This window comes from Echiichthys vipera, assembly GCF_963691815.1.
Source record: "Echiichthys vipera genome assembly, chromosome: 10".
Taxonomy (NCBI): domain Eukaryota; kingdom Metazoa; phylum Chordata; class Actinopteri; order Perciformes; family Trachinidae; genus Echiichthys; species Echiichthys vipera.
In genome coordinates this window covers 1,611,166-1,683,254 of record NC_139835.1, presented here as the reverse complement: position 1 = coordinate 1,683,254, position 72,089 = coordinate 1,611,166, and the positions used below count along the sequence as shown (strand labels likewise).

Sequence of the window (72,089 nt, the reverse complement as noted above, 5' to 3'; positions counted from 1 at the left end):
CATGGACAAGAAAACAGTTAATGTCTGAAAAAGAATTCAGAGCTGCAATGCCAGAGCTCTTGAATTCGAAATTGGGCGCAGAGACTGTAACTCCACATTGCTGTCAGCAATGTAAAACAGCTGATGCTGGTTGGTGTGTAGTCAGAAAAGGGTAGGCTTGACACAGTACCAGATTGTAAAATTTTTCTGAATTTTGATATTTTCTGGGGGGTTTTGTGTGTGTGGATATTTTTTTTACAGGCAGAGCAGAGATGATAACTGTGCTTGCCATGGGATGGAACAACAGGAAGACAGAGAGTCTGCACAAGACCCTGGCAAAAAGATTTTTCAAAGTAAGAAGTCTTTACTGCAAGTTAACATTTGTCATTTCATGGTTACTTTCTGTGGGCTTGAATACTGGCATCACAGGTTAAAGGAGTGACAACTTTGTTCAGCTCATGTCTTGTGACTGGTGTGGTGTGGAGGCATGGCAGAGCCATATGCCGGTTGGCTGCTGGCTTGCTGGATCGCTGTGTTTTTGTGCTGCATTGGCTACAAAAAATGAGCAGAACAATGGGCTTATGGTCCACTGACTCACTGCTACTGAGTTTAACAGTCCCTTCTCCTCACACCTTCCTCTGAAGAACATTCTCTCAACTAGCTGTGGCACACTTGACGGCCCCACTGGCGTGTGTTGTCATCATGACAACTCACAAAAATCACCATTAAGTGTTTTTGACATCAAATGACTGCAGCAAACAACTCAATGTCCTTTCTATCCAATTAGCATTCTTATATACGTATTGCATTCTTTCACCATAAAATAGCCTTTGTTATAACAAGGAAATAATTGTTTCATGAGGCACATAGTCTCTTTTGAGGACATACCTTTAAGAATATCCTCATAAATTTGCGCTTGAATGTTTTGCATGTTGTCATTTAGGTTTTTCAATCATGATTAGAGATACACTCACTGATATTGTCCCCTTTTTTTAAAATAACATTTTTTCTGATACTATGAAATACTTTTGGTGTATTAAATTCCACTAGATAGTTGTCCTACATCTTAAGCCCTTGTCACACATGCACTGCAAACCTGAAACTATCTGAACATTTCCTGGTACAGCTGTGTGTGTACACAAATATCGGATTCAGTCGGACCGGGCATCAAATGGAGTTTACCCTCCCAGCTTAATAGTGCAAAGACTGGGTAATTCCAGAGTGTGCACATGTGTGAATACAGCTGCACGCTCCCCTTGCCTAAACCAAACTAAGTAGTTACATTAAGTGTGAACACATCTAAGTGTGTGCTGCATGTGTGAAAGAGAAACTCGGGACTATCTCCGGACCTGATTCTCTGACATTATTCTGGGTTCAAATGTGAAAACATCTTTATTCTCTTATCTCTAATGCCCTATGTTAACATACCTTTTTACGGATCACACCATGACTTATCTATGTTTTTTGTTTTTTTAAACATTCTAAATGGACTAAACAGAGGGCAGAAATCGAAGGAGCTAATCTTGAGAGTCTCAAGCAGGAGCTCAACATCTCTCTGGAGGACACGGAGGAATGGGTGTGTGACGTCCAGCAGTGGGCAGCAACTGGTATGTGTTATGGTACATTTTGCTATATGTTTTACAATACTATTTTTTTATGGTCAATTTTGCTTGTTTCTGTTTTTCAAAAGAGACATGTAGCTCATAGTAGTAGTACTTGGGAGCTGGCCAGGTAAATTCCACTTGATGTACAGTCTGACTGGATCAAATATTTGTGTTTTCACATACTGATTGTCTAGATCATTTTATGTTTGCAGTGTATATGTGAAAGGGGCTTAAGTGTTTTACTTTTGTCCCATCTGTTCTCTTTTCCAAAACAGTGGTGAGTCTTCGCCTGAAGAGGCGACTTTTTGACCAGGTTATGCTGGTCAGGCCTATGGAAGAGGAAAAAGTTATAATTGTGAAGGAGATGGCCCAGCATTGCCAGTACCTGAGAAAGGCCTTGGACAAAGTATACAGCCTCCTTCGTCACACTCAAGAGAATATCACGAAACATAGTATGGTATGTAGTAGTACAGTCTCAGAGCTGGGCAGACAATCTGCATTTTAATGTTCATAAAGAGTTGCCTTATTTTCTATCTGATTACTATTATTTATTTTTTTTACATTTTATTTTAGCACCTCCCAGAGAGCTGAGAGAAAAGGGATACAGGGGGCTGCTCTGTTGTCTGCTGCACAAGCTGCACATTCTGCAGCAGAAACTGAGCGCAGTCACCAGCACTTACACCCATTTTGACACTGAACCCTCCTTTTTCATGTTGGAGGAAGACAATGGGGACGTTGAAGAGGACAGTGACCAGGAGGACAACAGCACTCCAGATATTTCAGAGGAAGAAATGTAAAGCCTTTGAGGCTGGGATTCAGTTGTGGACATAAGGCCGCAGGCTGTGTGCCTTTTACATATTCACAGCTGTGATGATGTTCAGCACAAAATCACTACCTCTCGTGTGATATTGCCTTTATACATCCTTTCTACAAAGCACCAGGCTGGAACTGGACTGTGGCTAAGCAACACATAACCATTTGTCTGTGCAATAGCTTGATACTTTGTGTAAGCTGGAAACTAACTGTTGTATAAAGTTTACATAACAGGTGACGAAAGATGTGCTCAGTTTTGGTCAGAGTGCTGTACTTGTTACTCGTGGAAGTTCAGTAAATGGCTGCATTTATATAGTGCCTAGTGCTGGACAGTTTGACCAATTATTTGTTTAAATATTTTAAAGATTCTGTAAGTTTTACAGTATATCACAGTGGGATGTGTTTTATTTTGCATGAGAGTGGCATATTCTAATGTGAGTACATAGAATATAAAAACATATCGTTTTGAAATGTAACATTATTCGTGTCACAAATTGTTGTGCCATGGTGTTCTGGTTCATCCAGTATACCGGTGTCTCATTCAAACATTACTGTTATTACAAACGAGGTTTTTTCATACATCTAACATGTCTGGAGATAATCTTTAAAAATATTGTATTTTGTATGTAATAACAACGTAGACATGAAGAATTAAGCCTCACAAATAAATGTCTTATCTATAGCTTTGTCTAGTGAATGTTTATGATATATTATTTATGAGTTATTACAAGCGAACAAATAGTTGGAAGGCACAGATGCATCGTTTTCTATTGTTGCTATGGTGGTTGCCACGCACGCTGCGGAAGCCGGAAGTGGCTATCGAGACGGAGCCAGTCCGCTGCATGCAAACCCTAATTTACTTAAAACTAATAAATATTGTTCAAACACCTAGCATCTGAACTGTTTCTTAACATAAAGACCATATATATGAAGAAAAAACGTGAGTTAGGCTATATTCAATATTTAAAGTATATGGCACATTATTTACTACCCTTTTTGCAACCCAGAAAACTGCATACCTATTTCAAGAATACATCTTTACTTTTTGTTGACCCAGATCATCTTTATGTAATCTAAATACTAATCCAGCTGTTCTAGATATATGATATATGTAATATATATATATATATATATATATATATATATATTTTTTTTTTTTTTTTTTTTTTTTTTTGTGAACCCATTTATTTACAAACCGGAAGAACTACAGAAAACTACAAGTATGGCAGATAGTAGTACTTAGCGTTATTGCGCGGCTCATTGGAGTTGTAGTTCTTTAATTAAGGTTGTATTTTTCATAGAATTGGAAGTTGTAAATGTTGAAATGAGAATACATTGAGGAGTTTAAGGGCATAGTTAACACATTGATGTAATCAGATTTTTAGAATCAAATTATTTCATAGGTGAAAATTAATTTGACCCATAATTGACAAAACCCAAAATTGTTGATTGTACTCATGTTATAGCTGGGGTCAAGAGCTCTCTATAACAGTTGGTCCCATTTCTGCATTTCTTTTTATTGCAGAATTATAAGCCCTCAAACAGGCCCTGAGGTCAAGGTTCAAAGTTCATTATTTCAAAACCGGAGCCATGTAGAATATTAATACTAACATATTATTACTCCCCAGGTCGAGACCTTTCCAATGATGCATTTGGTTTAGCTCTACAGCAAAGTTTGAATTTTTTCATGTCATGGACTGAGGTCATCCAAACCCTACATCCAGACAGCACTTTGAAGGCTCTACACATAAAAGTTTCTTTGTTTGTTTGTTTGTTTCATTCTTTGTTTGTTTCTTTGTTGACTGACATGAGTCACCTTCATATATCACAATATTCACTGTGTATATGTTATTATTAGCCAATGCAAGCATTAAGAATGATGTTTTATGTATGACGCACAAATGCCGCACTCGCGCGCGCGCGCACGCACACACACACACACACACACACACACAGACTCACTCAATCACTCACTCACTCACTCACTCACTCACTCACTCACTCACTCACTCACTCACTCACTCACTCACACACACACACACACACACACACACACACACACACACACACAACACACACACACACACACACACAGACAGTGCTTTATTTGATGATGTAGATCAAATATCCTCAGCAACATATTATTACATATATAGATTATATGATTTTCAAACCTGTGACAAGCTTCAGCTGCTTGATAACGTGCACATCATTAGAATCAGGTGTGTTGGACCAGGGAGAAACTTAAACATGCAGGACAGTGGCTCTCCAGGACTGAAATTTGGGGAAGTTAACAAGGACCAAGGCTGTTGCCTAGCACGGGAATTACATTCAAATGTCTATAGCCTGTTATCTATTATTTAGTATTTACCTTTTATTTATTTTTTGGTCTTTTTCCTTTTAATATGACAATATGATAATAAAAACCCATTCTGATTCGGATGTGGTTCAATATTAATTGAGGAAGACACATACGAAATACGATTTTATTTTAAATATAATCAGCCATATATTCTTAAAAATATAATATTAAATTATATTAATGAGCCACTTCATATTTTACAATCACTGGCTATAAAATGTCTCATCAACAGAGCTAGTGACGCTGACCGGCGGCAATTTGAGTTGGAATGCAGCCCATCCACGGAGGACAGCTCAAAATAGTATTCGAACACACCACGCTGAGCGGCGGCAATTTGAGTTGGAATGCAGCCCATCCACGGCGGACAGCTCATAATAGTATTCGAACACACCACTTCCGCCTTTAACACAAGCCAAACAAGCGCAACGGTGGCTGGGGGTAAAAACGTAGCCTTCCGTTATCCAAAACTGACAAAATAAAACTATATTTCTCAGATCCGAAAGAAATAATTATAATCGATGGCCATTGCATTAACCCATCGTATTGTGAAGTTATCAAGGACTCTTTATCAGGAGATTGTTGAAAAAAATGCTTCCGGGAGGCGGGTCCTCGGTTCTCCAATGGGACTGCAGGATGATTTAAAACCCATGTCAAGTCATAAACAAGGCCCAATTATTTACTTAGTAAAGGACAACAATTATGAGTCTAAGCTAAGTGATTCTACGATTAAAACGTTATCCCTCTCTGGCATCTTCTTACCTTATCCTTATGGGTGTTATTACACCAGCCAAGAATGAGCATTTCAGATGAATTGATAAGGTGCCTGTAGATCATGGTGATTGTGAATACATTTAAAAGTTTATTTTTAGCTGTGTGAACAGGATGTACTCTTCCTTTTGTCTGGGTATTGTCTTCAGTGTACAAATACATAATACATAGAAAGAAACCCAGGGGATGGAAAAATATTTCTGCTTTAAGAACAGGTAAGGGAATAAGCCAAAAAATAATTGTTTTACATCCACCTTTTTTCAGTAAATCATCCTATTTCTCATGTTTTTAAGATGGTGACTGAACACTAAATTTGCCAACAGTAAAAATAACACAAAATGTTTTTTTTTTTTGGGAAACTGCAACTACTACAATTCGCTCTTGAAAGGTTCTGAACGATCATAGAAATCAAGTGTATATGAAGGAACACAGCCAGTAACTGGTATATGTGATTTAAAAACATTTATTTTTGCAAAACATTTTCTTTCGGCTCCCAGGAGTTTTTCCATTTGTCCCCACTGTAAGACAGAAACACAGCAAGAAGTATTACTGTCAAATTGTTCATAATTTTTGAGAATATAACTGACACTGTACTATTTACAATGAGATATGGATTATACAGGTATGCATTCATTCTTTTTTGAAAATGAGCTTTTCAATATCATATTTAGACAGTGTATAAGAAAACTCCCCACAACTGTGTGAAAGGTACGGAGAAGGAATGGGGGCAACAGAACTGTTGAACCCTGAGCTGGCATTGGAGGTAGTCACAGAGACGCAACAGCACAGAGTCGACGTCTGTGTAAATGGGAAATTTGTATGGGGGAAAAAATTGTAAATTTAGGTTTAATTTGACTAAAGAATGTATTGCCAGTATGAATCTTTTTTTCTTCATGTTTTTGGCCAAGTTAAATCTTGCAGTTTTGTGCCGTTTTATGAGGAATGTTTTTTTCTTAGATTGCATTAGACACCAGGCCAAAACTGAGAAAATTGTGGCGTTCACTTTTATAAGGTGATACAATTTTGAATCATTTCACATTATAGTGATATTGCACAGGGGGTTTCTTGATTATGTTATATACTGTGAATTTATTTCAAGTCCAATGCACAATACTGCCCAAAACATTTGACTGCTATGTGACTTGCTTGACCCTGAGACTTTGCTGACCCTTATTAAACTGCAGTTAAAGTTGAAGACATTTTACTATTTTTATTAGTGGATTTTCCTCATCTACAGTAAAATAAACTTAAGAACATACACACCATCCAGAGCAAGGCAGCCACTGCACCAACACCTCGGCACGGTCCTTAAAAAAGAAAGAAAGATATAAGGAACAATAAGTGTGTGACACTTGATTAGAGCACAAAACAGTTTGCTGTACAAACTGAACATGTCAGTACCAAATGAAAGAGATATAATACCACTATGGAATCAATCAAGATTCATTATTCTGCATCAAATTGTGGAAGGACACAGTTAAAGACTGATGGGTAACCAGGTCTGCATTTTCATCCTAAGCCATGTTGTTCACATGTTAACAAAGAAAAAAAGACTTTGCTTTGCTATATGCAGAAATATGTTGCAAAGGCAGTATTTCAAAGGAGTCTTGAAAATATAGCATGCACTGTGTACATTACCGCTAAGAAGACTTTCATAAATCCTCTTAATTGTAATAAGGGCATTCCTGGCATCTTCTGTGTCCATTTCCCATGGACAGACACACTCGGCTGTAAACCCATCTGGAGCTCTGCTGGCAAGGAGGAGACAGAAAATTGGATACATAAATGGAAGTTCATAATACATAAAAAAATATATTTTATGCTTTAATACCTATACATATAAGCTATACATTGAGACTCAGAGTGAGGTCACTATAAACTGTTTTAGTAGCAATGTAAAAAACAAAAGACCTTGGTAACAAACACAGCTATTCCAATTCAGTGTGAGACAAGGGAAGCATCACATGCTTCAATATCTAAAAACACAGCTAACGCTACAAACTATCCAATTAAATTTTATTCATGGTATCTAATCATAACAGTAGTAGTCTCAGGACACTTTTCATAAAGAGCAGGTCAAAACCACACTATAAGATATCAAAGACCGTCAGATATGCATTAAGGAACAACTTCAGAATTCTAATCCTGCAATGTAAATGTTCATTTTCAGGATATTTTATCCAAAATTGATAGATAGCAATGTGTTTATATATACGCAATAACAGCAGGCTCTGATCTAGTAGTACATAACCCTGTTCACCAGTGACTTAGGGCGCACTCACACTGTCCTTCCGCACCGCGCCTCGGGCTTTAGGATACTTGTCCCCCCTCCCTCTCCCCCAGCGCCCCAGGCCCGTTTGTACTCACACTGCCTGGGCCTCGCGCAAATGCTTCACATGTCACATGCATTGATTGACGTCATCGCCATGCGTCTCTTTGTTTACAAATCTTTCCATAGACCTCTGAGTTTTTGTGCGTCTTGTCGACTGTTTTTGAATATTTTCATCGACCAAATCTGCAGTAAACACTCCACCTCCGCATCACACCACCGTGAACCTTTTGCCGCCATTGTTGTTGTTGTTAAATGTCCACGCATGGTCCGTCCTTCTATTTACTATGTCCGAACAGGCGCACATAAATGACGTCAGAACCGCCGTAGGCATCGTGCTTGGCTCGTACATGTTCAAACGGGCTCTACAAAAGCCCACCTCTCTCAGGCGGGCTGTGGACGGCCCACTGGCCGCAGTTATACCCGGAGCGGTTGCACTCACACTGGTCAAACGCACTAGGCTTTAGCCGAAAAACCAGTTTTGGCCCGGTGCGGAAGGACAGTGTGAGTGCGCCCTTAGGTGGAGTGAAAACAAGACAACAAGACAAGACAATTGGGAGTGGTACAGTAAATCGAGAATTCAGGATTGTCTTGCACAATAAAACAAAGATGAGTGTTAAATTGCTGCAAAAGCAAATAAGGTAAGAGAAATATAGCAATGTAAATGTAAAGATCAGCAATGAATTACTTATTATTTATGACAACTGTCTGAAAGAAAAAAAATAAACAACCAGTAAATTTGTTGCATCATACATTTTGTTGATGCTGCAGTTTTTTTTGTGTGTGTTTCCAATCGTGGCCAAATTTCTTCTTTTGATTTTCAAATTTTTTTTTGTAAGGCTGCTTGGCCCCGCACTGCTTACACATCTTGCTGGCCACACCAATCGTTTCCTTGCATGTGATGCATTGTTTTTGAGTAGGCATCTGGAGACAGAAACAGAAATAAGAAATGAGAACACTGCATGCTGTGTTACCAGTGAATAATAAATTAACACAATAAATACAGTGCTCTTACATGTTGGCCTTCAAAGAAAACTGCTACAGCATAATACTACTCAGGACCTGTGTCCCCAAATTAGTTTTTTTTCCAAGTCAATTTATAAAAACTGTATATGTGATAGTTTCTTGAGGGCTCTAGAAGGTAACAATAAATGCTTGTTATGAATTAAGAAATACCTATAGACCTTTTCAAAGATGTAAACTTAAACATTCCAAAACAGTCCTAGTTTATTTCCTGTTGCAGTGTATGTGAATGACACCAGCTGTCAGGAAGTAAACAAGGAACAAGGCTGTTGCCTAGCAATGGAATTCCGTTGAAAAGGTCTATTGAAAACAAAATACGTTAGGTGGTATATTAACAAATGCATTCTTCCTTAAAACATGCACAAATAGTCACAAACATAGTAAATGGGTCACATATTTGACGGTACACCTGTTTTGTCTGTCCTCTACCGTGTCTTATGTATTCCTGACTTTGCACCTGTACGTGTCTTTACGTAATCTAGGGTGTCTAAAAATATATTTTAATCTCAACTAGACAGCCTGATTAAAAGAAAAGATTAAATCTAAAATACATATCATTTTAGCTTACCATTTCATGTAACGTAAGACTAATTGGGAGCGTGTAAACTCATATAACGTTAAACACCTAAAACAATAACGATGAGCGATCTCTTTCAATTAATATTAGCTATTGTGAAAACGGATATTTATACAAATCATCATCAAAGTTTAATATCACGTTAGCGGTTGTCCGCGCTAGCTGACTAGCTTGCATAGTTAAATGAATGTTAACTGAGCTCTTGGGCGGCTGTGGCTTGGTGGCAGAGTGGGTCGTCCTCTGATCGAGAGATTGGTGGTTCGATCCCCATCTCCCCCCGGTCCACATGTCGAAGTGTCCTTGAGCAAGACACTGAACCCCAAATTGCTCCCCGTGCTGCGCATGGGTGTGTGAATGTGGTCTGAATGGTTAGATCAGATTAGATGGTATGTAGATGTCCACTGCCATCAGCGTGAATGTCTGTGTGAATGGGTGAATGTGACAAACACTGTGAAGCGCCTTGAGTAGTCAGATGACTAGAAAGGCGCTATATAAGTACAAGTCCATTTACCATTTAGCTCTTAAAACATTATACAGCCGATAATAATCTAGTTTCTATTACATTAATAGACGATGATGATTTACACATTTGATCGTTCTCAAATCGTTTTTAGCACTATTTATTACTAGCTACTTACCTTTAATAGTCCGTGTGTCAAGCGATGAAAAAAGATGTAATCAAATAGACCCACAATGCACCATGGACACGCGAAAAGAGGCATACGTCCTGCCTACGTTCAAACCCGACGCAGGGGGCTTTCAACTCATTTAAGGACTTCCATGAGCTTCAAATATGGACGTTTAAGGAGAGCCCAAAACTTCAGATATGGACGTTAAAGGATAGCCCTAAGCTTCAAATATCGCCTCGGACGGGCTTACATTGGAATTAGTTGAAAGCCCTCTGCGTCGGGTTTGTACGTTTAAGGAGACCTTTTTAGTCCGTAACTAACGCCAAAGGCCCTGACCAATCTTCAGTTTTTGACGCGTTGGGAGTGAGACTGTGTTGCTATGTTCCACTCTTCCAACTCTGAAATCCGTTCCTGTGCCTCAGTGATATCTTTTCGCTGCTGTTGTATTTCTGCGATATTTTATGCTATTCTGTGGTTCGTTTCCTCTATGAAGCTGGCAAATTCTTTTCTCACCTCCTCTTTAAATTCATCTTCATCGGGGTTTTGAGAGGATCTCCTTCATTTCCCTTTTGAGGTCTCATATTTCCTTTGTGATACTTGTAGGGCCTCAAGTACCGAGCGGAGTTGTTTAGGGTCAGGGCCGCCATTTTCACCGTCGGCTATCTCATCTTCAAAATCGTCTTCTTGGACTTTGAATGTCAGTGTCGTGTTATTGATGAGTTAGTTAAAAGTGGAGTTCTCTTACCGGGAAGTCCTCCGGTGTAGTGGCTGAGGCGGCAGCATTGGTTCTGCCGGTTAAGGATCCTGTGGAGCTCGTAGTTAGCACACCTGTGGGGATGGTTGCTGGCCCTGAGGTAAAGCCGTTCACGTTCATGCGGTTTGATCCCTCTTCGGCCGAATCATCTTCCAGATCAAGGCTGGACACCTGTGTTAGAGTCAGTTTTACCTATCTTGAATTAGAGGCCAAGGAGAAAACTCACCGGAGGGAGCGGGAGTTCCAGCTGAAGAAGCTGGAAGCTGATACTGCTATCCGCATGCGTCAGTTGGAGTCAGAAAAGGGGAGCGTAGTAGCTTTTCCGGTGCCCCCAGGTCCGCCTTCTTTTGATGTAGGTAAAAATATTTCTCTTGTGCCTGTGTTCTGTGAGTCAGAGGTGGAGTGTTATTTCACTGCTTTCGAGCGCATTGCTCTGGCTTTGCACTGGCCAAAGGAAGTGTGGGCTAGGCTGTTACACTGTAAACTTACTGGTAACGCGCAGGAGGCGTGTGCTGCCCTGTCAGTGGAGGACAGCTTAGCCTACGACTGAGTTAAGAGGGCAGTTTTGGATGTGTATTAGCTGGTTCCGGAGGCCTATAGACAGCGTTTTAGGGGCCTCAGGAAGTCACTAAACCAAAACTACATTGACTTTGCCAGACAGAAAGGCGTTCTCTTTGATAGGTGGTGCTCAGCATGCAAAGCGGATGATTTGGCCTCGGTAAAACAGTTGATGTTGCTGGAGGAATTTAAGAACTGTTTACCTGAATGAATTGTGGTTTATTTAAAGGACTGGAGGGTGAGCTCTCTCCAAAAGGCAGCTGTTCTCGCTAACTCACAAAAATGTGTTTGTCAGATGCAATTCTTCCTTTTATCATGAGTTTCCGCCGAAACCTAGCAGTCCACCACGGAACATGTCTGGATGACCGAAGAAAGAAAAACTCTTTCTTTTGCCAGACACCGGGCCACATTGTTGCAGATTGCTTGAGTTTGAAGAGAAAGCAGGAAATTGCTTCAAATCCACTAAACCTGTAGTCACTGATGGTCAGCCAGTAGTCACTGATGGTCAGGTAGAGATGAATGAAACATCTGATGGCTGTTTCAAACCTTTCCTTCTTAAGGGATGGGTGTCTTTGACAGGGAAGCCTGAAGACCAGAAGGCCGTTATGTTGTTGTGTGATACGGGGGTTCACAGTCCTTCGTCCTCTCCAGTGTGTTGCCTCCTAGCTCTGAATCTGCCTGTGAGACCAGTGCAGTGGTTAAAGGTATAGGGATGGTTTTTGTGCCTGCTCCCCTCCATCGCATACACGTACATACTAACTTGGATCTCTGGTTTCTTTCCTGTAGCTGTGCTCCCTCGATTTCCATTCGATGGCGTAGATTTCATTCTGGGTAACGATATTGCCGGTGGTAAGGTCTATCCAACTCCAGAGGTTATGAGTGCTCCTGTGACTGACTCTGAATCAATCTGTTAGAACATTGTTTTCCTGATGTCTTCTCTACCGGTGTTTTAACTAGGGCCCAAAAGAATAAGGACGATAAAAGTGTGGCATTGTCTGACTCTATATTGTCCACTGTCTACAGATGATGCACTGTCGGCGCCTGCTGGCGGGGCTGAGAAACACACTTCCCCAGTGGCTGAGATGGTGACCCCTGTAGTGGCATCTGCAATGACCCATCAGGCACTCATTGACACCCAAAAAGAGGACGCGTCCTTGGCAAAATGTTTTGATGCAGCGGACGGGTGGTCCACTTTTTTTATTTGCGTGGCTCACAGCAATGTTGTGATTCTGTCACTTTCTGACTAAATAGCATCATGGAAATTATATTTTTAATATTACAAACTAATGAAATTCTTTAAAGCAAGTCGCCTGTGAATGTTCTCATTCGTCCAGGTCATCGTTATCCTCAAAGCAATTTCAGTCAAAAACAACTGGACTGGTTGTTTGTCTAGGAAGACGTTTCACCTCTCATCCAAGAGGCTTCATCAGTTCATGTACGCATCTGACCAGGCTGGGACTGGTCCAACTAACTGGTGTGGAGATCCAGGTATTTAACCTCTCACAAGGCCGATGATGTCACTGACACCCTTTGTGCTCCAAGTGCCCACGCCCGTCGTTAGAGTGACAGTCGTTGGTGGGCAGTTGGTTTCGACTTCGTTAGTGCTCTATTGAGTCTGAACGACAGTCGTTGGGGTCACCCGGGCCATGTGTGAACAGTTGTCCTTTGAGGTTAGATTGTTGAATCTCCTGGGAAGGGATGAAAGGGCGGCATTGTAAATTGGAGATAAGTGGTCTCTCAGACCCCCTCCTCTGTTTAGCGATGGTTTCTCAACTTTTACATAGATGGCTTCTTTTACTCCTCTTTCAAACCATCTGTCCTCTCTGTCCAAGATTTGGACATTGCTGTCATCAAAGGAGTGGGCTTTCTCCTTGAGGTGTAAGTGGACAGCCGAGTCGCGGCCTGAGGAGTTAGCTCTCCTGTGTTGGGCCATGCGTTTATGCAGTGGTTGTTTTGTTTCTCCAATGTAAAGATCTTTGCATTCCTCGTTGCATTGGACAGCATAAACCAGGTTGCTTTTGTGGTGGTGTGGTGTTCTGTCCTTCGGATGTACTAGTCTCTGTCTGAGTGTGTTACCGGGTTTGAAATACACAGGGATGCAGTGTTTGTTGAAAATCCTCCTGAGTTTCTCCGATACCCCAGCCACATATGGGATGACTATGTTGTTTCTCCTGTTATCTTTTTCTTTCTCAACCACTTTGGTTTTCTTTCTGGAGGCAGCTGCCGTTTTAACAAAGGTCCAGCTGGGGTAGCCACAAGTTGTGAGGGCGCCTCTCAGGTGCTTGCGTTCTTCCCCTTGAGCTTGTGAGCTAGTGGGTACGTTATCAGCTCTATGCTGCAGTGTTCTGATAACGCCAAGCTTGTGTTCCAAAGGGTGGTGAGAGTCAAAAAGTAGATATTGATCCGTGTGAGTGGGTTTTCTGTATACCCCTATGTGGAGGCTCCTGTCATTCTCCATATGGACGTCACAGTCCAAGAAGGGCAAGCTGTTGTCCTTAACTTCCTCTCTGGTGAGAGAAACTTTAACCTGGTTTATGCTGTCCAATGCAACGAGGAATGCAAAGATCTTTACATTGGAGAAACAAAACAACCACTGCATAAACGCATGGCCCAACACAGGAGAGCTAACTCCTCAGGCCTCGACTCGGCTGTCCACTTACACCTCAAGGAGAAAGCCCACTCCTTTGATGACAGCAATGTCCAAATCTTGGACAGAGAGGACAGATGGTTTGAAAGCGGAGTAAAAGAAGCCATCTATGTAAAAGTGGAGAAACCATCGCTAAACAGAGGAGGGGGTCTGAGACACCACTTATCTCCAATTTACAATGCCGCCCTTTCATCCCTTCCCAGGAGATTCAACAATCTAACCTCAAAGGACAACTGTTCACACATGGCCCGGGTGACCCCAACGACTGTCGTTCAGACTCAATAGAGCACTAACGAAGTCGAAACCAACTGCCCACCAACGACTGTCACTCTAACGACGGGCGTGGGCACTTGGAGCACAAAGGGTGTCAGTGACATCATCGGCCTTGTGAGAGGTTAAATACCTGGATCTCCACACCAGTTAGTTGGACCAGTCCCAGCCTGGTCAGATGCGTACATGAACTGATGAAGCCTCTTGGATGAGAGTTGAAACGTCTTCCTAGACAAACAACCAGTCCAGTTGTTTTTGACTGAAATTGCTTTGAGGGGTTTAAAGCAAGTCGTTTGGTGCCTTTAATGTCCAGTTATTAACATGTGTAAGTAAGTCTATAACCACCTGTAACATGTCTTCTCTGACAGAGACAGTTGGGCCTGGAGATCACAACGTCAGAGAGGAGCAGAGAGGAGGAGGGAGCCAGGCTGCAGATGCAGATAGCGCTGCTGTTAAGGTGAGCTTTGCTGGAAGGATCGAGAAAGTGTCAGAGCAGGTGGATAGAGAGACACAGAGAGGAGAGATTCAGTCTGCAGATGAGAGCAGAGCAGGAGAGGTGTGCTGTGCCAGAGAGAGGGAAAAGGGAGACAATGCATCCGCCTCTTAGTAAGACCCAGTGCAGCTGCAGGTGGATGAATCATCAGAGCCTGATTTGAGTGATCCTGGGTAATGGCCAGAGAGAATGACTGATGCAGACAGGCTTAAAGTGGTATGCTTGATGGGCATAAGACCACCTTTCTCAGAGATGGCTAAAGAGTTGCCGAAAGATGCAGTTGGCAGGCCATTCCCAAATTACTTGATGTATTCAAAATCCCTCAATGGCCGTGAAAAAATGGAGAGGGAATGGGTCATACATAGCAACTCTAAATAACCGTTGTTTTGTTTACCATGTTAAAATGAAAAAATCCTGTAGTTCACTGAATTCCAAAGATGGGATGAAAAGGGGCTGAAACTTTATGAAAAGTTTCTGGAGCATGAGTGAAACAATGCGCCATACTCACTGCTATTTGAAATGAAAGAACCTGCAGTATAGTGTCCTAAAATCAACTGGAATTGACAGCCAACAGCAAAAACTCATGGATTCAGAAATCGAAAAAAGACAAAGCACTACTGCAGAGACTGTTGGATGTTGGACACTATTTCTAGCCTCCAGGAATCTGCCATTCAGGGGCAACAAAAACACACTTGATGAGCCAGATAATGGGAATTTTTTTGTCCTATTGGCAAAATCCGATAAAATCCTACATGATCTTTTAGAAAACATTAGGCAGCACCAGGAGCAGGGAAAGAAACTAAACGCCCATTACCTTTCGCCTACAGCCAAGTTTCTTTGTGCTGCGCATGTCTTAGGGCGCACTCACACTGTCCTTCTGTACCGGGCCAAAACCGTTTTTTCAGCTAAAGCCTAGTACGTTTAAGCAGTGTGAGTGCACCCGTTCCGCGCATAACTGCGGACAGCGGGCCGTCCACTTTTGTAGAGCCGTTTGCACATGTACGAGCACGAGCACAAGCCCTATGTACGCCTGTTCGGACATAGAAAATAGAAAGACGGACCATGCGCGGACATTTAACAACAACAACAATGGCGGTGAAAGGTTCACGTTAGTGTGATGCGGAGGTGGAGTGTTTACTGCAGACAAGAAGTCGACAAGACGCACAAAAACTCTGAGGTCTGTGGAAAGATTTGTAAACAAAGCCACACACACGCGATCAATGCGTGTGACGTGTTACGGCATGATGACGTATGGACAGCAAGAAGCATTTGCGCGAGGCCCTGGCAGTGTGAGTACAAACGGGGCTGGGGCGTGGGGGGAGAGGGAGGGGGAACAAGTACCCTAAAGCACGGGGGCGGTGCGGAAGGACAGTGTGAGTGCGCCCTTAAAGACGATTTTGAGTGAAAGCACAGTGTAGCAGCAGTAAGTTACAGTACCACAAAATAAAGTGATCTAGTGGTGATATAAAGTGACAGTGTAAAGTGTAGCAGCATTACTTACTGAAGTAAGTGACAGTACAACTGAATAAAGTGGTGCAGTGATGATATAAAGTGACAGAGTGACATTTTCTCAGGATAGAGTGTCTCCACTGTTCCTTACCTGACCAGGGGGAGATGAATTATAAAGTTTGATGGCCACCGGAAGAAAAGACTTCCTCCGGCGTTCAGTATTACACTGGGGGCGAATGAGTCTGTGGCTGAAGGTGCTTCTGCTGGAGGTCAGCAGATGGTGGAGAGGGTGAGAGTTGTTGTCCAGGATGCTGTGCAGTTTAGACAGCATCCGCCTCTCAGACACCGCCACCAGGACGGAGCCAGCCTTCCTGATATTCTTACTGATTCTCTCTGCCCTCAGTCTGCTGCCCGAGCACACAACAGCAAAGAAGATGGCACTGGCTACCACCGACTGATAGAACATCCTCAGCATGGTGTTACATACATTGAATGACCGGAGCCTCCTCAGGAAATAGAGACGACTCTGGCCGTTCTTGTAGACAGCCTCAGTGTTCTTGGACTAGTCCAGTTTGTTATCCAGGTATACTCCAAGGTATTTGTAATCCTGGACAACATCCACAGTCACGCCGTTGATGGAGATGGGTGTGGGGGCAGATTTACTCCTGCGGAAATCCACCACTAGCTCCTTAGTCATGGTGGCGTTTAGAATCAGGTGATTAGCTGCACACCAGTCGACGAAGGAGTCCACAGCGCCCCTGTATTCCTCCTCCTTCCCCTCACTGACACAGCCAACAATTGCAGAATCGTCAGCAAACTTCTGCAGGTGGCAGGACTCAGAGAGGAGTTGAAAGTCTGAGGTGTACAGGGTGAACAGAAAGGGGGAAAGAACAGTTCCCTGTGGAGCTCCAGTGCTGCTGACCACAGTGTCAGACACTCCGTCCTGCAGTCTGACATACTGTGGTCGACCTGTCAAGTAATCCGTAATCCAGGAAACCAGGGGACGGTCCGCCTGCATCGCCGTCAGCTTAAAAAGGACCAGCCTCTCCAGGGACTTCATCCGGTGTGACGTCAGCGCCACCGGTCTGGTGAGTACTGACTGTGACTGTAATGCTTACGAAGCGGACTGTAAATGGTATTGGAGCTGGTTTGAATGTCAGACTCAATGTTCCTAATCCAAAATTTGTCGGTCAATGTTTTTGACTGAAGAGGCTCTCTAGAACATCTCCTTAGCTGCTGCCCAAGAGCCCTGGCTGATGGTACCTATCGGTGGCGCCATGACCAGGTGCTCAAGGCAGTGGCTGAGAGTATAGTCTCAGCTATCAGCACCAGCAGACACCATCGAGCTCCCAAGACAGTCCCCTTCGTCAAGGCTGGAGAGAGACCAGGCACCCGGCGTCAGGCAACAACAGGCCTCCTCCATACAGCCCCTGACTGGGTGCTGCAGGCTGACCTTGGAAAACAGCTGAGGTTCCCACAACACATTGCACCAACATCCCTCCGACCAGACATGATTATAACATCTGAGGTCTCAAAACAACTGATCATGCTGGAGCTAACCGTGCCCTGGGAAGAGCGGATTGAGGAAGCAAACGAAAGGAAGCGCAAGAAGTACCAGGAACTGGTGGAGGTGTGCAGAGGCAGGGGCTGGAGGACAGTCTATGAGCCGGTTGAAGTTGGCTGCAGAGGCTTTGCAGGACGCTCGCTCTGTAGAGTATTTGGTCAACTGGGCATTACAGGGCCGGCCAAAAAGAGGGCCATTCAATCTGCTAGTGAAGCCGCAGAGAAAGCCACTAGGTGGCTGTGGATTAAAAGGGCTAGAATGAAATGTTTGGAGCAGGAGCGTGAGGAGCAACGCACAGGTCCTGGACCTGGTGAGACGCAGGAGGAGCCCGGCCAGGAGGCACCCCACAGAGCCCAGTCCCTCCACGCACTAGAGCCTCCCAATCCCAGCAGAGTAATTACACAGCAGCGGATTAAGTGGCCCCCGACTAGCAAACGGAGTGAGTGGTTGCAGTTTGACGAGGATGTGTCCAAAATCATCCAAGCCACCACCAAAGGAGATGTTGATAGAAGATTAAAGGCAATGACCACCATAATCATGAGCTATTGCTCAGAAAGATTTGGTCTGATCGAGAAGGGTAACACCAAGAACCCCTACACCATGAACCGCAGGGCCACCAAGATACACCAACTGCGGCAGGAGCTTCGAACCCTCAAGAAACAGTTCAAAACAGCTACTGATGAGGAGAAACAACCGTTAGCAGAGCTGCATTACATCCTGCGGAAGAGATTGAAAACTCTTAGCAGAGCACAGTGGCATAGGCGGAGGGGAAGAGAGAGAGCCAGGAAGCGAGCAGCCTTTATTGCCAATCCCTTCCGCTTTGCTAAACAGCTGCTAGGGGATAAGCGCAGTGGCCGGCTTGAGTGCTCGGCAGAGGAAGTGAACCGCTTCCTTCAGACCACCATGAGTGATCCCCTGAGGGAGCAAGACCTTGGACCCAACAAAGCTCTAATCAGCCCTGCTCCACCAACAGCGGAGTTCAAATTGGCAGAGCCAAGTCTCAAGGAGGCTGAAGAGGTTATCAAGGCAGCACGTTCAGCATCTTCACCAGGCCCCAGTGGCGTACCCTACATCGTCTACAAGCACTGTCCAGAGCTCCTAAGGCACCTGTGGAAGATCTTAAAGGTGATTTGGTGAAGGGGGAAAGTGGCGGACCAGTGGAGATGTGCAGAGGGAGTCTGGATCCCCAAGGAGGAGGACTCGAAGAACATCAACCAGTTCCGGACGATTTCTCTATTAAGTGTGGAAGGGAAGGTGGTTTTCAGCATCGTCTCCCGGAGAATGACCGAGTTCCTCCTCAAGAACGACTACATCGACCCTACTGTGCAGAAGGGCGGGATTCCTGGAGTTCCTGGCTGCATAGAGCACACGGGAGTAGTGACACAGCTAATCAGAGAGGCACATGAGAGCAGAGGTGACCTCGCTGTGCTGTGGTTGGACTTGACCAACACCTATGGGTCCATCCCGCACAAACTGGTTGAGCTTGCTCTACACCGTCACCATGTTCCCAGTAAGATCAAGGACCTGATCCTGGATTATTACAACAATTCCAGGTTCAGAGTCACTTCTGGGTCAGTAACATCAGACTGGCATCTCCTGGGGAAAGGGATAATAACAGGGTGTACCATCTCTGTCATCCTCTTCGCCCTAGCGATGAACATGGTGGTCAAGGCTGCTGAGCTGGAATGTAGGGGGCCCCTGTACAAATCAGGTGTTCGACAGCCCCCTATAAGAGCGTATATGGATGACCTTACCATCACAACAACATCAGTCCCAGGGAGTAGGTGGATCTTGCAAGGTCTAGAGAGACTCATCACATGGGCAAGAATGAGTTTCAAGCCCTCCAAGTCAAGGTCCATGGTGTTGAAGAAGGGGAAGGTGATCGACAAATTCCGTTTTTCCATCTCAGGAATAGCAATTCCATCCATCACTGAACAGCCAGTCAAAAGCTTGGGTAAGCTTTTCGACTCCACCCTGAAAGACACTGCCGCCATCCAGAAGTCGAGTGAAGAGCTTGGAGCTTGGCTTACCAAGGTGGACAAGTCAGACTTGCCTGGTAGATTTAAAGCGTGGATCTACCAGCACTCCATCCTGCCCAGAGTCTTGTGGCCTCTCCTTGTCTACTCCGTCCTAATGACAACAGTGGAAACCCTCGAAAGGAAGATCAGTGGCTTTCTTCGGAAGTGGCTGGGCCTCCCCCGTAGTCTCGCCAGCGCTGCTTTGTATGGGACGAGTAACACCCTGCAGCTGCCCTTCAGCGGACTCACTGAGGAGTTCAAGGTGGCACGCACAAGAGAAGCCCTACAATACAGGGACTCCAGGGACCACAAGGTGTCATCAGCTGGGATTGAAGTGAGGACAGGAAGGAAATGGAAGGCAGGGAAGGCAGTGGAGGTGGCAGAGTCACGCCTAAGGCAGAAGGCCCTGGTGGGGGTTTTGGCAACAGGAAGAGCGGGCTTGGGCTACTTTACAAAGACCCAGATCAGCAAGGCCTGGGGCAAGGAGCGACACCAACTACTCCAAGAAGAGGTTCGAGCTGGTCTGGATGAAGAGAGAGTGAGCAGGGCAGTGGGACTTCGGCAGCAGGGAGCGTGGACAAGGTGGGAGCTGGGCGAGGGGGTCTGTTGCAAGACCCGAAACTCCTTACAACAAAAAACTATTTACTATTACTACAACTAATTACTATTCTACTATATTAACTGCCATAACATATAAGTCGTATTTACATTACTATAGATCAGAGGTGCCCAATTTCTTTCCTATGATGGGACAAAATAGGAAGGCCGTGGGCCAAAAATGTTTATCTTATGTGAAATTGTCCTAAAATAACATTAAATGTAATTTCTAGAAAATTACCACTTCTAAATCTAAAATAAACATCTGAATGAATGAATATACTACTCTTTAATCTGCTTATCCGTAATTTATTGAGATAATTGAAACATCCAAAACAGTTTGTCTTATTTGTATGTGTGTTGTTCTTAATGTGTAAAAATGTACATCAAATAAACAACCTGGAACTTATCAAAAATTGCTCCATACTACAGAACCTGTATAAAATTGAAATTAACTCAGTAATCACTCAAACCATCAGTGGGAGACATGAAGATGGTCTTTGTTTTTCAAAAGTCTTTGTAGATTGGGCTCCAACTGACTTACTGACAGAGTGAGAATGTCCTGGAGGTGAGAGTCAGATAGAGAGTTTTGCACCTTGCACTTGTTCAAGTTCATCAGGCTGAAAGTTTGCTCACAGACATAGGTGCTCCTAAAGAAGGACAACATTACTTGTGTGTGTTTGCCGATCTTTGCATACTGGTCTGCATGAACACATCTGTAGAAGTCCAGCAAGGGAAGAGCTCTGAACTTTTTGGAGTCGTGAATCAGATTGGAGTTCGCTCTATTTGAAGCTCCTCACTGACTGTGTCAACATGTACAGTAAAGGGCTGAGAAAACAGCTTGAAGGCTGTTGCATTGTCTCTAAAATCTTCAAAGCGCCTGTCAAACTCCAAGACAAGATTGCTGAGAATGTCCATGTACTTGGGAATATTCTCTTCCACCAAGCCTACCTCTCGGCAAGTGGGGAAATGGACTATATTTCCTGTATGTGGAGAAAAGTGATAAAAGAGAACATTTAAGAAGCTTGGCATAAAAACATTAGCATACAAAACATGTGGGGGTATTAACAGGGGGAAAGTATCCAGGAGTAAATCAAATTAAATTATGGGATTCTAACCCCTTAAAATTGATTTACAAATATACAAAAGGCTTCAAGACTGAATAGATTCTGAACACTTATTAATATTATGCTTAATAATTAGTTACATTTTATATTATTTATGATCCTTTCATAAGTATAAATCTCACCTGCTGAGAGATGCCGGTTGAGCAGGAGCAGCTTTTGCTTGAAGTCTCTGATGTGATTGAACAGCTGGCTGATGATCTGTTCCTCCCCTTGGAGCTTAAGGGCGCACTCACACTGTCCTTCTGTACCGGGCCAAAACCGTTTTTTCAGCTAAAGCCTAGTATGTTTAAGCAGTGTGAGTGCACCCGCTCCGCGCATAACTGCGGACAGCGGGCCGTCCACGGCCCGCTTGAGAGGGGTGGGCTTTTGTATAGCCCGTTTGCACATGTACGAGTACGAGCGTGCGCACGTGTACGAGCACAAGCCCTACGGCGGTAGCGGTATGTGCGCCTGTTCGGACATAGAAAATAGAAGGACTGACCATGCGAGGACATTTAACAACAACAACAATGGCGTGAAAGGTTCACGTTGGTGTGATGCGGAGGTGGAGTGTTTATTGCAGATTTGGTCGGATGAAAATATTCAAAAACAGTCAACAAGACGCACAAAAACTCTATGCATAAGGTCTATGGAAAGATTTGTAAACAAAGCCACACACACGCGATCAATGCGTGTGACGTGTTACGGCGTGATGACGTATGGACAGCAAGAAGCATTTGCGCGAGGTCCAGGCAGTGTGAGTACAAACGGGGCTGGGGCGCGGGGGGAGAGGGAGGGGGGACAAGTACCCTAAAGCCCGGGCGGGGTGCGGAAGGACAGTGTGAGTGCGCCCTAAGATTAAGCTCGTTCAGCATCTCTGTGACATCCACCAGGAAAGCCAGGTCTGAAGTCCATCTCTTATCTGTGGGCACTTGGACGTTAGCTTCCTTTCTCTCTTGAAACCTCCTGATCTCGTCACGCAGCTAAAAAAAAAAGGCGCAGAACTTTTCCTCTGCTCAGCCACTTCACCTCCTGGTGGTACAGCACATCACCGTATTGCGCATCCATCTCATCCAGCAGAGCGTTGAACTGGCGGTGAGAGAGCGCTTTGGAGCGTATATCGTTGACAATAGTGACAACATCCCGCATCACATTCTTAAGCCCGATTATTTTGGCACACAGCTGTTCTTGATGTAAGATGCAATGGTACTTTAAAACTTTTCCCCTGCACTCGCGGACCTTCTCCGATACCAGCATAGTGAGGCTGGCTTTCTTCCCTTCCATTGCTGGGGCTCCATCAGTTGTAATGCCGATCAGATTCTCCCACTTCAGATTGTTCTTTTCCACAACTCTCTACACTGCAAAAAAGATATCCGACCCCTTTGTCATGCCTGGAAGTGTCTCAAGGCCAGCCAGCTCCTGCAAGACTTCAAAATCATCCACGGAAAAACACCAGTAATTGAGCGGAATCTGTGTCTGTATCGCTGCTTTCATCGCAACCAATGGAAAAAGCAGGAAACCCTCTTGCTTTGACCACAATTTGCTCACGGACGTCTTGTGCCATTCCTTGATGAGGCGGATAACGATGTTCGTTAAAAGGCTGATTTGGTTGAAAGCGTGCACCTGATTGGGACACCTGCAGACAGCCTCCGCTGCTGTAGTGATACACTGTTTAACAAAGTCTCAGCATGAAAAAGCTTGCCCAAACTTAGCAATTTACTCTGATATTTGGTAGCTTGCCCGTGCTGCATTTGCTTGTGCCAATGACGGCTGCAAAAGCGCACTTTGCTGAGCTTTCAGTTTTGCTAGCAGGTCACCTGCCTTTTTCTTCCGCTCCTCCATCTTGACCCTCTGACTTGTGAGTTGTCGTGGCACGTAAGTAGTTGTCTCTTGACAGGAGCTCCACACAGCGCCCACAATTTCTATGGTCAGATAGGGAACTGCAGCTGGCCACGAAAGACAGACTTACCAAAAAAAATAAATCTGCTCTTCTTGCTGTTAACATTCTAGCTGGTTCAAACTAATGACGGGCCGAAACAAAGCGGGCCCCAAATTGGGCGGCCTTGCAATAGATATTATTATTGCTACTGTTACTTTTCTTCCTCCCCAACCGGTGCAGACAGAGAGCTGGGTCTGTTTCACGTCCCTGTCTGTTAAAGGGAAGGTTTTCAATGCCACTGTGTACTCAAGGGGGAAATGTTGGGTCTATGTAAATCATAAATAAGTCATAGAGTGTGGTCATTACCTACTCGGTAAAGTGTCCTGAGATAACTTTTCTTACGATTTGGCACTGTAAATAAAATTGAATTGAATTGAAATAAAGTCTGTATCATTTCCTGTCATGGTGTTTATCACTTCACTAAAATAAAGTAGACGTATTAGTCTCAATGGCATTCATTATTAGTACTTAAATTAATTCTCATCATAATTCCTATTAAAATGACTCCTTAAAATCAGTTACACGTAAACGTTGGTGTTTTTTTTCAGAAAAAATCCTCAGCTTTCAGGTCTACTTGTATTGGACTACAGGGCAGACCTGCAACATCCTTCCCCCTTCGTCCCCTTGTCTACTGATATACTCCTAACTAACTGGTTGTTGATCACTTCATAGTTGTGTATATACAGCATATAGTAATGCCAGGGGATGAAGAAAAACATGAAAAAAGAAAGCCTTAGTTTTTTGGTAAACAACTTAAAATGCATTTTTGTTTTTTTCAAGTGCGTCATTCTACATCTGTTGATGGAATTTTCTCCCAAGGAAGCAGAGGGGGTGGAGTGCTTTCTCCCAAGGAAAGAGAGGGGGTGGAGTCCTTTCTCCAGGGAAGCAGAGGGGGTGGAGTCAGGAACCTAAACTTTCCCAAACCCCAGGGACCCAACAAGAGCTGTGCTCATCATCTCACAAAAATCCTCCTTGCCCCCCACGCCTCTTGGCAGGTAGAGGTGGAGGACACAAGTGGAGTTATAGGGAAACCGCTGTGTCCTGGGCTCCTGGTCATAACAATGGATTTCATACTTCGATTCAAAGCCCAGGACCGGGAGGATGATCAGCTGCTGTGATGGTTTCCACCTCTCCCTCTGTTGGTATATACATAGTGTTACTTTGTTTGTAAAGCACATTGTCAGTTATTGCAGAGCTTATGTAAGAATTATATCAACTTGTCATTATAACGATACCTGTTGTATATACTATATATGTGGCTTTACAACGCAGTCTGGACTTCCACATGGAAAGATTAATCAAAAACGCATCATTTACAGCATAAAAACGTCATATCTGTAACTTACCTCAGATGACACACTGAGTTTTTGTTTACCCAAGTGCACCTGTGTCATTGCAAAGCCATGGCTTATCATCGCCTTGGACTGACAAGCTTTCCTGGTAGTTTATGCGTTTAGCAAGAACTTGAGCCTTGCAACTGCTGTTTCCCTAAGTAATTTATTCAATCTAAATCACTTAACTTCTTTCCTTTATTATTTTGTGTGCTGAGCTCTAAACAATGTCCACTAATGTTCTAAAATAATAATAAATCTTTGATCAGTGTAGCTTCTTCTCAAACAATTTAACAAAAGATCTTTGAACAAGTGAATCATGTTCAAAGATTCTTTGTTAAATTGTTTCAAAGATCCTTTATTATTCTGTTTAAGAAGACGATTCATTCCTACAAAAAAACAACTCAAACAGAATTAAACAAATTGAAATTATTTATTTTTGTTAGCAGTTGTGCTTGAAACTGAAAGTGATTGTTGGTTTAACTTTGGAATGTTTATGTAGCAGAACATTATTTGGACATTTTTTAGAGCTCAGCGCACACACAATAATAAAGGATAAACAATGCGGCAATGCACAGAGTAGTGCCTTAGGCCTGATGTGTTCCATATAAACGTCTTTTTTTTTCCCTCAAAATGTGCAGCGCGCCCTATAGTGCGGTGCGCCCTATGTGTGTTGTTACTGCGGACGTTGTTGAGACCACCATGAGAACGTTAAAGGGGGAAGTGTGGCCGTGGATTGTGTATAAAAGAACAGGTATGTGCTTTATGCAGAACATTGTTGTCTTAACAACCCTGAAAATGGCAAAGAGACACGCCTATGAAGCACAGTTTAAACTGAAGGCTATCAGCTACGCAGAGGAACATGGAAATCGAGCAGCCGCGAGAGAATTCAAGCTTAATGAATCGATGGTTCGCAAGTGGAGGAAGATGGAAAACGAACTCCGACAGGTGAAGAAGACGCAGCTGAGTTTCCGCGGACATAAGGCGAGGTGGCCGGAGTTGGAGGAAAGACTCGAGCGGTGGATCATCGAACAAAGAACGAGTGGGGCGAGCGTTTCGACGGTCACTGTTGACTAAAAGCAGTAACGCTAGCGGAAGAAATGAAAATTGAACATTTTCAAGGAGGTCCGTCGTGGTGCTTTCGTTTTATGAAACAGTGCCATTTTTCCATCCGGACCAGGACTACAGTAGCGCAGCAACGTCCGGCGGATTATAATGAAAAGCTGGCGAGCTTCCACCCCTACTGCAGCAAACACATCGCTGACAAACGCATCCAGCCAAGCCATATCACCAACATGGACGAGGTGCCGCTCACTTTCGACATCCCGCTGAATCACACGGTGGAGAAGAAGGGGACCAGCACGGTAGCGATACGCACAATGGGGTATGAAAAGGCGTCGTTTACTGTTGTGCTTGGCTGCCACGCAAATGGACAGAAACTGCCGCCTATGGTGATTTTTAAGAGAAAGACTTTGCCTAAAGAGACTTTTCCAGCTGGAGTCGTTATTAAGGCAAATGAAAAGGGCTGGATGGATGAGGAGATGATGAAAGAGTGGCTGAGGGAGGTGTATGTAAGGAGACCAGGTGGTTTTTTCCACGCATCACCATCGCTGTTAATCTGTGACTCCATGCGTGCCCATCTCACAGCCGATGTGAAAAACAAGGTGAAACAAATGAACGCTGTGCTTGCTGTTATTCCGGGAGGTCTGACAAAGGAACTTCAACCGCTCGACATCGGTGTGAACCGGCCGTTCAAAGTAAGGCTGCGAGCGGCGTGGGAGCGATGGATGACCGACGGAGACCACAGTTTCACGAAAAGTGGAAGGCAGCGACGGGCAAGTTACGCCACAGTTTGCGGATGGATTGTATCAATACATACCTCCTGTATCAGTGTAGGTGCAACCGGCATCCCAAAGATGATTGTTCATTTCTGGATTAACGTGAACTTTCAGTTTTGATTATGAGAAGGCCTTAGCCTTTACTACATGTTATAAGACTGTATGAACGGCTAAGCATTGAACTATGACTTTGGTATAACCTAAATAAGAGCCTACTCACACTGTCCTTTTGGCCGCGGCCAAAACCGTTTTTTCAGCTAAAGCCTAGTACCTTTAAGCCATGTGAGTGCACCCGCTCCGCGCTCAACTGCGGCCAGCGGACCGTCCACGGCCCGCTTGAAAGAGGTGGGCTTTAGCGGAGCCGTTTGCACATGTACGAGCACGAGCGTGCGCACGTGTACGAGCGCGAGCACGAGCCCTACGGCAGTAGCGTTATGTCCGCCTGTTCGGACATAGAAAATAGAAGGACGGACCATGCGCGGACATTTAACAACAACAACAATGGCGGTGAAAGGTTCACGTTGGTGTGGTGCGGAGGTGGAGTGTTTACTGCAGATTTGGTCGGATGAAAATATTCAAAAACAGTCGACAAGACGAACAAAAACTCTGAGGTCTATGGAAAGATTTGTAAACAAAGCCACACACGCGATCAATGCGTGTGACGTGTTACGGCGTGATGGCGTATGGACAGCAAGAAGCATTGGCCGAGGCCCAGGCAGTGTGAGTACAAACGTGGCTGGGGCGCGGGGGGGAGAGGGAGGGGGGACAAGTACCCTAAAGTCCGGGTCTCGGTCCGGGAGGACAGTGTGAGCACGCTCTTAGAGCGTACTCACACTGTCCTCCCGGACCGCGACAATGTGAGCACGCTGTAAGAACTCCTGAGATCTTCAGCCTGCTGGCTTTTGTCTAACTTAATGTTCACACCTTTTCTGCAGGGGTCCAAGCCCACACCCTTCCTCCCTCTCTCTTTGTCTTATTCACACACACACACACACACACACACACACAGAGACACACACACACACTTGCTGTTAGCTTTAGTTAGTTTATTGTGTTTGTTTGTTGCATTTATTAATTTGTTAATAAATGTTTGTGTTTACAATATGTCTGTTTATTTAATATTACACAAAGATGAATGAGCCAGCCTCTACTAAGAAAATAACTTTTAAATCCTTCAACTGATTAAACTATGACATTTATCGGTGTTCAACCCTTAATTAGTAGTTTAATATATTTAATGAGACTTTTATATTAGTTGTCATCGTCTATGACGGTGGTGCCCCGAGGATCTCTGGTTTAACTAGAGTCATTTTTATTATTATCTTTGATAATTATTGGTGATAGTTAATCTTTACTTGATTAACGATAAATTTATTGAGAATCTCATAATCTGAGTCAAGGCCACCATTTAATTGGTTCTCCGTGTGAAGTTTTTAATAAATTAGTTATTAATTTTTAGTAATTTTTCTTTATTAATTTTCTTTTTCAAATATTTCATTTGATAGTCACACTTTTGATCCAATTAATCCTAAAGTACCTACATCATTATATAGTGTAAAAACTTCCCCTGCCCTATAGACCAATCATTGACATTCAATTCAGATCCAAATGTTAACACCCACTTTCCACTTTCACAAGCCAGTCCTCGTACTGGAAGATCATGTCCTCCTCCTCCTCCTCTTGTTGCTGCCCTCTGGGCTCCATTGGATCGTGAACAGCTCTTTGAATGCCTGTCTAGTCAATGCCTCTTCTGTAGTGCAGAAAATTGGCATAGATTCAAGATTCAAGATTTCAAGATTCAAGATTTTTTATTTATCCAGAGGGAAATTATTGTGCAACAGTTTCAATACAAAGGTGGGAAAGGATCAGAGTGACAATAATCTAACATAATCAAATCAAAATAAAGCTAACGTAAAATAAATCAAACAATAACTAAGTGTGACAGAGTGCAACAGACATTGTGGTTAAAAGGTAGGTATATACAATATACAACAATACGCACTGTGCAGTTTAGCATCATATTGAAATAAAATAAGTAAAAACTAAATAAGTGATAAGGAGCGATAAGTGAAACAGTGTTAAAAATGTAACAGCATTTCCTACAGAACTAAGTTACAGTAAAGTACAGTGAAGTGTAGCAGCCTTTCTTACTGAAGTAGGTTAGTTACAGTAAAGTACATTAAAGTGTAGCAGCATTTCTGACTGAAGTAAGTTACAATACAACTAAATAAAGTGATGCAGTGGTGATATAAAGTGACAAATTGACATTTTTTCAGGATACAGTGTATCCACTGTTCCTTGACCAGGAGGAGATGAATTATACAATTTGATGGCCACCGGAAGAAAAGACTTCCTCCGGCGTTCAGTGTTACACCGGGGGAGAATGAGTCTGTGGCTGAAGGTGTTTCTGCTGAAGCTCAGCAGCTGGTGGAGAGGGTGAGAGTTGTTGTCCAGGATGCTGTGCAGCATCGTCTTCTCAGACACCGCCACCAAAGAGTCCAGTTTGACCCCCAGGACGGAGCCAGCCTTCCTGATGATCTTACTGATTCTCCTGGCGTCTGCTCCCCCCAGTCTGCTGCCCCAGCACACAACAGCAAAGAAGATGGCACTGGCTACCACCGACTGGTAGAACGACTGGTCACGCCGTTGATGGAGATGGGTGTCGGGGCAGATTTACTCCTGCGGAAATCCACCACTAGATTGCTCCCAATTTGCCATCGAAAAGGTCAAAAAAATGACCACAGGCATTCTAGCCCGAGATGTGTTGCTGTTGAGGAGATTGTTGCAATGTTACCTTTTGTGCATCCATTTACAATTAAAGTAATGACATTCAAAGAGTCACACTAAATAGTACAGACACAATCCACCCATAACCCAGCGGACAGACAAATTCAACAAGTGCAAACTCGAAGCATGTAAAAGAAACCCTCAACTGCATGAAGGCTTTGGCTGAGCACCACATTAAGGAAGCAATTAACCAAACAGACAGTTTTGCAATTAATTCGACTCAAACATGACAGAATTTTGATTGTCAAGTTAAAAATGAATGGAAAGACATGGTAGCAAAACTACTAGGGGTTATGTCTTAACCATACACTGCCACCAGAATCAGCAACTAAGCCCGAAGCATGATCATTGACGCCTTCCATACTCTCAACAGTACTTTCAGTACTCCCATCAGACAAAAGACATAGGAGTAGCTGTGCAGAATGCTTCAGGAATATTCCATTTCCTTGTAAATCTATCTATCGCTTGTGACTGTAAATGTATTATAAGCAACAACCACTAACTAAAGCATTTTAATGAGTGGTGCAAACTCATATACACTGTACAGCCCTGTTTTAGAATACATTATCTTGAAATTCTTGTGTTTTTTGGGGTTTTAATGAATATGTAATTTGTGAACAAAACAATTTCTTATACAATTGAAATGTCTATGATCAAAACCTAAACATTTTAACAGTATGCCACTACACTCCATGGTATGGTATGGCATTTTCATTCAAAAGTGGGCACCCCACAGCCCGAGACCCAGTCCCCACAGGATGCCTTAGCTATTTGCCGGTCCTCCTCACTGGCACACGTCTACAGCTTATCAAAGACAAAAAATATGTTTGTATTGAATTTGCTGTTTTGGCATGCTGTGTATTAATGCAAACATATATGTCTTCTATGAAAATTATTATAAGACATCCTCTAAAGTAACAGTTGACTTTACTTAATCATTACAACACACATGACTGTGCCTTTCATTAATGTCACCTGTTGCAATTTCTGCTGCTGTTCGATGTCAAGGAGCACCCCTGTGCTAAGGTCAACAAGGGGTGCTGACTGGCCACACATAAGTCTATAAACAGCTTTATTAATGGACTTTGGCCCCGGGCCTCCGTGGGCCACTGACCAAGCCGTCAGTTTTCCAGTTCTGAAATATTTCTGGGTGTCGAGGGCTTGGAGGTCGAAAGTAAATTCAAGATTCAAGATTCAAGAAGCTTTATTTATCCCGAGGGAAATTATTGTCCAACAGTTTCAATACAAAGGCGGAAAAGGATCAGAGTAACAATAAGCATAAACATAAATCAAATCAAAATAAAGCTAACGTCAGATAAATCAAGCAATGAACCAAGTGTGACAGAGAGAGAAGAGGTTTTTTGGTCCTCAAAGACCACAAAGGCGCCCTGAATGTCAATCAAAAGAAGTCTGGGAAGCAGAGCACAGTGAAAAAGTAATTTGATGGTGTGAACTAAAGGGAAACTAAATGTAAACTTGATGACCAGAGCAGTAGAAAAGTAGAATAAGACAAGAGCAGTAGAAAAGTAGAATAATTTACAGAAACACATTACCTGAAGCAGCATTTGGACCATACCTTAAAAATTCTCTCCTGGGCCTACCATAGTCATCTGCAGATTCATTGAGGAACTCATTACTCGGCTCTCTCTGCCACTCAAAATATGAGCGGCAGGGCCGAGCTGCGCGATTGTAATTGAATATTGTGAGCCCTATAACGGTCCCCGAAGGATAGGTTGATCCTGGTGTGGGGGACCCTAAAGACCACTGAAGCCCTTCTATGTAGAGACCCTGTAGGGGATAAATAAGGCTGATGGTAGGGTGAGGGACAGTAAAAAAAATCCCATTTTTCATTTATATTGATTAAGATCTTGGATGTCTCTGATGGCTATTACTTTAGCCTGTTCTGGTGAGTCTTATCATTACTTTACAGTTCCTTGTCCAGGTTTCCGGAATTCACTTTTCCTTTTCAGGATTCTCGCTTGTCTTGCAATGCCAGCATTTCTCTGTGTAAGATGCTCATTTATATATACACCTGTACCCTTTCATTTTTTTGCACGCTTTAGTACATCAACTTTATGTTTTCTACTCACAAGTTTAATGAGGATTTTTGGATTGTTGTTTTGTTTTAGAGATATGGGGCCTGTTTCACAAAGCAGGTTCAAAAAACTCTGAGTCTAACCCGGAACTCTGAGTTGATCTACTCTGAGATAGGAAACTCTGAGTTTTCGGTTCCAGAACCACAGATTTGCGTTAGGTTGATCAACTCAGAGTAGTTTGACCTGGAGTTAAGCGCGTGCACCACAAGTAAAAAAAGACAGCATCAATGGAGCCCTGATTCGACGAGTCACCATGGCAACGGGGAAGCGAAGGGCTACGCTACTACTGGAAATGAAAATATTAATGCGCTCATACGGTGAGTTTGAGCAGGTTTACACCGCTGCAGCAGCAAAAGAGAGAGAGACGGTGCTGGAGAACATTGCGGCTCGGGTCAGTGCATAAGTTTAAATGTAGTCCAGTTGCAATCACAGTAATATCACAGGGGGAACTGCTTGAGTGGGAGCCTATTAGTTTATTTCATTTAAGTGCAACCCCACGGGGGAGAAGCACACTTGGCGGCAGCTTAAGATGAAATATAAAAACATTTTTCAAACAGGTAAAACCTCAGCACAGTCTCATGGTGACGCTTCATTTTGAGCATGTTTTACATCGTAAAGTAAATATCACGGTAAGTGGCTGTTTTTTATTCAACATATCAATGTTGTATAAAAAACTCCCATTTGCAAAAAAAACGCAGCGCAACACACAACATCTGATGTGATATGAGAGCATGACTGGTTGTTAATGTTGGAAATGTAAGGAGGGGTGAGATGGACTGGGACATGAAACGGTGTTGTGCCGTATTCAGCCCCCTCGCATTATAGTTGATATTCTGGATCAGAAGGCTATATAGGAGTAGTTTATATACCGGTAACCCAACTAAAAGCACACACTTTTGAACCTATGAATTGCAAGAAAAGCTGGGATTATATTTAGAAACGCTAAGTCAAATACATTCAACTTGCTCAAAAGATCCATTTCATTCATTTTGTAGTTATGGCTGCAGTATATTAAGGACGTCTATGCGCGGTCTGATAATCATCTCCCGACGAATATTTAATTCTCTTTGCGGCAATGCGTCAGCTTTATCCACGGGATTTGTTATCAAAAGGACACGCCATGGTAGTGGAAATATTCACCACCTAATATAACTTCTAATATAGGCCTACTGAATGATTTTTATACGTTGTATACAAAAACTCCCGTTTGCAAAAAAACGCAGCGCAACACATAATATCTGCTGTGATATGAAACGGTACCGCTCAAAAAGAGAATTGCCTGGAAATGCAAGAACATCTATAATCAATAGTTTGATAATCATCTCCCGACGAATATATAATTATCTGCGCTGTAATGCTGCAGCTTCATCCACGGGATTGTTATCAGAAGGATACGCCATGGTAGTGAAATAGTCGCCACCTAATATAACTTATAATGTCTGATGTTTGCAGTGATTTTCTGAAAAAAACAGACGACAGAACTATACTACGCCAAAACTCGCGTGCTGACTGAATGAATGAGGAAATCAAACCCCGTGTGGTGCTGAAAGAGGGCGGAGACAGAGAGAAACTCAAGGTTTTCTGAGAAAAACCTGGTCCCGACCAGGTTAGTTTCAGAGAGCATGTTACCATGGTAACTGACCGAGAGGTTAAGTTATCTCTCTTTGTGAAACAGGCTAGAGTTACCCCTCTGTCTCTGGTTTGAGTTACCTCCCTTTGTGAAACGGAAAACTCAGAGTTTCCCTCATTTCAGGGTTAACAGACTCAGAGCTTTCACTAAACCTGCTTTGTGAAACAGGCCCCTGGTGTGTGGGGGAAATAACCAGGGTTTTCCTTCTTTCTTTGTAAGTGTTTCCAAGTCTATGATGTAAATCCTTAGCTTCTGTATGTTGATTAACACAACAGTCAAGCTGTGAATGAGTGCTGGGGAGGAGTCACATGGGGGTTGCAAATGGTGACATTTGGTGGTCGCAAAACATTGATGACATCTACTGGGGTCATAAACATTAGTGTTTTGTTGTTTTTGTTTGTAAGGTGCTTTGATGTCACAGTATATATGCTGAAACTATCTGGTGAACGGCAGAGAACATTTCAGACCCGGTTGGGGGAGCGTCTCTCCTGTATGCATACAGCTTAGTAAAGACATGATTTGAGAAACACCGAGGACTCCAGAGAATTTCTTTCACAATTTGGCAACGAGGATGGGATGGACGCTCCGCTGGCCACGCCTGAGTCCTGACTGAGGGTTAAACTGGTTATAAAAAGTTCTGCTCCACCAAGGAGGACAGGATTCTGCCTGATGTCAGGAACGGGTGCTGGACAGCGGGCGCTCCATCTATTTTCAACGTGAGTACAGTGTTTTTTAGATCATATCTCATGTAATTGTGAAGGCAAGCTTCATTAATCTGTGTGGTTTTGAAGCTCAGAAGAAGGTTTGTAACCTAGGTAGACAGTTCGAGAACCTGTGTAGTCTGCTGTCAAGATATTCTATAATTCCTGTGTGGTTTGAATATCAAGGTCCGATGAGTCCTTTGTGGAGGTCGTGACCATCTTCATATTTCCTGTGTAATTTTGTAGACTAGCGTCATTTTAAAAGATATGCACTTAAAGGTATATAAGTGATGTCTTAAACTAGACAGAAATAAATATAATGTTGTGAGAGGTTGGTGCAACCTAACAAATGAGAGAGGTGTTTTGGAAAATACATAAGCATTTAAGGAGAAAATGAATGATTTCTGAATCAACTATTTAAAGGAGTAGAAATTTTTGAAATGCAAATATAATTTTCATGAGCGTAGAGATTCCCTACTACAATAAAATGGGCGTATGAATGTGGTAAGGAAAATTAACTTTGTTGTGGGGTGCGTTGCTCGGAATGAAGGTGTCGTACAAACCACCTGGCTGAAAGATTATCCAAAGTATGTGTGATAAGATCTAACCATGTTTGTATGGAAAGATCAGCATGTGTGAAATATTCTGAGTGAACAATAAGCCCATTGAAAGTAAAAGCACATCCCAGTGAGTCAATAGAAAAATGGGAAACAAAATGGGAAAGTTAAAATTATTACAGGTCCTGCTAAATTTATAGCAGATTATTGGGTAAATTGTGGTTGAGAAGTTCCATTTTGGCATTATTGGACTAAGGGAGATTTTTTTTCCCCATCTTTTATTAGGCACATAGTAGGTACATATATAGTTAAGAGGGTAAAGTGATGTGAAAGAGAAAGGGACAGAAAGTAGGGAAAGATGAATTGTTGGGATAAAGAATGAAAAGAGAAGGACGGAGGAAAGCAAACTCAGTTATAGGAAGACAAGAAATTAAAGAAATAAGCCAGATGAACTAAAAGATTGCAAGGAGGTGGGAGCTGGAGTGGTGTGAACTCTGATGGGACAGCGACCAGCCATTTGGTTCACTATACCAGCAGAATGGGGCACAGAATCCTGGACAAAGATGGCCTCATCAAGACGACAGCAAAAGGAGAGAAAGAAGGAGACGGGGACAAGATCCAGAGGAGTCCTGGTTGCATGTTTCTGCCTGGGGTTTTCATGTTTCCCGTGAACAGGCCATACAGACAGCGGGGGAAGATCAGAGCAATTGAAAATCACAAATTAGAAATTAAAGATAAAAACATCCACACTAGATGACACTGTTAGGTGAACTTAGAATGAACAGGATGTTAATGTTCAACACATACATACACATGCATATACATATAGGAACATTTATTAAGAATAAGTATTGGTATCAATAGGGGAGGTTATGGTTTTGCAGTGAGAGTTGGTCGTTAGACACACAGAGTTACGTTTTTGATTACTATGATCAGACAAAATCTTTTTTTAGCTCACATAAGACAAAATTCAAGTTATTGAAAGCAACACTGATTCTTTCTTATAAAACAAGCATGCCATTGTGGAATAGCTGAAATATAACTCCCATTTTACCTGAAGAGGCACGTAAATGTCACAGCTTGTAGTTTCTGGTGATTGATTTCGAAAATGCAATATTGTAGCATCACTGTCCATCCTGACTCATTATTCTGGGTTTTTTGCTTTCACTCTCAATGGTATTTGAATTTTCTAATTTCATGGTACAGTTTTCTGGAAAACCTGTTTTAAAAACTGCCATAGTGATGGTGGAGTTTTCAAAATCATGCCTCTTGTTTTTGCAAATTGAAGCATTAGATATAACAATAATAATAATAATAATACAAATAATAATAACAATAATGATAATAAGTGGGTCCCGGCTGCATCCAGAGAAACTGGATGGATTTATAAAAAATAAATATATTTAAAAATTCTATAGCCACTAATGGATTATTTTATGTTTTTGTGGAGATCTCCCAAACCCTGTATAAAGGAACTTGGCCAATTACTGACTTTTTAGACCGTGACTGCTGAGGCAAATAGCCTCTACCGACTTAAACTGACCTACCTGATCGAGCTTTTGATTGTTTCAACATGAACTAATCTTTTTATTTTTTGCTTGATGGTTGTACGTCAGCAGTTTTACATCAATTAACAAATACTAACAAATTAACAGCTGACACTATTGTATTTTCGAAGTGTGCACGTCCTGCATGGTACTCATTGTCACACTTATGTTTTATGTCAGCCTAAAGTGCTGTTCTGTCTTAATTTTTGAGCTTTTGATCCTACAGTTGAAGATGGAGAACCCTTCTTGGTTGGAAATGTTTAACGGTGAATCAAAACCATGGAATGCATTGTTTGATACATAGTCTCTAACGATGATTCTGTTTTTCTTTATTTCTTTAAATGTTTCTTAGTCTATGATGTAAATTCTTGGCTTCTGTATGTGCATTAACATAACAGTCAAGCTGTGAATGAGTGCTGGGGGGATTGCGGAGAGGAGTCACTTGGGGGTTGCAAATGGTGACATTTGGTGGTCGCAAAACACAGAACACAGGCAGCTAACAGCACGTTTAAAGTAATATAACCCTCTTTTTAGACATCACACTGCTCCTTTTTTATAAATAAAACAAACTTGTGTCTAATTGAATGAATTGATGAAGTGGGTGGCCTATTATTTGGTTGTGGAGCAATTCTTTCAGGCATCAAAGCTGAACTGGACACAGCTGTCACAGCTGACTGGTAAGAACCAATGTTTATTGCATGTTAAGGGAAATACATTACATTACAATCATAGACGGATTATCATGACTACAGGCCCTGGACACAAACTCACCAAGGGCCCCTGCCAACACATGCAAACAGTGCGCATGCACGCAAAGGCGCTGTGGCGCCAGCCAATGTAATAATGTCAGAAAACATAATAAACCACGGATACCCACTAATAATACTGACCATGCATGCAAAATCCAGCTGCTGACCCTCCGCTCCGCTGTCACACAACGGTGCGGTTGTGTTGTTGCCACAACAACAATATCGCTAAAGCACGAAGAAAAGAGCACAGTACCGTTATACTTGCTGTGTGTTTGTTTTTGTGAAACAATAATAATAATACCTTTGAATAGTATCATAATTAAGTTATCAGTCTGTGATGTAAATAACAAAATTCAAACAATAAAGGCTTCTAACCATTTTTCTAAAAGTGTCTCTATTTTAATTGAGAATCGTTTTTATATAAATTACACAAAAGGTAAAGAAAATATGAGATGTTTTACATATTTCTGCCATAAGCGGTCAAACTGACCGCACATCACTTCACTTCGGTTTCATTGTTACATTTTTCATGCGGTTTGCTGCTTTCATTGTCTCTCTTGTCTCCAACTTTGTTAGCGGTCTCCAGCTGTGCCTCTTTGTGAATTTACTTGTAAGTCAATTATTATATAGCTGTATTATATCGCCGGCCGGCCAGTGGCGGTCTTTTATAACATCCTCCTCGATAAATGCCCGCATCTTATTCAAGGAGCACCAGCAGCAGGAGAGCCCGGGGAAAGCGGCCGTGGCAGTCGGCACAAAATAGGCAGCAGAAACCTCGAAAAATGTCGAGATGGATGGAATTTGCTGCACCAAAGCGGCATCTCTGGCTTCTTTTTTGTTTCCTTTGTTTTCTTTAAGCTGATCCACTGAGTTCCCGCTTCTCCATTTTAAAATCGCACTGTATGTTTGACGTATGTACGTCATTGAGTCATCACACATTACTGATTTAATCTTATATATAATTTCTAAAACTTTCAAATTATTTTATTTTTAAATTGTACTGAAAAAAACAAAACTCTGTATGCCAAGGGCCCCTATTGGCTCTAGGGCCCTGGGCACACGCCCACTTTGCCCATGCGGTAATCCATCTATGATTACAATATATACGCAGGTGCATGAGTATCTAAAGATTTCATAAGGGCAATGACTTTAGGTATCATGCAGGGGTGTAGCCCTACTTTTAGAAGTGGGGGATGCTATGGTTGCTAAGCCAACCTGGGCTCGTACTACCCCAGACAAAGCTACTACTAATTACTAATCTCCTCTCCCTGCATGTTGCATTTTACATGGAAATGAGACCTACGCTTGCCAGGGTGAGTGTGACCCTTCCCTACATCTGAGAGGGGTTGTGCTGTGTTCAGGACTCTCCCAGCCACTCCTCGCCCACACTCTGACACAGCCTGCACTTTCCAGTTACTCTCACTGGGTCTGCCAGCCTGCTCTTGAGTGAAGTTGTTCATGTTTAAAAGATGTATATTTAAAATGGCTGTGGTGTGTGGGAAGACACAAACAGTCCTCAGTCTCTCCTTCCAGTGTTCTTCTGTGTGCTTCTTCAAACTCACGCTCCATCGTCCCCTCACTCGTGAACATGATACCGAGGTACTTGAACTCCTTCACTTGGGGAAAGGAATCATTCCCTACCTGGAGTAAGCAATCCAACGGTTTCCTGCTGAGAGCCATGGCCTCAGATTTAGAGGTGCTGATCCTCATCCCAGCCATTTCACACTCGGCTATGAACCGATCCAGTGAGTGATGAAGGTCACTGACCGACGATGCCATCAGGACCACATCATCTGCAAAAAGCAGAGACGAGATCCTCAGCCCACCGAACTGCAACCCCAACCCACCACGACTACGCCTCGATATCCTGTCCGTGAAAATCGGTGACAAAGCGCACCCCTGGCCAACCCCCACCGGGAACGATCCGACGAATCCGCCGAGGATCAGGACACAGCTCTCGCTTTGGGTGTACAGAGATTGGATGGCCCACAGAAGTGACCCCCTCACCCCATACTCCCGCAGCACCTCCCACAGTATCTCCCGAGGGACCCAGTCATATGCCTTCTCCAGATCCACAAAACACATGAAGACTGGATGGGCATACTCCCAGGCCCCCTCCAGGATCCTTGCGAGAGTGAAGAGCTGGTCCGTTGTTCCACATTCAGGACGGAATACGCATTGTTCCTCTTCAATCTGAGGTTCGACTATAGGACGAACTCTCCTTTCCAGCACCATCGAGTAGACTTTACCAGGGAGGCTGAGTAGTGTGATACCCTTGTAATTGGCACACACCCTCTGGTCCCCCTTTTTAAATAGAGGAACCACCACCCCAGTTTTCCACTCCCTTGGCACTGTCCCAGACTTCCACGCAATGTTGAAGAGACGTGTCAACCAAGACAGCCCCTCCAAACCCAAAGCTTTCAGCATTTCTGGACCAATCTCATCAATCCCTGGGGCTTTGCCACTGTGGAGCTGTTTGACTACCTCAGTGATTCTCCATCAGCCTCCAGCTCGGCCTCTACAAAAGAGGGCGTGTTAGTCGGATTAAGGAGTTCCTCATAGTACTCCTTCCATCGCCCAATTACCTCATCGGTTGAGGTCACCAGCGTCCCGTCCTTACTGTAAACAGCTTGGACGGTTCCCCGTTTCCCCCTCCTGAGATGTCGAATGGTTTTCCAGAAGCACCTTGGTGCCGCCCGAAAGTCCTTCTCCATGTCTTCTCAGAACTCCTCCCACACCCGCTGCTTTGCCTCTGAGGCTGCAGCCCTTCTGGCCTGTTGGTACCTTGCAACTGCCTCCGGAGTCTTCTGGATAACATATGCCAGAAGGCCTCCTTCTTCAGTCGGACAGCTTTCCTGACCACCGGTGTCCACCACGGGTTACCGCCCCTTGAGGCACCTAGGACCTTGAGGCCACAGCTCACCGCTGCAGCTTTGGCAATGGAAGCTTTGAACATTGCCCACTCCAGTTCAATGCCCCTAACCTCCACAGGGATGCCAGAAAAGCTACGCCGGAGGTGCGAGTTGAAGATCTCTCGGACAGGGGCCTCCTCCAGACGTTCCCAGTTCATCCGCACTACTCGTTTGGGCTTACCTGGTCTTTCCAGAATCTTCCCCCATCCTCTGACTCAACTCATCACCAGCTGGTGATCAGTTAACAGCTCTGCCCCTCTCTTCACTCGAGTGTCCAAAACATAGAGCCTCAGATCAGATGATACGATCACAAAATCGATCATCGACCTTTGGCCTAGGGTGCTCTGGTACCACGTACACTTATGAGCATCCTTATGTTGTACAGTTAAGTTAATTAATTTGGCCAGGTAATCACCGTTAATGTTACCTACTGTAAAGTGTGTAAGATAACACATCAGATGACATTAGTTTAGTTGGTAACTTAGTTTGTTTAGTCCTTATTAGCTTTGATGTTGTTTATTAACGTTAGCAGGCTGTGTAGATGACATTCTAAGAACTAAATTTGACCAACATAGTGAGATTAATTTCAGAATTATCTTTCACCCGCACAGATCATCAGTATGTCTGCACCGACATCCCGCAGCAACATCACTGTTGCGTGTCAGTGTGTGAACCTTCATCACCCCTGTAAGACTGATGCAGACTGATGCAGACTTAAGTCTGTGAGCACACAGCTGTGCGAAGAAACTTTGGAGAGGAAAAGGAACCACGTATAAAGCTAATAATGCTTTAGTGAAAACTATGTGATTGGTAACATTGTTAAATACAAACGCCCCGTTGTCTAATGTTCTGTCTATTATGGGTTGTAGCCGTTTACCTGCTCATTGGAGCTGTGTCAGTACATTTCTTCTTATGCAGACCTCCAATGAGGCAGCTCAGGGCAAACTCAGGAACTCAGGCACAATGCAGCGAGGTAAGAAGAACTGAGAAGGCACACAAAGAAAAACATCAGGGGTCCGTTTCACAAAGCAACAAACTCTGAGTCTAACCCTGAACTCTGAGTTGATCTACTCTGAGATAGGAAACTCTGAGTTTTCGGTGTCAGAACAGCTGATTTGAGTTAGTTTGATCAACTCTGAGTAGTTTGACCTGGGGCCCGTTTCACAAAGCAGGTTTAGTGAAAACTCTGAGTCTGTTAACCCTGAAATGAGGGAAACTCTGAGTTTCAGGCACAACACTGCACACTACTGCCTGACAGCTATCTTTGTGCAAACCTTAGTCTCTCTCACTGTCACTGCTGCTCTGCTCAAGCCGATCAGGCTACAGAAACAAGGAATAATTTTGAGTTGAGAGCGAGCTTATGAATTCCACACCCATCACTTCAAGTTGAAAAATGGCTAACGTTAAATACTGTTGTGAAATTAATTGATTAGTCCAACTGAGTGGTTACCCTGTATGATTCATCACTGACATGGAGCAGGCTGATCGCCGACACACAACCAACCTGGCAACCTGACTGCTGTAATTATATTTTGTTGTTGCGACTACGATCTTGAGACATTAGATGACGGAGTTTTGCTCATTCTCCATATTCAACCTTTACTAAGCTGATGAGCCACTCTTCCTCCTTCTCAGCTAGCATCAATTTACAAATAAGACCGGAAAAATGAATATTGTGCTTTCAAAATAAATAATAATAATGTAGCATAAAAGTGTTTTTCAAATTTTTCTTTAAAATTTAACGTTGAGTGTTGCTGTTAAAGTTTGTCCACTTTAAATGCAACTATTAAAAACTAAGTCTTCAGATGCTTTATTTGTTTCTGCCCATAAATTAATAATTTCTAAATTTTATACAATTCATTTATACAGCCTATGGTTCTGCCTGGCTATTATTTTGAAAGTGTAACCGGAACACTATTTCCAAACACTGCAGTGACAGCTAGGTGCTTGACAGGCGACATATCCAGCGGTGGGGAGCCTGGAGAGCCGGGCTGGAAAAAGAGTTACGTTACATTTAAAAAGCAGTCAGTGCCTCGAAGAAAATAACCATGTCCGCTGCTTATTACGTCTGTTTTCTTCTTTTCTGCCTCCAAACCAACGCTGGTAAGTTGTTATTTTGCTGAATAGCATGGTGTTAGCCTGCTAATGTTCGTCGGTGCGTAACTCTTAGCTATTTTATCCATTATGTGTGGTCGTGGTAGCTATCGCTAGCTGTGGATTTCTGTAAAGAAGGTACACACTAGCTAAGCTACAGGCCTAGCGTTAACCATATACTATAGCCTATAAGTTATAATGTTATTATACAGTTCATGGGCCTAACGTTAACTGTTAGCTTCTCTACCTATATATTGTAGATTTGAATTACTCAAGGAAAGCCCCATTATTAGGTAACGTTAAGTTGGTGGCCTAACGTGTTATCAGTGTCGAAATGTAATAATTTTACACATTGTTACTGTCTAGTCGCACAGTAATATATATGTAACTGTAACTGCAAGCACATAACGTTAGTAATTATTATAATTGGTGAGGTTAGCTAACATTTAAACTAGACCTAAATACAGTAGTTAACAACAAGCAACACACTGAGGTGCAAGGTTGAAGTTCTCTATTGTATGATATGCAGTTGGTGCGTGCTGTCATTTTAGATGTATGAGTATAAAAAATGACTTCAAATGTCTGAAATGGAATAGTGTAGATCATTGGCTTTCAAACTGTGGTGGTGGTACTCGAGCTCTATTTGGTGGTACTCCAAAAATCTCCAAAATTAAAAAAGGAAACAGTAATTGCTAAATAAATATGATACAATCAGAATACTACAATTTTTTCGAAAGAAAATACTTTAAATGGTAATTTAAAATAAGCTTAGCTGTAATATTTTTGTTTCAATATCAGCCTGCTATGTGGTCACGTTCCTAGGTCACAAGCTAAACTGTGATGGAAGAGAGTCAGCAGAGGTAAAATGATTGGTTTAAAAACACTGCAACCGTGGCTCCAAATGGGAACTATTAGGAAGAGAAGTGCAGAACAGGAGGAGACTATTTAGAGCAGTCCTCCTGAAACTGAAGTCATGGCTGATGACAGTCAATAAATAATCTTCTGATTAGGAACAAACCTCCCTGTCTGTAGCTGAAGAGTGTAGGCCTATGCTGCTGTATTTGAACATTTGTCTTGGTGGTGGTACTTGAGAGCCTGATATTTAGGCGGTACATCATGTACAAAGTTTGAGAACCACTGTAGACAATATATACTATAAAAGCATGTTCTGTCTGAGTTAATCACTTAACAAATCTCATTAACATGATTGTAGAACTAATTGTAAAAGATCTATTGTAATTTGACTTTGTGAACAGTGTAATAACAGAAACTGTTTCCTGGTAGGTTTTTTTTCCCCAAGTCAAGTCAACTTTGTTGTCAATTTCTGCAATATGTGCCAGGCAGACAGGGGAATAAAAAAATACGTCTCAGTACAAAGGATGGATACTTTAATTTAAAAAAAAAGTATTTAAGAAAAGATAAGTAATTTATACAATAAATATGTTATAAGTAGTGCATTTTTTCTATTTTATATATAATGTTTCTATAAGAATAGAAAGTTTTATTAATTCCCAAAGGGGAAACTTATTTTCCACCAAATCAACTCATATAATCAATAAATAATATAAACAATATAATCACACAATAAATACAAATATAGTATAAACTACAACAAATAATGTATAGAATGACAGCAAGGGGTAAACAGGGTAAAAACTGGTTGAATCTCATGTAATCTGGTAAAATAACACAACACAATCCCTCTCAGTCATAAGACACAGCCTGCACCTCCACCATTTGTGAGTTTTTATACAAAAGAAATACAGCTGCCGGGACAGATAACCAGCAGGCATCTGGCAGTCTGTACTTCCAAGAAACCCTGAGCTACCTCTGCCAACGGTGCTCAGATAATAATAGTTTCTTGTGAGTTTCTTTGTTCCTCATTCATTCTGACATTTCCTTGTAGGTAAGGGCGCACTCACACTGGCCGCCGTACCGTGCCCCAGGCTTTAGGGTACTTGTCCCCCCTCCCTCTCCCCCGCTGGCCAGCCCGTTTGTACTCACACTGCCTGGCCCTCGCACAAATGCTTCTTGCCTGTCCATACGTCATCACGCCGTAACACGTCACACACATTGATTGACGTCATAATTTGATTGACGTCATTCATTTGATTGACGTCATTCATTTTGGAATATTTTTATCTGACCAAATCTGCAGTAAACACTCCACCTCCGCATCACACCAACGTGAACCTTCTCCGCCATTGTTTTAAATGTCCGCGCATGGTCCGTCTTTTTTTTTTCCCCGTTATGTCCGAACAGGTGCACATAAAATGACGTCATCGCGATGCATCGCTTTGTTTTCAAATCTTTCCAGAGTTTTTGTGCGTCTTGTCCAACTGTTTTTAAATATTTTCATCCGACCAAATCTGCAGTAATCCGCATCACACCAACGTGAACCTTTAGCCGCCATTGTTGTTGTTGTTAAATGTCGGCGCATGGTCCGTCCTTCTATTTTCTAGGTCCGAACAGGCCCACAGAAATGAGGTCAGAACCGCTGTAGGCCTCATGCTCATGCTCGTGCTCGTACACGTGCGCACGCTCGTGCTCGTACATGTTCAAACGAGCTCCACAAAAGCCCACCTCTATCAAACGGGCTGTGGAAGGCTAGCTGGCCACAGCTAGGCGCGGAGCGGTTTGCAATCACACTGGTCAAACGCACTAGGCTTTACCCGTAAAACCTGTTTTGGCCCGCTCTACGCTTCCCCATTGAAGTCAGTAGAAGCTGAGCGTCCGACTGTGGAGCTGTATGGATGAATGAGAAGGAAGTTGGGCCGGTTACCTGTGATAAGGAGCTGATTCTGAACAAAAGATGAAGCTTTCTAGCGCATATTTAGTCAATGAAATGTACACACAGCAGTACATATTTCACCACTTTTTTTCTTTTTTTTTGGTGACATTTTAGGAGGAGCTGAGCTTCCCTTACAGTCTTAGAGCAATCGCTACTGATACAGATGGAATGTGAATCATGTATTGATCTCAAGTCATTTGATTTCGGCCTCTGTAGTGTTTTATATTGGTTACTGGCTACTTCTCTGTCTTTGTGGAAAGTATCTCCCGTAAAAACCTTTAAGCGCAACATTAATCACTTACAGTATTTACTTAGCTTATTAACTGAGTGGTGACCTCCAGGATGAAAGGCGTCAAAAATTCAGAATGGGCTGGGCTCTGATATAAGTGAGTCAAACTGTTACATTTATCTTGGTGTTGTTCGGAGCCATTTTGCCTTTACAGCATTCATTCACTCGTGTTTCAGTCTGTTTCACAGTCCGGTCAGTTTAGTTTCTGAGTCATGTCTGAGCATGACATTTTTGGGGTTGGATTTAGTGGGGAATGAAAATGTTGTTTCACCTCATCACCTCGTCAAAATCCTCCAAAAATCCAAGTAGTCCACAGGAGACCTAACAAGCACACACACACACACACACACACACACACAAACACACACACACACACACACACACACACACACACACACACACACACACACACACACACACACACACACACACACATACACATACACATACACATACACACATACAAACTCTCTTTATTCTTCACCCAAGTATTTTCTGTTTTTGTCGTGCAGGGTCATTTATGCTGCTCAGTTATGCAGGAACTATCTTTTATGTATTTTATTTTTTATAGTTTTTCCCTATTTGAACCTGCAGGTGTAATTGGATTTCTTGAGTTGACTTTTTTTTTAGACGGGGAAATACAGTTCTTACTCTGCACACAGGTGTCTTGAAGAGCTAGAATATTGATAGTGATTTTTGGTGTTTGATTTGTTCCTCTTTATTGTTTCAGCTTGACTTTCCAGCATGGTTCCTCTTTGTTCAAGTCTCAGACAAAATTAACACACTTCCTCTTTTTGTTTTTCTTATTTACATTATTAATATTAATGTGCTTGTTCATGTATTCTTTGTGTTTATCTGTTTCATTTGGGTATTAAGTGCTTCCAGTAAAAACATCAAAGGATTGACATCCCAGTTGGCAAAGCGTGTGTCTTTTTAAATTATTATTATTACCTGTCAAACAAACAAACAAAAAGTCACATCCAAAATCATGAATATGTAACCTCTGCATGCATGCACCAGTCATATTTCTGTTGCCCAAGTCCCCATATTAAGCATTATGGCATTGAGATTCAAGTTAATTATATTAGTAGTATTTTCTATATCGTGCCAAACTGCCACAACAGCCATTTAAGGATACCTTTCCTAAAGAACGTGTCCTTTTAGTAAACAAACTAAACAGCTTTATGTTATTTATCTTATTAACAAATAAGGTTCCAGCTTCTAAAATGTGTATTTAATGTGTTTCCTCATCATATACAATAATTACTTGAGTACATTTGGGCCAAATAATAAGAGTATATTAATGTTATAAATTATTAAAGTATTGTTTATTTATTCAAATGATTCTATATTGTAACAACATGTGCTGCACAGACTATGTTGTAATGTAGGTTTTCCTCTCTTTCAGTCAGAGCAGAGCTGGCCCCACCAGAGAACCTGACCATGATCACCATGAACACCAATTACACACTGAGCTGGGATTGGGACCGGAGTTCTCCAGAGAGTCATGCTGTCACCTTCACCACACAATATGTTCCGTAAGTCTCACTCACACATACACCATACATGAGGAAGTGAAACCAGCGAGATTGAGGCAGAACAGCAAGTGTGTTATGACAAGCTGAAGCTTGAATCTGGGTTTTAAGTGATTTACCTGTAAAACTCTGGTACAGCTTATTCTGCATTAACACAACTAATCCTGGATAAACTATTAAGTAAGTATGAGCAAGATGAAGTAAAACTGTACACCATACACACTTCCGAACACTGTAATGCTCCCAACACAATATACCATAAAAGTTACTATGACAATTATCCATCTTACAGTTTCTTTACAATGAACATCACTTACTCAGAGACAGTACTATAGCTCTACACTCTTTAGTTGTGTTTTTTCAGTTCAGTCAAGCTCTGTCTGCTGAGAAACAAAACATCTTTTGCACTGACATTCTCAGCTGCCCCCCAGGAGAAGTGAGATGTGCTTTGTGAGGAGTCAAAATGTACTACTTTTTCAGTTACCATGATGCCTTATTGTTTCTCTGCCCCCACAGGAAGTATAAGCTGAAGTCCAAGAAAAGGAGTCAAATCTGGTATACTGCCTGTGAGAAGACATCACATAGGTCATGTGACCTTACAAAGTGCAACCTGTACTACCTTGGCATCTATGTGCTTCGTGTAAAAGCCACTGTGAACGGGCAATTCTCTGACTGGGTGCTGAAGGAATTCTGCCCCGATAAAGATGGTGAGAGAGAGGAAGACAAGTGGAGGGAGGGAAGGAGAGTGGGAGGGAGAGATAATGTCCCTTTCAATGTTCAGGCAAATATTTGTTCTTCTACTTCTTTTTCTTTTTTCTTTTTCTTCTTTTATTCACAAATTAGTGCATACACATGTAAACATTATGGACACAATATGAGATGCTGTACTTTCCAACACATAAGAGGACACAGAAGTCACAGGGGACAAAAACGGAAAAGATAGGATGAGAGGGAGAGAAGAAATCAAAATAAAATCAATAACACAGAGCTAATATGTACACTTACTTGTTACCTCAGTTACATGATTACATTTCCATTTACACTTGAGTTGTAGAAGGATAGTCCTGAGAATTGATGAATGTATTTTTTGATCTGCTCATTTCATTTGTTTTGCAAAGCTGATTGATATTCCATTGATATTTCTGTTAGGAGGTCCATCCATTGAGAGATAGTTTCCTGCTTTTCCATTTTAGTAGTATTGAACATGTGTTCAAACTTAGACATTAGACTTAATTTTCCGCAAGGGGAAATTATTTTCCACTTCACCGTACAGTTTATGGGCAGCACGCCGACAGTAAATACACATATGCCATAGCGGGCCCTCCTTCACACCAGGGACCTGAACCTGGGTCCAGAGGGCATGATGGTGAAGTGGTGGTTGAGTGGGTGTGTGTGTGTCCTTTGCTATTGTCAAGGGGATGCGTGAGATGGGATTGAGGTTGAGCTCTGACAGTGTGAGTGTGGGGAGACCAATTCATTTGGCAGCTATGTTTGTGACACGTGTGAGTTTGACCCGGTTTTTGACAGTCAGCATGTTGAAGAAGCAAGTGGAACAGTAAAGCAGGGTGGGCTGAACAATACTAGATAAAACAGCAGAAAGAGATGGTGGGCAACATAGAGTCCTTTAAGTTTACGGATGGCATCCAGTCTTTGATGGCTCCTTTTCTGAATGTCTGTTGTGTGCTGGTCAAAAGTGAGTTTGTTGTTCAGTGTGAGTCTGAAGTATTTGAAGCTGTCAACTGATTCAACTGTGTCTTTGTTAATGAGAGTGGGGTGATGGGGTACCTATTTTCATTTCCTTTTGTTTTGGCTACATTGAGATGGAGGAAGTTATGTTTACACCAGTTGGAGAAATGTGCGACAGTGTTGTGGTGGTCTGATATAGAGTTATTGTCTGATAGAAGAGCAAGGATGGCAGTGTCGTCTGAGTATCCAAATCCAAATTGCAAAATATGCATACAGAAGGGATAATGGGATGCTACAGCCAAGGAATAGGGATAATGTGAAGGTTACTTGCTATAAAAATTGTGCAGGGAGCTGTGTCCGAGTGTGTGGAAGTAGTTGTCAGTTGTGTTGAGTGCATGTGTGCGCCGTGGATGATCTTGTATTGTATTACCTATGGCTGGGCGATATTTCAATATAATTATTTATCGCCTTTCAATAGAATCATATTGTGATGAAATCATATATCAAGATATTGTGATATACAATTACATTTTTTAAATAGATAAAAACAAGCACATTAACTAAAATGTTCCACAAGTGTACCATTTCCATAAAGAAAAACTCAACATGTTGAGTTTATATTTTTCACTACAGTTCTAAATAAAACAAACAAATTCACACAGGAGAATACAAAAATAGGCTTTACACAGGAGATTTAACAATCTAACCTCAAAGAACAACTGTTCCCAAATGGCCTCATGTGACTCAAAGGACTGTCGTTAAAACATCAATAGAGCACTAACGAAGTCCAAACCTACTTCCCACCAACGACTGCCACTCTAACGATGGTCATTGGCACTTGGAGCACAAAGGGTTCCAGTGACATCATCAGCCTTGTGAAAGGTTAAATACCTGGATCTCCACACCAGTTAGTTGGACCAGTCCCAGCCTAGTCAGATGTGTACATGGACTGATGAAGCCTCTTGGATGAGAGGTGAAACGTCTTCCTAGACAAATAACCAAGTCCAGTTGCTTTGCACTGAAATTGCTTTGTGGTTATTACAGATTGTATTTCAGAAATGGTTATCGGTGTGGTTTTTGAGGATGTCTTTCCCCCATTTGTCCTTTGAAATATGAAGTGCATTGGAGTGGTTTGTTTGATTTAGCAATTTTATTGATGCTGTCCAACAGTGGTGGTTGTTCCAGGTGTGTGCTCGGACATCTAGTTTAAAGTTGATTTAATGTTTTGATTTGGTGTATTGTAAGTATACAGTAGTTTCTCAATGTCATATATGTCAATAGGCTTATGGAATGTTAACAAAGTGTGTGATGTATTTTTCTTTCTCTTTAGGGCCTATTAAAGGTATTTGATTTGCAGTTAAGTCTGAATTGTACCATGAGGATTTGTTCGATAATGTTGAAATGTTTTTTATTTTATTGGCTTTCCACCAAGCTGTCAGAGTTGTCACATATACAGTAATTAAAGTTTACAGGAAATAATACAATTTTACACATGAGCCTAAGGCAGCATGTGATCTCAGGTGCTGCACCACAACCCGCTTTAAAATACACTTTGAAAGAGAGTGTACAGCCACAAGGTGATGTTGATAGACCTGTGAGCGACATTGTTTGGAAAAGTAACCTTTGCATGTGTTTTGAGTAAAGCAGCTCTGAGCTATCAAAACCACAGCGTAAACCTCAGTCAGGATCACGTGAGAAGTAAACATCTCTGACGACTGAACACAGCTTCACCAAACATTGAAAAGCATGTGTGCGTGTGTGTTTGTGTGTGCGTGCGTGCGTAGATGGATAACATACTGGAAGAGCCATTTGTAGATCAATGCAAACTGCTTTACTGATGATTCTGCTATAACCACATGAAATGTTTGAAGCGTTATTCTATCTGCAATGGAAGAAGCATATCATAGTCATCGTCGTCATCATCATCATCATCGTCATGGGGGGGCTGGGGACATTGGGCGCGAGGCGGGGAGCACCCTGGATAGGACACCATTCTATCACAGGGCACATAGAGACAAACAGAGACAGACAACCATTCACACTCACATTCACACCTACGGGCAATTTAGAGTCATCAGTGAACCTAACACCTGCATGTCTTTGGACTGTGGGAGGAAGTCGGAGAACGTCCCAAATGTCCCTGATTCATAACACCATCAACTACTGTATTCAAGTCTGTATGTTTATGTACTGCATGTAGTGGTAATGTGTATATTCCTGTGTTTTTCTGTGTGTCTGTCTGAACATGTTTGGCCAATGTATGTTTGTCTATTTCTTACACACACGTGCGTGCGTGCGTGCGTGCGTGCGTGCGTGCGTGCGTGCGTGCGTGCGTGTGTGCGTGTGTGTGTGTGTGTGTGTGTGTGTGTGTGTGTGTCTCTCTCTCTCTCTCTCTCTCTCTCAGGGTGTGTGTCTCTCAGGGTGTGTGTCTCACAGGGTGTGTGTCTCTCAGGGTGTGTGTCTCTCAGGGTGTGTGTCTCTCAATGTGTGTGTCTCTCAATGTGTGTGTCCATGTCTGCTACAATGTGGTATGTCTCTGAGTGATCATGTGAGACTTCTTACATGTATACCTTTTTGTGTGTCCCACTTTCAAAGACAGGCTGTATTTAGACATGTATAGGATCATTGGGCTAGCACTTTTCCATAGGAATACTTGCTTTCTATTAAACCCAGACCTTTGAAGCACTCTGCCACTCCACTCAGTCAAATGCTTTCTCTGCATCCAGTCTAATGACTACATCAGTCTTGTGTGGAGGAGAGTACATTATAGTAATACTGAAAAAGCACTGGTGGAACTTAATGCGCCTGATCTGAATAGGTGAAACAATATTCTTTGCTGTCCCGATCAGGGCTACAACTATTATTTTGCTTATCAATGAATGTGTCTATTGTTTTCTTAATCAATTCTTTTGTCCAAAAATGTCAGAAAGTAGCAAAGAATGTGCAGCACAACTTCACAGTTGAGGTCTTTAAATTTGTTTTGATGTCTGTCCAAAACAGAATATATTCAGTTCAGTGTCACAGAAGAAAAAGAAAAAGGCTCATTTGAGAAACTAGATGTTTGTAATTCTTGCTTGAAGTCTGACTCTATTATATTATAGAGTTCTATTATATACTATATATCTACTATTTATCGATAAATATAAAAAATGTAATAGTTAATTGATTATCCATGGAACGACTAATAAATTAATCAAATGTTGGTGTTTTATGTGATGATAGTGTTCTGTAGTTAAATTTATTTTAAATCTGTTTTTTTTATTATAATTTAATTCTAGCTTCGTTTTATTGAGGCTTTCAAAATAAAAGGCCAACCAGCCATAATCTGTCCTCATTCCTCTCTCCTGCTAGCTGCTGTGGGTCCTCCAGCCAAAGTGGATCTTTCTCCTGCTGGAAGAGACCTGGACGTTTTCATCTTAGACCCTCTGACCAGCATCAACAGCTCCATGAAGGAAAATCATCCTGACCTGTACTATCACATTGTGTTCTGGGAACGCTCTGCAGACACACAGGTAGGAACCACTCTCTGAAACTCACCTCTTATCCCTCTGTCAAACAATAGGTCCACACATACTATATTTCTTTGGACTCACTTTTATAATGCATGACGATAATTAATCCAAATTTCAACAGACTTCAACTTGTGGTCTTGAATAGTTCAGATCTAGCAGATCTATTTAACATCAACTCCCCTGCTGCTCTTCCTTTTGTCATGTGATAACTTTCAGATCAAATTCTTTGTTCATAAACAGCAAGACAGATAGACAAACCATGTTACAGCAGGAGAAAATAGCCAGTAGTTTCCCCTGTAAACACTTCCCATTTTCTCTTTAGTCCTTTAAGACACCTGGTGAAACCTGAGACTGCAGAAGTAATACACTCAATCAGCCCTGTTATCAGAGCAGCTGCTTTCGGTTTCCATTCCCTGTGTTCAGCAGAGTGTTGCTTTATTCTTCTAAACTCCAATCAGAGGTGTTTCCTGTCTGTGCTACAAGGCGGCTGAATCTCACAAGACAGAGCATGTGGCTACTTGTCTAGTGCTATGTTTCCGGCCAGCTGCTTTTAGATAATGCAGCCAGCAGGTTGGGTGTGTCCTAAAATTACCCCAAGTTGTCACAGAGCTGACGATTATGTCAATTGATTTGGATGATGGCAGCACACGCAAGTATACACAAAAAAGGTTGGCATTATAATCAGCCTAGAAATCACATGTGCATGTGTTGCAGAGAGATGAATACACAGAATTTTATAAAAATTAAGTCTCTCAGTTTAAGATTTAAACTACTCATTTCCCCCCTTCTTGTTTTTGCATAGGGTTCAGAATTTTAAAAAAAGTCCTATTCCTTGTAGAAATGCACAGGGAACAAAAGAAGGAGTGAATTATGGAATTGAACTAATAAGTACAATGCTAAATATGATGTTTGCTTTAAACCTAAATGTGTATGGCTGCATGATTTAAATAAATTTTACCTGCATTAATAAACAGGTTTGACATGTCAGACCCAAATTCCTTCATAGTCAGGCTGTGTTTTCAGGAAGTGTTTTGAAAGGCTCAGGGATTAAAGTTCTCATCGCCCTGACGGATTTCCATCATGGGACTCGGTTCTTAAAGTTTCCGTGTGGCCTGTTTTGAAATACAATTTTTTTATGAAAACTAGTCTTGTGTTTTTTGCCTGAGACGTAGCAAGAATAACACTGTATATTAACGTACCACCATAAGGAACACTACATTGTGTATTATTTAATCAGACTAAACTTTATTAAAGAAGAGCTATTATGCTTTTCCATCTTTACTGACCTATGAATGTAGTTAGATTAGATAATGTTTTAGAGTCATGTTAAATAATACCAAAGCATCAAATAATGAAGTGCTTTCATTCAGACGTGAGCCCTGCCGACCGTCTGGGTTGGCTGTGCTCAGCTCTGAATGCTAGGGTGTCGGTCGATATCAGAGATTTCTCTGAATTTCCAGATGAGCCTGCCACACAGAGGTGCTGCGTGGGTGCTGCAACAATGGACAATATGAGAAATATAATGTGCATGTAAACCTATGTAGTTGACTCTATGACTTATTTATGATTTTACATAGACCCAACAATTCTCCCATAGAGTACGGTGGCAACAAAAACCTTCCCTATAACAGGCAGGAACGTTGGACAGACCCAGCTCTATGGAGGATGGACATCTGTCTGCACCGGTTGGGGAGGAAGAAAAGAGACAAAGACAGAGACAAAGACAGACAGAGACACACTTCCAGAGAAGCAAGCAACCACAAATTAACTATAGCGATAAGCCTGTGAATGTTCTCATTCGTCCAGGTCATAGTTATCCTCAAAGCAATTTCAGTCAAAAACAACTGGACTGGTTGTTTGTCTAGGAAGACGTTTCACCTCTCATCCAAGAGGCTTCATCAGTCCATGTACGCATCTGACCAGGCTGGGACTGGTCCAACTAACTGGTGTGGAGATCCAGGTATTTAACCTCTCACAAGGCCGATGATGTCACTGACACCCTTTGTGCTCCAAAAGCCCACACTCGTCGTTAGAGTGACAGTCGTTGGTGGGCAGTTGGTTTCGACTTTTTTAGTGCTCTATTGAGTCTGAACGACAGTCGTTGGAGATAAGTGGTGTCTCAGACCTCCTCCTCTGTTTAGCGATGGTTTTTCCACTTTTAGGTCTGAGACACCACTTATCTGCAATTTACAATGCTGCCCTTTCATCCCTTCCCAGGAGACTCAACAATCTAACCTCAAAGGACAACTGTTCACACATGGCCCCGTGTGACCCCAACGACTGTCGTTCAGACTCAATAGAGCACTAACGAAGTCGAAACCAACTGCCCAACAACGACTGTCACTCTAACGACGGGCGTGGGCTTTTGGAGCACAAAGGGTGTCAGTGACATCATCGGCCTTGTGAGAGGTTAAATACCTGGATCTCCACACCAGTTAGTTGGACCAGTCCCAGCCTGGTCAGATGCGTACATGAACTGATGAAGCCTCTTGGATGAGAGGTGAAACGTCTTCCTAGACAAACAACCAGTCCAGTTGTTTTTGACTGAAATTGCTTTGAGGATAACTATAGCGATAGCTAAAGCAATGTGAATATGACTTACAAGTTATGGCAGTTAATGCAGCCGAACAGCAAGAAACAGGCACAGCTAGAGTGACAGAACATGGCACTGATAATAATTCTGGTGGCAAACATGAAGTTGAATTAGTTACAGACAGACAGGATAAAACCTCAGAGTATCAGCAACAGGATTATCCCCCGACAGAATAATACATAGGCTGCTTTGCCTGGCCATAAACACACGGAACATTAGGATTAATTAAAGAGTATGCATTTTGAGTTTGAATACACGGCTGCAGGTCAACTCTCTGACTTTTTAACCAGTCAAAACAAACTGCTTGACGCTGTTTCCAGTGTCGTGAGCTCCACTTTGTCTAACTCCCTCATTCAGTTCATCGTTCCCACTCTGGGTGTTAGGGCGCACTCACACTGTCCTTCTGTACCCTGTCCGCTCGTTCTCGTACATGTACGAGAACGAGCGTGCGCACGTGTACGAGCACGAGCACGGCGGTTCTGACGCCATTTATGTGCGCCTGTTCGGACATAGAAAATAGAAGGACGGACCATGCGCGGACATTTAACGACAACAACAATGGCGGCGAAAGGCTCATGTTGGTGTGATGCGGAGGTGGAGTGTTTACTGCAGATTTGGTCGGATAAAATATTCAAAAACTGTCGGACAAGACGCACAAAAACTCTGAGGTCTATGGAAAGATTTGTAAACAAAGCGACGCATCGCGATGACGCCAATCAATGCGTGTGACGTGTTACGGCGTGATGACGTATGGACAGCAACAGCCTGGGCCCAAGGCCCAGGCAGTGTGAGTACAAACGGGCCTGGGGCGCGGGGGGAGAGGGAGGGGGGACAAGTACCCTAAAGCTCGGGGCGCGGTGCGGAAGGACAGTGTGAGTGCGCCCTTTATGACATTTTCATTTTTCAAAATACTATACTAGTGAGGAACCTTCCTTTATGTGGGTGTTTTGTGGGAATGTGGATCTTTCGGATCAATTTGAAAACGATTTTACAGACCCAAATTCTTGATAGGCAATATAACCTGGCCTGGGAAAAAAATTAGTCAGAAGATTATTTTTTTTGCTTTAATCCCTGTTAAGGCCTTCAGATAGTTGGTGCGTCCTCAGCTTCTGTAATGTGATAACAATATGTGGGCGTGGGATCATTTCCACAGCTATTAGTCTGCATCATATATATCTCAGTGTTTCCCACAGGTTTTCAGCATTATATATAGTATATATATATACTATATATAAAACTGACAGAAAATAGGGAAAAGCCTCCAACAAAGGTCCACTATAATTAAGTTCTGGTTGAATGACATCATTTCTACCACATCCTTCCAAACATCCCATCACAGATCCAAACTTTGGGTGTGACTGTAGTGTGCTGACTTCTTAAAGAGTGAAAGTTGTCCCCTCCCATCTATCCCTCAGGCCTTAAAAACCCAGACGTTGTCTAGCAGTGCCAACGTGGTGACTTTGCCAAACCTGAAGGCCTGGACTTGGTACTGTGTGAGTGTCCAGTCACGCTATGACTTCTACAACAAGACCAGCAGCTACACCTCACCCCGCTGCATGCAGACTGAAGGTAACACATTTGAAATGGACACATTGTATCACACACACAATCATTTCTCTACTACTGCCCTCTGGAAATATTGCTGTTTTCTAGGGGGCTTTAGCGAGTCAATTTGCCTCGTCCATTTCTGAAACCAATGAAATAAGTACTTTTTCACCACCCCTGAAGTATTTGTAAAGTTTGGTGAGTTTTTAAATAAGATGAAGCCTCCAAAAAGGTGATTCATTTGGACCAAAAGTTATTCTCGCAATTTCAAAAGGTCCCGGCCCCTCTCCGACAACTTTGTTGTTGCTAGGGTGTTAACCGTGTTATTGTTAGTTAACTTAGATGGATCATATTGTGTTAATATGAACTCATCATTATGTCATTCTACGCTTCTTCTTTAGCACATATAGTAAATGGTTTGCGCCAGTTTGATTATTTTATATAATTTTGCATACATATTGTGTTGCAATATGTGAACTAGCTCCTGGAAATCCATGAGAAATGATTGACAGAAGCAGGAGGATGCTGTTGACTGTCAGCTGATTTGCTGATAATGTTGAAAGTTTATCACAGCAGTTCACCGGCTCTCCAACAGCTTTAAACTGTGAAACTCCTCTCCCTTATATCGTATGGTGTGAAGGCAGCTGACATGAGATGCGTACAGATCCTTAAAGTCTGGTCAAACCAGCATTTAACTGCAACATTTTGCTGCACAGTTTGGATTCACTCATGGGCAAATCCAATTTCTAGTCCGTCTTAAGCAGTATTGCTACTTTTCTTATTTGATTGTTGTTTTGTTTGTTTGTTGTTTACCTCGTTTACTTAACATGAACTTGCCAAAGGGACTAAAATGGATATGAGTCAACTGGATATAATCGTGTGTTTTTACATGTAGAAGTTTATTAATATGCACCGCCCCCTGTTTTAAATAAATATATCTGAGAAATCTGAATTGGTCAACTTCAACTTTGGTGAACTTGAAAAAAATGTGTACTGTTGACAAAAAAAGCTCACTGGCTTGGTTGTGGGGGGTACATATATTGTGTGTGTGTGTGTGTGTGTCCCTGTGAGGTTTCATTTCTTTCATCTTTACAGTTTGGAGTTGAAGTAGAATGTGTCTCAGGTAACAAAGAAAGCTGCAGAAGCATGTGTACCCATTATAAGAAGCTACACATTCATATCTGCATATGGTGGAATCTACTTCAACAGGAGCCACTCCGTGGTGGCAGATCTTTGGCTACTTCCTGATCTCTCTGCTGATCTGCTTCCTGGTGGTGCTGTTCTTACTGTGCAGCTTCTTTTGGTTCTTCAAGACCCTAAAGGCAGCGGTTTTCCCCTCCAACCAGCTGCCTCCACAGGTAAGCAGCCTCAGCTTCAGCTTTGTGAACCTGGATTCTATTGTCACATTTGTCCAGTTTTGTGTTGCTCCAAGAACAGAAAGCTAGTTTATAGATTTAGAAGCTGACCCTCTACAGTGTTGTGTCAGCGTTAGAATTTGATATATTTAGCTCCAGCAGGACGTCTCATGTCCAGGTGCCTTCTCTTCCCCACCCTCCAGTTTTTCTGTGACCTATCTGGCTCTGACATTCCTCGCCTCCTCACCCCGGATTCAGACTCAGAGCTGTTGTGTGATGTGGTGACTGTCAGCCCAGCGTCACTGGTCCTGGAAATCCACAACCCTCCCCCTGAGGCCCTGCCGGTGCACCCATCTGGCCTGGAGACAGACAGCAGGTGGGTTTATCTCTGATGCTCTATCAAATCGAGTTGCATTAATAAGAAATGGCTCATGACATTTCAAGGCCTTTGACATTTATTTGGCTTTCAATTAGGGCTGAAACTATTCCTCTAGTAACTCGATTAATAAAAAATACTTGAGGGAAAAAGGTTTCAAATCGATGCAGCGTTTGATCCAACCTATATACAGAGCACCGTGTTTCGCATGGAGGATTACATAGGTGGCGGTACTGAGCTAAAAATGTCCTACCGCCGTAAAACAAAAAGGAGAAAAGGAAGAAGAGGAAGCACAGAGGACAATGCACGCGGCGGACACAGTGTTGCCGCTTTGACATGAAAGCACCTATCACTCGCCAGTTACTGTCCTCAACAATCAGAGGAGGCTGCCATGAGCCCCTCCCCACACCCCTCCGCGTGAGCACAACATAATGCTAACGTTAGCATAAACGTGTATCAAAGTGATTGTTTGTTTAGATGTATGCCTGCGCCAATAAATATGTTAATTATGGCTTCATGTAATGGCTAGTTAACCATGTAAATCAATGTGATGGCAAGTGCATTCACTTACTATGCTGAAAGTTGCTCTACACACACTGACCTTATTCACTGCAATCAAACTTAATTGAATACACACAAATAACTTTCAATGATGCATAAAATAAAATGGCCCAAAGCTTTTCAAGACGACAGGCTTATGTTATGCCTGAGGAACCTATTGTTCTAAATGTAAAGTTGCACAACTTAAAAGGAAATGTTTATGTATTATTTATAATTAATAGGTTATGGCTTACTACCTGGTTTAGTGTTTTTAAATATAATTTTATTTTTATTGTATTTGTTTTTGAGAGTCAGAGTTTTTACCCCAGAATATGCAATCTAACAAATAAACCCGTTTTTTTGGAAACTAGATACAAGTATTTGTTCAAGACCGTCACGGTACAAGCACTTCTGGGCGGTTACAGAGGTGGATCGCGGTCCGTAAATATGGCATACATAGCGTTAATGTGGCGAACGTACAGTCTTGTTTTGCGGTGTGGATCTTAAAACTCAAATTCAGAGTTTCCCCCGGACCGTTGCGCCATAGCAGCCAGTGAGTAAGAGTAGCAGGCAGCGGCAGGCAGGCATACCAGTAGCACAGGACGCCCCTCACCCCTGTGCTGATCCATAGCTAACGAACAAAGAGCGAACTGCATGCTGAACGACAACATGAAGCCAAAGCTTGCAGATGTCCCCCTGTCATTCAAATCCAAGTGTGGGATAACTTCAGATTCCAGGTTAATTATGAATATGCACACGCATTTAAAAAGGTTCCATCCAGGTGTTACTGTCACGGTGCCTGTGAAAAAAACCAAGCAGAGCAAACCTAGCCCCCGTCACTATTTCAGTAACCCTTACCTGGGAATTCAGAACAGACAAATGCCATAACCTAAGTTAATGCTGCAGATGCAATTATTTAAGAAGTATTTTATTTATTAGAGAATTTTCATTATCCCCCTTAACTATGAACTGTACCAGCCTGTACAGTACCGTGACTTCGAAACTGAGGTACGTACTGAACCGTGACTTTAGTCTACCGTTACACCCCTAATGCATATAGCGCTTTTATAACCATTTCTTATTCGATTAATTGATGGAAAAATCGATAGAATACTGGATTACTAAACATCATTGGAGGAATAAAGAACTGGGCAATAAATAATATGATCATTCATCATCTGTCAACTCATATTACAAGCACAAGTATATATGATATACGTGATTTAATGTTCTTCCCCTTCGTGTCTCCAGTGGCAGACGCAGCCGACAGGACAGCGGCGGCAGCGGAGACTCAGGAGTGTACTCCACAGGGGGCAGCTCCAACCCGCGGCAGCCCAACAGCAAACAATCCTCGCTGGGGGCCCAACACTCTGAGAAGGGCCTCTTTGACTTGGAGCAGCTGAAGATGCAGGACATGGCTCCAGGGCTCCAGACTCAGCTGCTGATTGCAGACGAGGGCATTGTAGACATGTGCGTCTGAGGGTGGTTGTTGAGAAGAGTTCAAAGCAAGGATGATGTAATTGTGCAGTGAGCCTTTTCCTCAGCTGTCACATTCAAACAATGAGAAAAAAGCAGGGGGACTGTTGTCAAAAGAAAGAAGATGTGGAAAAAGAAGAGATGATGATGAGTGACAGAAACTAAGGTCATCTGCTGTGATGTCACTCCATGTTTCCAACTTCCCAGGAGGAAGGATGTTGTCCTCTCTGTTCACATATCTCTCAGTACACATGCAGATCCTCATGTGACCTCCTTTTTAGAGTTTAGCACCTACAGACGAAGAAAAAGTTGCCAGTTTGCAGCGACCCATTTCTTGTTCATGAAGGTTCAACTGTTGAAAACTCAGCTGTGTGATCATGTTGGGGGCTGATGTTTGTGGGGCTGTTTGTGGGGCTGTTGAACTCTATTGTGTTCCTGACAGCTCTTTGTTATTTACTACCTACCTTCACTTATATATAGCTGGGGTGGACAAAATAATACAAACACTTGTTATGTATACTCTGAGGGAAGTTTGAATTCATTTTCACCCAAACTTTTGAATACATTTACATTCTACCATTTATGATTCTTACAGAATCTCTGCGCCATATTAGTTTTATTTGTTCTCATGACATATTTCATTTGTATCAAATATATGTCCTCATATGTGTCACTGGAGCTTTATTATTTGTTTGTTTTTGTGTTTGAGGGAGGAACTTGGTGGTAACAGAACTACACACTTGACAGTTGACAGAAGACAGCTTAGCAAACATATTTTGTAAATTGATACAGCACGTAGAGTGTTGTCTGTGCTCCGTGTATTTGTCTCACCTGCTTTAGTCCTACAAATGAAAGGCAAAAGAGGAGCTACATGTGTGAATGCTGATTTGGTGTTTTCCATACAGTAATGTGAGTGTGTAAGTGTTTATAATGCTAAAACCTGAATTAAAGGTGAAACACAATTAAATAGGTCACATTTAATAAATAAACATTCACCTGACTTGATGCCCACAGACTCCGGTCAAACTGTGCTCTCCGATTCTGTTTGTTCATTGTCCAATAATGCATGTAGTTAAACCTGACCTGCCATTATTTCTACTATTCATATCATTCTATCATATTCACCACCATAACTATCATGTTTGTCTGTTCGTCTTTGTGTCTGTTGTTGGGTCTCTGTAAATCATACCTAAGTCAAAGAGTGTTGTCTTTACTTACTCAATATGTAAACTGTTTTGAGATAACCTGTTATGATTTGGCACTATAAATAAAATTCAATTGAAATTGAATCATCTCACCTGTTCCCTGCAGTAGACGACCATCTGTAGGAAGACAAATACAACTTGTTCATCCAGTTTTAAATCTCTGTATCCCTCATGCCAGACATTCTTTGGTTTTCATTTCACTTTCATTATGACCTACAGACATGTAAGAGGCTGACAGTCAGCTGCACATACTGTATACTGGACTAGTCATCAGTCTATATGACTCTGTTTGATGTATAATCATTTGATTGTAAACTCTTTATTTGGATATCGAAACATAACTCCTACAGTGTTTCTATCAAGAATTCACTGACAGACACAATAAAGAAGTGGTTTTAAATGTTGAAGTGATTACAAAGCAGATTGGCAGCAGTTTTTTTAGGATTGTTTGTGATATGCTCTTACTGACTCAGGAGTCCTTTTGACTACTTTTAAGTTTTCACATATTTAGGAGTTACCAATACCGAAACTGTAGGAGACCTTGAATTAGGACTGACGAGCCCACATTTTTTAAAGAGTTACTCCTAAATCAGCAAGTTCAGACCTACTTTGAGCCTGAAGATGTTTGACAGTGACGACAACAGCTAGGCTTGATTAATCCTGGAGCCTTAAGTCTTCAGTCAGCATTCACTCTTATTGTAGACCAGTGTGTTTTTTAGTTTTTTCATGCTCTAATGTTCACACCCTGCCTTATTTTTATTAGCCTGCATTAAAATACCACAGGTACATATTGCTTTTGAGTTAGGTACTGTTTCATGTGATAGTCATTAGTTAGATATTGTATATGTGAAGTCTGCTGTAATATCATTTACAGAGGTTTGATTTATTATTGCAGTTGTTGAGACGATTAGAAAGGGCTGAAAAAGTTTCAAAGGTGTTTTGAATGAAGTCAGTTAGTGAGGAAAATTACGTTTCTATTAGCTAGTGGACTGCAGTCAGCATCCTGTTGCTCAGGTCTGCATGCTCGTTCGTGATGTCCAAATAAAACATGAAGCATTAGTTGTATTTGTTGAGCCCACTAGATGGAGCTCTTGGTTTAAAGAAAAGGTTGAAAGCACACAATCACCATCCATTGAGCCTTTTTTTTTTTGTTCAAATTTTTAACAAGTTTTGCAGACAGATACACAAGAGAAAGCATAACAGACATATACTGTAGATGTGTGTCTGCCTTAAATTGAAAAAGGAACGGAGAAAAAATTTAAATAAACCAACACGAATCCCGCCATGGCTATTAGGCAGGCTGTATTTGTCCGACATAGATGCAAAGGAGCCCTTTGCAAGCGTTACTGCTTCCTGAACTAGATCCAAATTTTAATGGTATTGGCGACAACCGGATTAGGTGAGACCTTGTGGGCAGTTATGGGGAGCTGTGAGCAAATCGTAGAATGCATAGAGCAGGAGGAAGATGTTATCTCAGTATGAGCCCAGGGCGGACAGGCGTCTGCAACTTCACCACGGAGCCAATATAAACGTTTATTAATGTTGCAAGCCCAGATGTAGTGGTGGAAATTAGGGAGTGCTAGTCCACCTTCAGTTTGAGGGAGTAGAAGAATATGTTTTTTGATACAGGCTGGTTTATTCTGAAATAAAGGCGTAAAGTTATTGACCTAGATTAGTAAAAAAACGATTTGTTAAGACAAATTGGGAGATGTTGAAAACGATTCAGAAACTTTGGTAAAATTACCATTTTAATTAGATTAATCTGGCCTGCAAGGGACAGGGGGAGGCCCGCTCATCTAGACAAGTCTGACTTGCATTTATAATAATAGCGGCTGGAAGTTCTTTTGAAAAAGGTCCTTGAAGTAGCTTGTGATAAACACTCCCAAATACTTTAACCCCTTGTCAGCTGTTTTAAAGGGGAATATGGATTGTAGGAGTGATCTCGCCAAGTTGTTAAAAAAAAGTAACTCACTCTTCTGAATAATCAACTTATACCCTGATAGGTGCCCAAACTGATCCAGAATTGATAAAGCTGGGGGGAGGGAGGATGTGAAGTTTGAAATAAATAAGAGAAGGTCATCAGCATATAAGGAAAGTTTGTGGACTAGACCAAGACGAGTGATGCCTTCAAACTCAACGGCTCGATGGTTATGTTGAACAACAAGGGTGAGAGTGGACAACCTTGCTGGGTCACTTGTTTGAGAAGGAAATATGCTGAACGGACACCGTTAGTGTTTACAGATGCAGAGGGGGTTAAATACAGAAGCTTAACTCAAGAAATAAAATTTGAATCAAAGCCAAATTCCTCCAAAATGAAAAAGAGAAAGCCTCACTCACCCGGTCGAAGGCTTTCTCAGCATCTACAACCTCGGGGAGTGTCCGATCCATGTGAGAATATGATGTTGAGCAGCCTTCTGGTGAAGAATGGATGTCTCCCTAATATGAAGCCTGTCTGGTCTAGTAAATTATTGATAACATCACACTTTGGAGGCGGAGGTCCTTAGCAAGGATCTTACAATCTATGTTTAAAAGTGAGACCGGTCTGTAGCTGACACCTGAGGTAGGATCCCTATCTTTCTTCAGGAGCAATGAAATAGATGCCTCATACAAGGTCTCTGGCAGTCTGCCTTCAGTAAAGGAGTCATTGAACATTTTCACAAGGCTGGGAACTAAAAGCATCAAGTACTCCTTAAAGAACTCGACTGTAAAACCATCGGGACCAGGAGATTTCCTGTTTTGCATAGACTTGATCGCTTCATGCACCTCCAAAAGTGAGATGGGTCTACAGAGTTCCCTAGTGATATTTATATCAATCTGAGGGTACACAAACAGTCTAAGGGATTAGGGGTCGCTGCAGTCATTGGGCTGCATTCAGAGAAAATCAGAAAAAGACTTATTGATAATCACTGGATCAGAAGTGTGGCTGCCTTTGTGGAAGAAAACATGATTAAGAAAGTGAATAGCAGGCCGAGGTCACCATGTACTGGGGACATAGGCCTGATAAGCACATTCTGTTTAGAAAACAATAGAACTGTATTTGGGCATGATGACGTCTGGACACCAAGTAGACGCCACTGATTGTAAATGTACTCAGTGTGTATTGGAAAGACCTGATGGGGCGTGTAAACGTTGTCATCACGCAGACCTTGGTATAAGACAGGAAGTTCTGTTAACAGACACTTGTAACTGGTATTGTAATTTTGGTATGGTGAATCTCAGAACTCTGTGATGAGTGTATCAAACCTTGATTCAATAAATTCTCCTTGATAGCTGTTAGACCTCTCTGCTGACTTCTTCTTGTAGACCTTTCTATTTTTATAATACATTGTTCTACCATAAATTGGTGACCCCGAACGTTCGATTGGTTTGGAGCTGCTCGCTAGGAAGACGGCTGAGCTCATCATTGCAGGGGCTTTGCAGAAGGCGCCAAAAAGGTAGGAACTTTTATCCTATCTCGCACAGTTGTATGCCTGTTGAGGCTCGGCCTCGACTCAGGGTAGCGTTTCTGAGGTGCATTCCAAGTTGAACAGGCTGAGTCAGCTGGGAGGTTTCTGGCTGTCTAGTGTGTGCCTGCAGGAAAGCTGCTGTAATTCTTTAGAATTTGCGATAATATAACAAGAATTTGAAACATTGATAAAAAATTTAAAAAAGGGGGGGGGGGGAGGAAAAAGAATACTAGCCAGAAAAAGTGTGAAATCGTGCGTGTGTGGATGACCGGTCATTGTGATTGTGAAAGGGGGAGTGGATGAGTGTTTCAATAAAAAACCGGACTGAATTTTTGGTATTGGCTTAAGAGGATATTTTCAAAGAGTTTGAAAATATAATATGGAGGGGCGTGCGCTTTAGAGTCTGTCTATATAGGTCACACGCACATGCTGACCCGCTACTGCCACGGGCTGATCACTGTGGTACTACAGAGTCAACTAAATCATTTATATATACGTGAAAGGAAATTCACTAGAAACTAGAGAAGGATCTGTTTGAGCACTGTAATATAAAGATATGAACACACACACACACAGCAAACAGGAAAAAGTGTCTCAAACGATCTATTGAAAGGCTCACAAATAAAGTAATTCAGTCGGTAAGGAACACATTGCTTATGAAAACTCCCATAGAAATATATAAACTCATATAAACACTGCATGTATGATATGTAAAGCACCAGTTAATAAGGGAAAGTTAACATCGCAAAAAAATAAAAAAAATAAACGATTAATAAAATCTCTATATATAGATCTGTAAAAATCTATCTATAACCTATAAATATATATGTAAATCTATAAACTGGATTCTAGAGAATCTTTGAACGGGTTAATCACTCACTGACTCTTTTTCAACAAGGATATGTTTGTGTGTGTCTGAAATCTGTTTTGACTGAGCGTGGAGTATTGAGATACCGCATGTGTGTTGAGAAACTGCCATCTGCAGGTTGAGCAGCTGGCTTTCATGGTTCCAAGTCGAAAAGTTAATGTGGCTCAGCTGTGATCAGAGGAAAAACAGCTAAATAGAATTGTGTAAATACATACTGTGAATTAAATAAATGAGGTTTTGCGAACGTTGTCATTTTTAGGTTGTGTCGCAGTTGTAATTCAGAAGTTGGGTGTGGCTATAAAGGCCAATCGCCGTTTTGGAGCAGTGGCGCAGAAGAAAATTGGAAATAGTTGTGGTTGTTTTATCAATCGCCATTTTGGATTTGTGGCGCAGTTGAAATTTAGGAGTTAGGTGTGGCTTGGGGGGCCGCCATTTTAAAACCTGATCGCCATTTTGAAAATCAAACGTTTGTGCAATTTAAATTCTTGGTACACGTCATTTGTGCCAGGAGTGGTTTGGCAGACTACCAGACAGGAGGGGGGTGTAACAGCAGCAACTGAGAGGACATAGCAGTTAGCTATAGGCCAAAATAGCATAGCTACCTGAAGGCTTATCTAAGTCTAAGCGTTTAAAATTGATTAAAGCTATACCATAGCCTAGCTTAGCATAACTAGCATAGCTAAGGCTAAGCTAATTAGCATTGAGCTAAAAACGTAGCATAGTAAATTAGACTTTGAGTATAGCCATAGATTAGCTTAGCATAACTAGCATAGCTAAGGCTAAGCTAATTAGCATTGAGCTAAAAACCTAGCATATTAAATTAGACTTTGGGTATAGCCATAGATTAGCTTAGCATAACTAGCATAGCTAAGGCTAAGCTAATTAGCATTGAGCTAAAAACTAGCATATTAAATTGAACTTTGGGTATAACCATAGACTAGCTTAACATAACTAACAGAGCTAAGGCTAAGCAAATTATCATTGAGCTAAAAAAAATAGCATATCAAATTAGACTTTGGGTATTGCCATATCCTAGCTTAGCATAACCAATAAAGCTAAGGCTAAACTAGCTAGCAATAAAGCTAAAGAACTAACGGTTCAATTGATTTCAAATATCACTAAAAACGAGCTTAGCATAACCAAGTTAAACTAGGCCTAAACTTACCGCCAGTAAAACATAGAGATAGCATTCACTTCTGCAAAAGTGCTATCAAATATTAGCATCGCCATAATAAGCAACACAACAATGACTGCACGACCAATTGAGATAATGGGGGCCAAATACCCAGAATACATTAAGGATATCCCAAGATTTTCAAAGAAATGGACAAAGCGCAAGGAAAAAATGCCTGCACCGTGGCCGAAGGAGGGCACATTTGATGTGGGGGCCTGCGAGGACATGGAAGGACAAATAAAAACCTACAAACTAAAAGATGGGAGTAAAAAAAGGAAGGGGAAAAGAGAGATTGAATTAAAGGTTTTGAGCTTGTTTCAGAGAGAACGTGATAAATCACAGTCAAATGAAAAAAGAGGCGTACAAACAGCAGGCTGCAGGAATCTACCCCAGCCTAGCTGGCTACTGGAGACTTCGACCTGCTCAAGGAACAAACACCAACAAAAGTGGCGACACAAGCCCCGACACCTGCCTTATCACTGGCCACTGTGAGGGATGCCTCACCACAGGCCCCTCCACCATATGCACACCCTGAGCCATGGGAGATGGAGGAGATAAGTGGAGCTCGGGACTCGCAGACCAGGACCCCAAACAGTATGACAACACAGAGACAAGGTCTGAGCGATGAACCGGACAAAACTCCGACAGCAGCTAATTGCCAATCAGGCCTGGCGCCAAAGTTTTGCAGCACAGGGAAAAGGACATCCATATTGGACTGCTACTGCTAAGGACCTAGATGCAAGCAAAGCAGGACAGTCCTACTGGCTGAACAGATAGATACTGCAGGCACTGACTTACACAGAGAATTGAATCGATCTCAAATACAAGACTTGGAGGAAGACATAGATGTATACCATGAAAGAGAACAGGACAGACAGACAAATGGAGAACTCCAACAGTGGCCAGAGGTTCCCCAGCCACTAAAAATCGACAGACCACAGACGACAGAATTTTACCTTAGATACAGGCCAAACTTACGTAAACCAGACGGATAGGAGGCAGGCCAGTATCCAATTTTAATAAAGGGCACTCAGGGGCATTATGTGCCGTGGCAAACAGTCGACCTTGCAGGTCTTGTCTCAAGGCTGCCTGACATTCACGAAGGAGCCTGCAAATAGATAAGAGCATTTGAAGAGGAAACTGTGTGAATAATGCTGGCCCTCGGTGACATAAAAGCGATATGGGCAAGATGTTTTGGGCAATGAAGAACCTTTTCGTGATGGTAGTATAGGAAATACAAGAAAATCAGATCCCACAACCACCTGCAACAATCAGCGGAAGCTGTCAATGTATACCAACAATCTCGTGGTGCACGGGGTGGATATGGACACTCATATCAAGGGGAGGTCCCTAAAGAGGACGAGGACCACAGCGAACCAGTGTTGAATGCTGGGAGTGCGGCATGCCAGGACATTTTGCAGACCGATGTCCAAAGAACAATGCATTCAGAGGGGGCAGAGGCAGGACAATGCAACGTGGAGCTAGAGGCTCGGCAGGCCCCTGGGGAAGACCTAATTTTGGATACTAGGGGTGCCCAGAGAATCCTAAAGGGGAGGGTCAGTTTCCAGTGTTAGTGGTGGAGGCTGATGAAGAACCTATGCTGCAGGTTCAAAATAAGTAGACAAGTACCAATGCTAGTGGACACTGAAACCCACTGAAAACTCACACATGTGTGGGTCCAAAGTGCGACGCACCTCCCCATGTAAGAAAGATTTGTTGAGACAGTAGGATTCTCGGGACAAAAGCAGCTAATTCAAATGACAGCTCCAGTGAAAATAACCACAGAAAACTAAGAATAACTAATAACTAAGAACTAATTCAAATGACGGCTCCAGTGAAAATAACCACAGGAAACCAAGGATAACTAAGAACTAATTGAAAAGATGGCTCCAGTGAAAATAACCACAGAAAACTAAGAAATTAAAATCCCAATTCTGGTTGCGAAATAAACATCTTTGTTTGATTGGAAGAGATGCATTATGTAAAATAAACATGACAAGTTTGCGACGTAAAGCAAAATTCAGTAGAAAACACACAAATATTTAAAAGTACAACTTTTGATACAAAAAGAAGCAGCTGAGGATGAATGAGACATTTGGAGAAGGCGAGGCGCAACAAAGAGTGAACAAGGGTTATGGAGGTCACAAGACGGTTTGTTGGTGGCCCCAGTGACGTTGTTGTCCATGTTGATTTCTGATTTGTGGGGACGATTAAACGCTCAAAATGGCCAGAAAAAGAGAACTTTCAAGTGAAACTCGACAATCTATTCTTGTTTTTAGAAATGAAGGCTATTCCATGCGAGAAATTGCCAAGAAACTGAAGATTTCCTACAACGGTGTGTACTACTCCCTTCAGAGAACAGCACAAACAGGCTCTAACCAGAGTAGAAAGAGAAGTGGGAGCACAACTCAGCAAGAAGAAAAGTACATTAGAGTCTCTAGTTTTAGAAATAGACGCCTCACAGGTCCTCAACTGGCAGCTTCATTAAATAGTACCCGCAAAACGCCAGTGTCAACATCTACAGTGAAGAGGCGACTCCAGGATGCTGGCCTTCAGGGCAGAGTGGCAAAGAAAAAGCCATATCTGAGACTGGCCAATAAAAGAAAATGATCAATATGGGCAAAAGAACACAGACATTGGACAGAGGAAGATTGGAAAAAAGTGTTATGGACGGACGAATCGAAGTTTGAGGTGTTTGGATCACACAGAAGAAAATTCGTGAGACGCAGAACAACTGAAAAGATGCTGGAAGAGTGCCTGACGCCATCTGTCAAGCATGGTGGGGGTAACGTGATGGTCTGGGGTTGCTTTGGTGCTGGTAAGGTGGGAGATTTGTTCAGGGTTAAAGGGATTCTGAATAAGGAAGGCTATCACTCCATTTTGCAACGCCATGCCATACCCTGTGGACAGCGCTTGATTGGAGCCAATTTCATCCTACAACAGGACAATGACCCAAAGCACACCTCCAAGTTGTGCAAGAACTATTTAGAGAAGAAGCAGGCAGCTGGTATTCTATCTGTAATGGAGTGGCCAGCCCAGTCATCAGATCTAAACCCCATTGAGCTGTTGTGGGAGCAGCTTGACCGCATGGTACGCAAGAAGTGCCCATCCAGCCAATCCAACTTGTGGGAGGGGCTTCTAGAAGCATGGGGTGAAATTTCTCCTGATTACCTCAACAAATTAACAGCTAGAATGCCCAAGGTCTGCAATGCTGTAATTGCTGCAAATGGAGGATTCTTTGACGAAAGCAAAGTTTGAAGGAAAACATTTTTTATTTCAAATAAAAATCATTATTTCTAACCATGTCAATGTCTTGACTATATTTTCTATTCATTTTACAACTCATGGTGGTAAATAAGTGTGACTTTTCCTGGAAAACACAAAATTTTCTGGGTGACCCCAAACTTTTGAACGGTAATGTACATAGAATCAAATATATACATAGTGTATATATACAGTGCACAGTGTGCTATAAACAATAAACAATAATAATATTTACAACAAAATATGGAAAATATACTATAACAATAATAATATATACAAAAAAAACAGTAGAAAGAGCAGAGTTCTCTGTCAGAAAGAGGTGAGAGAGTTATTATAAAAAATGATGGATTGTGGCAGAAAAGATTTCATGTGTCTGTTGCTACGACAGCGAAGCTGAAGCAGCCTTTTGGAGAAGGTGCTCCGCTGTCTGACCAGTGTGAGGTGGAGAGGGTGGAGAGGATTATCCATGATGGATAACAGTTTTGTCAGTGTCCTCCTCTCCACCTGAGCCTCCAGAGTGTCCTGTTTGCAGCCAATCACAGAGCCAGCCTTCCTGATCAGTTTGTTGAGTCTGTTGGTGTCGCTTGCGCCAATGCTGCTTCCCCAACAAACCACAGCAAAGAAAAGTACACTGGCCACCACAGACTGATAAAAGATCTCCAACATCTTGCTGCACACGTTGAAGGATCTCAGCTTCCTCAGGAAATAAAGTCTGCTCATCCCCTTCTTGTAAACAGCTTCAGTGTTTGATCTCCGGTCCAGTCTGTGGTTGATGGTAACACCCAGGTACTTGTAATACTCCACCGCCTCCACATCCTTTCCCAGAATGCACAGAGGTTGGAAAGCCGTCTTCCTCTTCTTCCTGAAATCTATCACCATCTCTCTGGTCTTGCTGATGTTCAGCTGCAGGTGATTCTGTCCAGTCCACTTCACAAAGCTGTCTACCGGTGCCCTGTACTCCTCCTCCTGTCCCTCACTTATACACCCAACAACAGCCGAGTCGTCAGAAAACTTTTGCAGGTGACACGACTCAGTGTTGTACTGAAAGTCAGTGTTGTATAAGGTGAACAGGAAAGGAGACAGTACAGTCCCCTGTGGAGCTCCTGTATCACTAACCACCACATCAGACAGAACACAGCCCATACGGACAAACTGTGGCCTGCCTGTCAGATAGTCAGTAATCCGAGAGATCATAGTGTCGTCTACTCCCATCACCCGTAGCTTCTCCCCCAGTAGCAGTGGCTGAATGGTGTTAAAAGCACTAGAGAAATCAATGCAGCCGTTGCTCGCGCTCAGCATGAGCCGCGGATGGCGAATTGATTTCTAACGATAATACTTTAATGAGGGTTAAAACCCTCACAGGAGGGATATTTGGAAGAAAACATGATTGAGAAAGTGAATAACAGGCCAAGGTCACCATGTACTGGGGACATAGGCCTGATAAGCACATTCTGTTTAGAAAACAATAGAACTGTATTTGGGCATGATGACGTCTGGACACCAAGTAGACGCCACTGATTGTAAATGTACTGATTGTGTATTGGAAAGACCTGATGGGGCGTGTAAACGTTGTCATCACGCAGACCTTGGTATAAGACAGGAAGTTCTGTTAAGAGACACTTGGTATTGTGATTTTGGTATGGTGAATCTCAGAACTCTGTGATGAGTGTATCAAACCTTGATTCAATAAATTCTCCTTGATAGCTGTGAGACCTCTCTGCTGACTCCTTCTTGTAGACCTTTCTATTTTTATAATACATTGTTCTACCATACCTTCCGGTAGTTGAATTTGAGAGATCAGTGTAGAAGCACTAGCTGCACGGGCCTGCTGTGCCAAGAGTCCCCCTGCCTTATCTACCTGCTCAAATTTTTTTTGTTTGGATTGTTGCAGCTGCCTCTCCACTTTGTGTGTCATTAAGAGGCCGTGTTCCGAATACAGTAGTAGACCTTACCTAGGGAGGGGGATGGAGAGGTGGAGTAGGTTCCATCGAGGTTTAGCAGTTCCTCCGCAATTTCCACCAGCCTAGCACGTTTAGCCCTTCTCAATAATATTTTCTGTTGTCTTGACAAAACAACACTCGGAGACTTCCTGGTTACTTCCTTTACAAAAGTAACCCCTTTCAATCACAAGTCAGAGACCAGAGACTTTTTACGTGTCAACACGGAGAAGAGAGGAGGTCAACAAGCTCTGCCTGGCTTGTCCCTCTGCAAATTCTCTCCTGCCGTCCGCTCTCCCTCCGTGTCTTTTTATTAGATTACATGAATAATCATTAACCAGTTACATACATGTTTTATCTTCCACTCAAGATTTCCACAATGCCACAGTGGTCTTACTCAACAAGCTTCAACCAGTTTATATAGGGAGTTGACGTCTTTATCAGTCTTTCCCCGGACGGGTCAAATGACATGCTGGCACATACTTTGGACCCAACTCTTTGGAGGAAAAACACTCTTGATTATATGCATGAAAAGAACACTTATGATAATATTTCATACATTTCTTTAACAGAATATAGGATATTACTTGTCCCCGAATAGTAGCTTTGAGCACTTCCCACAGAGTGCTGACATCAGGGATGTCGTTTGACTCTATGTAAGAGCAGATTTGAGTCGCAACAAAATCTTTAAACTTACTATCAGACAGTAAGTGTGAGCTTAACATGGTGAACTTGAGATTGTATCCCGTTAAAAACTAATGTCAACTGTGGTAGGA

At 42.3% G+C, this 72,089-nt stretch overlaps 2 protein-coding genes and 1 long non-coding RNA gene across 3 annotated transcripts in view; 2 read left to right on the top strand and 1 right to left on the bottom strand.

Annotated features, from left to right (window-relative positions):
* LOC310953338 (uncharacterized protein) overlaps positions 1-2,279 on the top strand; it is a 2,573-nt gene extending 294 nt beyond the window's left edge. Inside the window, exons 2-6 of the mRNA XM_083922345.1 lie at positions 1-133; positions 241-332; positions 1,478-1,586; positions 1,859-2,040; positions 2,157-2,279. The exon at positions 1-133 is cut by the window's left edge and continues 47 nt beyond it. Coding sequence (XP_083778471.1) covers positions 124-133; positions 241-332; positions 1,478-1,586; positions 1,859-2,040; positions 2,157-2,174 — 411 coding nt within the window. The 5' untranslated portion in view covers positions 1-123 and the 3' untranslated portion in view covers positions 2,175-2,279. The remainder of the gene's footprint in view (positions 134-240; positions 333-1,477; positions 1,587-1,858; positions 2,041-2,156) is intronic.
* LOC310952836 overlaps positions 1-10,163 on the bottom strand; it is a 333,477-nt gene extending 323,314 nt beyond the window's left edge. The window contains exons 1-2 of the long non-coding RNA XR_014593378.1: positions 10,094-10,163; positions 8,587-8,779 (exon numbers count right to left, since the gene is read on the bottom strand). This is a non-coding gene — a long non-coding RNA (uncharacterized lncRNA). The remainder of the gene's footprint in view (positions 1-8,586; positions 8,780-10,093) is intronic.
* Positions 10,164-41,596: 31,433 nt separating this feature from the next.
* LOC310953230 (interferon alpha/beta receptor 1b-like) lies at positions 41,597-60,728 on the top strand. The gene is made up of 8 exons (XM_083922192.1): positions 41,597-41,730; positions 46,210-46,339; positions 46,853-47,043; positions 51,374-51,534; positions 55,543-55,696; positions 56,882-57,030; positions 57,231-57,403; positions 59,195-60,728. The coding sequence occupies exons 1-8, from the start codon at positions 41,676-41,678 to the stop codon at positions 59,421-59,423; spliced, it is 1,242 nt and encodes a 413-aa protein (XP_083778318.1). The 5' UTR covers positions 41,597-41,675; the 3' UTR covers positions 59,424-60,728.
* The last annotated feature ends 11,361 nt before the right edge of the window (positions 60,729-72,089 follow it).

Coding starts and splice junctions, on each gene's coding strand:
- LOC310953230 (XM_083922192.1), top strand. CDS start 41,676: ATGTCCGCTGCTTATTACGTCTGTTTTCTTCTTTTCTGCCTCCAAACC. Junction 57,031..57,230: donor CCAACCAGCTGCCTCCACAG/GTAAGCAGCCTC, acceptor CCCACCCTCCAG/TTTTTCTGTGACCTATCTGG. Junction 57,404..59,194: donor GGCCTGGAGACAGACAGCAG/GTGGGTTTATCT, acceptor TCGTGTCTCCAG/TGGCAGACGCAGCCGACAGG.